Here is a 65,791-nt window from a genome sequence, read left to right on the forward strand (position 1 = left end):
GATTGATGGGCTCTACATTTAGGATAATGATTTTGATAAAATAAAATAAACAATTTATTATTACTAGGAGTATTATTTTTTGGCTAGCCTTTGGAAGAAGGCAAATAGATCTGTCGTTATCAAATTTGAGTGTGGAGACTGCGTGGGTGCTCATGTCGAACTCGGGAGGCTTTGGCAGCAATTTCTGATTATTTCTAGAAATCATTCACATGAATCCCGTTTTTAAAACAAAAAAGGGTGCGGTTGAAAATTCATTAGCATGAATGCCCAAACCAAACTTATTGAGAAAATTTATCATATACTTAGTCAATAAATGTATTTCTTTGATGAGGGTTGGTAAAGTTTTAATTCTCTTTTTGGATAAAAAGAAAACGTTAATTGCCTTACAATGCATGGACTGCTGTTGTTGTTGTTGGTATTTTGTCATCGTCGGTGAACACTATTTACTGTTTTCCACGAGGAAAAGAAAAAGTTTGCTTCTTTGATGAAAGTTATTTTTCAAAGTAAAATACTAAATAGACATTTAAACACAGTTATCATTCTCCCAGATCAAGTTTCTTTCCACCATGGAATGGTATAACTATAGTACTTGGCTAAAGAAGACTAGTTGAGAACTTCCTTTTTGGTTATTTTCTCTTTTTCTTGTTCATTTTTGTGTCATCCTCCGACCCATTGAGACAATTAATCCATGCAAAGGCTTGACAGTCCCCGGTTGATAATCATTCCATCTCTGAAAATTCAACTCCATGTAATCAACGAGACTGTAGATATCTTCAGCTGGATGGAAGGATCCATGGAGTTTCCGTCCACAAATGACACTACTACTTTTCTTTCTCCTTTCTGTTAAACCCTTTTATCAACACCCCCATCCATCATGTTTCAAGGGCCAATGAGTGCATCATCTTGACTTTACTCGTCTTCCCAATAATGGGATTATCAAAGAGGTTTTTCCTTTTCTTTTCTTCCCCTATGCCTCCGTGACTGGCGTTGGTCATGGATTGTTTAACAAATGCTGTGTATAGATCCATATATTAAGAAACTCCAAGTATCTGGATTTTGGATGTGAAACCTTTGCTTAATGTGCTTCCATATTTTCAATGTATAAAAGGGAAATGATATGCTTGAAATAGATAGTGGTTTTCATTGTCAAGTCATGTAGCGACAAAATCCTTGGATGTTTGCCCCAATTCATTGAACAATCATAAATAGGAAGTAGCATCCCATCCAATTCTAGTCATCTAAACGTCGCATTTTGCCCATCAATGCAGAGAACAAACAAATCATTCTTATTAGAAAAAGAAAAAGGTGAAGTTGATGACTGTTAGGAAAAAAAATAACAATAATATGATATGTTGATGTGATATGATAAAATTGTTATGTAGTATTTTTTATTATTTATGTCAATATCGTACACATATAAAATGATTAATGATATTTTTATTATTAATAATTAATTAAATGTTAATTATAAAAATTTATTTAATTTAAAATAAAAATATAAAACTTGAGTGGATGAAATAAAAATTTTTAAATTTTTTTCAAATATTATGAAAAAAAAAAAGATATTTCCAATTTCTTCCTTCCAATTTTTTGTCCACAAAATATTTTGACGGTTATTTCAACCGTCGAAGGCTGAGTTGTTACCATCATCCACGTGGGATGACAGTGGACAAGGTCCCACGTGTAGCTCATATTCGACAAAAACTGACTTCATATGCTGACGTCACCTTGCTCTGACCTGGCCGCCCTCCCTGAATTGACCCACGTGTTCATTTAACCTTGGCTGTGGAACCCAAATAAAAAAACGATCAAATAATATGATGCCATATCAGCTTCCCTTGCCACTTGTCTACTGTTTTGGCCCTTATTCTAATGCCGTCCTATTTTACATTTAAATCCTCTGTTCGGGGTGTATAAAGGGAGCTAAAGCCAGAAGTTTTTTGCTCTGCCTCCAACTCCCAACACTTTAACCGAAACAGAGGAGCAACAGAGAAACACTTCGAGAGCCTTAAAAAAAACAATGGATTCCTGCCTCTTTCACTCTCCGAATTCCAACTCCTCATCGGAATCTTCATTCGGATCGCCGGAGTTCTTCCCTTTGCACAACAACCATCTTCCTTTCAACGAAAATGACTCCGAGGAGATGCTTTTATACGGGCTACTCGCGGAGGCTACACAAGAAACATCAGAAATAACGTATCCTAATCAAGTAAAGGAAGAAGAGGTTAGTTCAATGGAAAAGGAAAGTCCAAAGAAAGAAAAGTCTTACCGGGGTGTAAGAAGGCGTCCGTGGGGGAAGTTTGCGGCTGAGATAAGGGATTCTACCAGGCACGGCATAAGGGTTTGGCTTGGAACATTTGACAGTGCGGAAGCTGCTGCTTTGGCTTATGATCAAGCTGCTTTCGCCATGAGAGGCTCCGCTGCGATACTCAACTTTCCGGTGGAAAGAGTGCAAGAGTCACTGAGAGACATGAAGTGCCACCAGGAGGAAGGGTGTTCGCCGGTGGTGGCTTTAAAGAGAAAACACTCCATGAGGAGGAAAATGATAAGCAGAAGCAAGAAAGAAAGAGATGTCAGGATAAACAATGTGATGGTGTTGGAGGATTTAGGTGCAGATTACTTAGAAGAGCTTTTGACTACATCTGAAACTGCTAGACCTTGGTGAATCCAACAAAAAAAAAAAAAACAGCAAGAATAAAACTTCTTGTTCATCTACTTCTAGTCTTTTTTATTTTTTTTTTCTTAACTTTGCCTTGAGCTTTGTTTTTGTTTTTCCTTCGGAACCCCACCATTTGTAATCAGAAAAGGGTGTAAGAAGGTTCACATTTTGATATTTTTAAATGTGCATCCTCTCTTTTCTTTTTCATATCCCATTTTGTGTAAAGTTGAGGAACAAGAAATTAAGAATAGCAATAATTTCCAGAGACTGCTTGTCTCATCCACCAAAGACACAGAGGTTGGCTGCTGCTGCTACTATTATAGGATTTATGGACACGTATCCCTCTTCCAAAAAGAGAAAGGAGGACATGACTACATACCCATATTTTGCAAACAAAAACAATTTAAGAATGATGACATGAAATAGTACTTTATAATTTTTTATATAGGCTATATTAAATGGCAAAAAACAACTTTATTTCACTAACTTATAATTTTTTACGATTTGAATTCGAAATTTCACATAATTAAAATACGACTAATTTAAATAACAATATCGTATGAAAAATATATGAACACAAATAATGTCATGTGCGAGTCATCGGAACAGAAACGTTCGTTATCAAATTGAGTATAATTTAATCGATAATAATTTATTTTATTTTTTTAAAAAAAATAAATTTCAATTCCATCTTAATTAAATAAGTAAAGTGTTATTTTATCTAAGCATATACATCACACACGTAAACCAAAGAAGAAAAATTCTTCAAGACCAAAAGATTCAAAGTATACTGAAAATAATTAAGATGATCAAACCCTTTATTAAAAAAGAAATGATGGTCTACATAATATATCTCTATATTAAATTTATACATCTAGAATAGTCTCTGGCAGTGGTTGCAGCATCAACTCTTATCTCTTCCATCTTTTTATTTTCTTCTAAGATGAGTCAAAGCTTCTACTCAAATTGAACTTCAAATGCTTCCTCCTGTTCTCTTTTCTCGTTAAAGCAAAAGACACAGTCTAGGTTTTGTCGGTCACAAACTTGCACATTGAAAAGTTAAAACTATGAACTAAGAAGAATTAATTCGTATTAGGCAAAGAGAAAATCTGGGTTGGTCTTCACTTCAACAGTAAACCACTCCTTTCTTTTTCTTTCTCTCCCCTCTCTTACTTCCCTATACAAGTCCTTTGAGTTGTAATTTTTTTTTTCCTCCACACAATCAAATTGGCTAGATTTAAAGCAAACACAGATGAAAATATTAAGAGGCGAAATTGGCGGACCATGGAGATTAAACAATGGAGGTTGATGGTTTACTTTGTCTATAGTCTATACGCCAATGATTTCACAGATTACTATTTGAGTGTAATTTCAAAGTTTAGGAAGCTTCCTGCTGAGTGCTGGTTTAATGTCTCAATGTTATTCTTGGACTGTTATCTATTGCATGATAAGACTAATCTAATTTAAAGTGAATTTAGTAACATATTCTTGATGGACTTGTTCTTAATCGAGTTCATGTTTCATATTGTTACTTTTTTCTTTGGCAAGTATGACCAGCTTTCCATTATTCCAGATGGTCAAAAAATGGCCCAATGTTACTATTTCTCTTAATTATTCTGGAAACTTAGCTTCTTGATATTGGTCCTGAAATGAGTTAAGGACTCTTTATGATCAATTTGGAGTAGGATAGTGTCAATAGTAACCTTCTTCTTCTTCTCTTCTTTCTTAGCAAAAACGAAGGGAAAAAAATATATATCAATAGAATATTTGGCTACGGTTGATTGATTAATGAATGGGAATATCTCCCTTGGGGGTGGTATATAGTCAGTCAATGGTGTTAGCTAAGGAAGATGGTTAAATTATCTTCCAACTAATTGATTGATTCCATAATTATATTAAGGAATTTATTGCCCGAAGCAACCTATTAAAAAACAAATTATATGGTTAAGTAAAGCAATTTTATGGATCACTCAATTTTGTCACGTGATTCCTTGATCGTGACATTTAGAGTCCAAGGTTAAAAGTACGTGGGTCAGAATCTAAATTTTAGTCAATTCAAAAAGGGTATTTTGATTTCATGAAAATTCATAAAGTGTTAAGCTCATAATCCAACCTTTGATACCTTATTTGATGCTTCCATCGTGGCATGGTTAACTGAACTTGGTCACCCTTTTGAACTTCTTATTAGATACAAATGACGAGGATCTTGAATTCAATCTTTTTTTTATTATTAGTTAAATCGAATTTGGTCACTCATCTTTAAATTTATCTTTTTACTCAATCTAATACATTTTATTTTATTATTATTCATTAAAAAATTGTATTTATATCAAAACTAAACAGATGGAAAATAAATTTACCAGTATCTTAATAAGAGACTGTTTAAAGGTCTATTTTATGACATTAATTTGACTAAAAACAAAAATCACTTACTAGCTACCGAATTACATTTTGTTTTCCATTGAATAGGGTCTTTGCGACAAGAAGCTTGTACGATTGCAATTTACATAGATATTCATGCACGTTAATCATGAAGATTATTGAAAACATAAAGTCCTTGTGGATTACAGCTGGTGGGAAAAAGATTATTTTAATTGAAATTCAGGGCAAGCAACCAACACAAAGGTAGGGGAAAGAATTCTTACATAGACATTAGCCTTAACTATACTTGTCAAAGGGAAATTATGTTCTATTTAATGTTCATGCATTGTCTTTTACATTCTTGGCTCTTTTCTGTTTTCCTTTTTAAAGCAAGCTAGCCGCCGTATTTGTTTTTTATTTGTAGGACAGTACCTAAAAATTTTATGATAGACAACTAACTACCTAATCAGTTGACAAATAATTGTTTAAGGGATATGGTCAAGCATAATTAGACAGGAAAAAACTATATACATTCTCAAATTTTTATTTTTACCGTGTGTTCTCATATCATTAATTATTAATTATGTAAGTTTCGTTTCATATTTTGTATAATTACGATAAAAATTTTTAAGAATAAAACATAATTTTTTTAAATATCGACAGAGTTGAGTGATGACGAGAGTATGATCATGTTTCATGAAGTCCTCATACACGATAGAAAGAAACATTGAACAGACCAAAATGATAAATGCGTCTCATTATGATGATGTTGATGTATATTTTGGGAATGTAGCTATCTCGTTAGAGAAGTACCACAGGCTGATACATTGGTTTGCAATAAGCAGACTGTATCTATGTGCATGCAGGGTATCTGTCAAGCGTGCCAACAAGCAACTGTTTTAGATTCGATGATCTGATTGAAATTGGACAAGGATGAAAACCCAATGTACCAAAAGGAAAAAACAAAGTAACAAGTTGAGGGAGGGACTTCTTTGAAATCTGCATCTTAAGAATTAACTTGGCAGTCGGCAGCGGCATAAGAAAGCCAATGTCGTAGAGATCTGATTCAATGACTCCCAAATGTACATTCACTTTATAATTTCTTGAGTGATCAGGTTACCGCCGGGAGAATCAAAGACCAACTCAACTCCACCTTTTGTTGCCCTATCTAGCTGTTTTAATTCACTTATGCATTGAGCCGATAACGAATAACATATGCTCAATGGCTTAACTTTCTAAAAAATTTCATGTTCCAGGGCTTGGATTAATGAATTTTCTCAAAAAAAATGTCTTGGTTAGGTTTCATTTGAGGTACTAAGAATGTTTTTCAGAAACAGGTTTAACATATCTGAACTCTTATACTCACAAGTTTATAACGAAGGTATAGGAAAATTTTTTGGGTCAGAACATTAATCAAGAAGGTATGTAAACCCAATCAGTGTCTTGGCTTCTCTGGCCCAGCCCAAATTAAGAAGATTCAAAATTATCAGTATAATTTAGCCGTACATGATTTGCCACGGCCTCTCAAAGTAGGTATTCAGGGTTTCTGACTGCCATTTTGTTTCTGAATCAGCACTAAGTTTGCACTTGCTATATCAAAGGAAATATATCTATTTGTTGAGTGTTAAGTGATGACAGATAAAGGGGAACAAAAGATACTGACAGGGATGATCTGATATCTCTACAGATCAGTTAAATTGATGCATTAGAGCAGAGAAAAGAGGGTAAGTCATAAGATGCGAAAAGTTATTCTCAACACACATGAACTCATATGGATCACCAGCCATTAGTTAAAGGGATAATTTCTTTGACAAGTGTTGAAGGCCTAACAGTACCTCTGAAAGAAATTGGAGTATTGCAGGACGTCATCTTTATCTCCAGGTGTTTTTAATTCTGCTCGACTAGCCTTCTTCCCTAACAAGTCATGTTTGTTCCTAGTTGCACCAATCTGTTATCAGTTGTAGGCACAAGAGTTTTCAAGGTTTAAGCTTCTGATCAGTATTACCATCTAAAAATACAGCCTTGAAACTCATTAATAAGCCAAGTCATGGATCATATAATTGCCCTGTTCAATTCAGGAAGATGAATTTGGATATAAAAGATAATATCATGGTATCAGTGACAAAGAACAACTAAACCAGCCAGTAGTGACTACATATACTAGTGTCTCTTATGAATAAATTTAGCCAGATCATTGATAAGACAAAATGGAGATTGAAACTGTTATTAATACACATTCATCATATTGAAGATGAAACAGTAACTGATACATATTTCATCATAAGCTGGAGAAACAAATTATGATACACATTCTCATACAAATCAATCATACACTGAAAGTTTCTGATACAGGTCTCGAGAGATGGCTTGTTCCATCACAGTGACAGGGTCAATAACCCCTCCATTGTCCAAGAACAACTCCACCAAATTCTTTGAGAATCCACTGACTAGTGCCACTCCAGCCTGATTGGAAGGAACAGGCGTAGAAGGGGAGTTGTTGAGGTTCCAAAACACAATCTCTGGCATGCCAAAACCCTTCTCTTGAAATTTCCTTTGTATTCCTCCATACGTGGATCCCCATGATTTTGCTGTGAGTTTTCGCTGTTTCTCTTCAATCTTTTCTTGCTCCACCTCACACATAGCATACCAGTCATCCTCAAGCAAATAACCTTCTTCACTACCAGTATCCCAATATGAAAAAGGACTGTAATAACCAAAACATTGTCCATTTGAGTAAGTTGAATCGTTTCTTATTGGATGATCATAATTCTGCCTAGATGCTTCATCAAATTCCACACGACTGAAAACAAAAATCCTCTTTATCATCTGATCCTCCTTTGCCTTCCCATCAACAGCAACCTGCAAAATTCTATCAAACACTTTCTCAAAATCAACATTCGCACCTCTATCCATCTTCCTTAAAAACTGTCTTTGACAGAAGGTTATCCCCATGGATCAAATGAAGCTCCGGATTGGAGCCACAGATAATCACCTTCCCCTTCTATGGCTCTTCACTGAGTTCAGAAATCAATAGCCCGAAAGCAACACAGACCTCCATAGGAGCCCCATCCATGCTGTTAGAATATTGCAATGCAGTTATTCAATTCTCCCTTCCTTTTATGATCCTCCACCATCCTCCTCCATTGCAACTCTGCAACATCATCTGCATCCTTCAAAGATGCAATGATTTCATGGGGAAGCAATGCACTAGCAGCAATTGTTTCATCTGCTTTCCTCACATCCTGAATATACCCACTAAACCTTTGGTCGTCATGCCACAAGAAATGTTTCTTATAATTTTGCATGGAAACAGAAGGCACCTGTTATAAGACAGAGCATCCCATTGCTTTGAACTCATATACAACTCTGGCAATTCAAGAGCCTTATGCAAAGGAACAAGAACTTGCTTTCTCAACCTATCTCTTACCCTAAATGCATAATGAGCCTCCTCTATTCCCTCGTAATCAGGATCGGATTTCCTTGGAAACATCCTCCTCGCTATACTTTCACATATTAAAGTAGCCTTATCATAAGCAGAATAAATTGAAGGACACCATTTAGACGCCAGACTAATTTTCCTAACCTCCCCAGAATTCTAAAACATCATATCTTTCTTTAAATCTTCTGCAAACATATCAGCTATACAATCATACAAAAACCTATACATGGGATCATGCACTACAATACCTTTCGTAGGCCTTTTTCGCCTTGTTCAGCTCACTCTCCTTTCTTAGACTCCTCGTGTTCTCCTTATTCACGTATGCCATCTTTGTCTTCTGGGAAACCGTAGCATCCCTTGGCAACTGTGGCTTACGCTTGGATTTATACATCGTTTTATTGAGCCATTTGCCTTTCTTTTTCTTCCTGGTTTGCCACTCTTACTTCGCATTTTCCCTCACTTTCTCTCCTTCCAAAAGCCTATAAAGAATCTCCAACAAGTCCTTGTAGCAATCAACCTCTGCAAAAACCCTGACATTGCATGCTAAGGCTTTAGGGTGGTTTTTGTGTAACCATAATGCAGCACTATAAAAGCTTTCTTTAACAGACTTTCCAGTGCCACGGACAACTCTTAAATTGCAAACAAGCCTCAAGGTGGTTAAAGGTTCGTAAGACCAGGCATTTACGAGCAGATTAACAAGGGCATGAGTTGGCATGGAAGGCAAGGCAGAGAAGAACAAGTCCCGGCAAGGGTTGACAGTGTTTGAGCAGCTGAAGGACTCCTTTTTCGGGAACCCTAACTGCGGTATGATGGGTTTGACAACGTCGAGTTGAAGGTTGTAGACGCCAGCTTGGAGGGAGCGCACCATGGGATCGCCACTGGGGGATAGCCCCGGTGGACCAAGAAGCAAGGTATTGGAAGCCATAGGAATTAAATGGCTCTTGGGTCTTTTTCGTTATTTCTTTCTAGGGTTTACTGTTGAGAGTATGTGGCTGTGAAATGGAGCTCTTGGGTGGGTGCTTAAAAAGAGTGGCTTTTACTTGAGGAGCAAGAAATTAATGGAGATTTGAATCATGTGATAGCAGTCTCAGCAGAATTTTACTCCGCCATGTTGTCTATCCTCTCGCAGATAATTAGGAGTTGCATGATAGCCTTATCTAGAATCCTTTGAAAATATATACAGTATATTATAATTGTAATTACTTTTGGTAATTCTGTTATCATTAATTGAGTAAAAGTTACCCTTCAAACATGTCCTAGGGGCAACATTGCTTCAGTAAAAGGTTACTACTTTGGAGTGGCTTAACTTATTTGGTTTAGGCAATTGTACAAGAAAAATTCTTTAGTCTCATAATTGAGCCAGTTCAAAGATGTATATACTCCTTATTAATTACCATGAGGAGTGTAGTGATAGATTTGAAATATTTGCATATAGTTTGGGTCATGGAACGTGCTTTAAGACCTGTTTAGTTTTAGACCTGTGAATTTTAGCTGTTGTATACACAGTTGTTGGACCAACCCATCATCTGATATCTAGTTTCCTACCCAACAATGGTTCACAGAGCCAGGCCTCCTCCAATCTTGAGGTGAGTCAGTGGGCCTTTTTATGTATTTACACATGTATCCTTTCCTCTACTGTTTTTGGTTTTGATAAATGACTGCTCCAACAAATTTAATTTATCCACAACTTTTTCTCAGAGGTTGTAAGGACTTTCATTAGATGAAAGGTCTGATCGCTCATTTTCTTTAAAGAAGATGAGTAATGCCATTAAGAGAGAAAGATGCTAGCATCTCATGATTATTCAATTTAAGATATTAGTGATCCACAATGTGAGAGCGTTCTAAATAAAAATAACAACTTAACAGCAAATTTATTACAGGACTAAAGTAAATTGACGAATGACTTCTTGTGTGGTAACAATGCCTGGAAAGAGATCAACCTAATCGGTCCTTTCCCAGAAGCTGGCATGGGTGTTGAGCCAAGTTCCTTTGGGGGTCATGGAATTGGAATTATCACATATATTTTATTTTGGGGTAAAAATGTGAAAGGCAGAGTAGTCTCTGCATTTCGCACACCTGTGCATTAGATATTCATGGCAGACGAAACTGGCTATAATTGACTGAAGGATAGAACCCAAAAGTAATTGGATGCCTTGGAATCTTGAACTCCGAAACTTATCCTAATGGTATGATGTTCTTGTCACCTATATAAAGTAATTGACAAAAGTTTTAGGACTTTGGTAACGCCAGTTGAACTCTCTTAGTCCTTTTGATGTCCCTGAAATTTGTGATTCCCTTGACTTATCACTTCTGGTCCGGTGCACAGACCTATTCGTTACCTTACCTGGAGCTAGCTGCAACAGGTTAAAGTCTTGCTGAAATTTGTCATTTCCTGTCGATTTGTAAATGATGTTGATGTGTTCAGAAATGACTTGGTTTAATTTCTAATGCTCTTGCTGGGTTCGATTTAATTTGTTTGACAGTCTTCCTAAGTTATTGCAGGTTGGGTTTTGTTTTGGTCAAGAGTGTTCCTATGAAGAAAGAGGAGGACATTGGCAGCAAAATTTCAGTTTTTTTAGCCTAATTCTTTGGTACATGTCCTAAGAAACTTGATTTCGAAGAGGAGTTTCAGGGGAAGAACGTTAATCTCTTACATTTCTTATAGCTAGTTAGCTGAATATACTAAATTACACGAAGTATATCGTATGTAGTACTGCAGTTCATTGCAATGGATATCCCCGTTGAATTCAGTCTCATCATGGTTGAACCACTTGAGAACTGTGCATTTTTCTAGTCGTTTTGAGACGGTGCACGAAGATGTTTCCAACATTTTTGTGGTTTGGGTTGTGGGATGAGCTTCAAGTTCCATAACTTGGGCTAAAAGGTAACTACTTCTTCCCCAGTTTTGCAGAAAATCAATGATCAAAGGTCAGGTGGACCAATGAAAAGTTCTGCATCTTAAGTTTTCTACCACACAATGGAGGCCTCCCTCAATCTTGGGTTGATAAATAAACTGTTATTTATTAACAAATGAGATATGACATTTCCAATATTTTCCTATGAAGATCATTTTGTTATTTGAAATTATACATTTAAACTATTCGAGAGAGGAGGAAAGATTTAACCATGAGAAAACGAAACAGGTGAGTGGTTTTCTTAATGTGAAGAGATAGTGAAAACAATTTTTAGTTATTGAGCACGCTTCCTTAATATTCTAGCTGGCAAACACAAAATGAAGAGGTTTTCAGGGCATGTTAATTTGTCAGGACAAGTCTCCTAATTTGGCTATACGCCATTGTTAAATCATTGTGGTGAGGCCATTCAATGATGGTTGGTGAGGGGGCCATATAACAGCAGTTAATGTAAGGAATAGTACCATGCTTAGCTTACCCATTACAGGAAATACATCAACATAATTAGGCAGCAATAATTATACCACGGGGGGACTGAAATGCAGCTGCTACTGCAATGCTAAAAGGCATGTGTCTTATGAAGTCAGAAAGGACCTGGTAGTCAATTAAACATTATTGCTCTTGATGAGGACCAAGCCTAATCATGGCCTCTACCATCCGCAGTAAATGTTTTAGGTGGAGGTTTCATGCTATTGCCGCCACCTTCGTATCGTCTGTCATCTTGTGATGATATTAAAGTTTTTGACTTGATGATGTTATTTATGATCATTTGAGACGCATTTATAAGGTTAAAACCTAGAAGGACTGTAAAATTCTTGTAGACATGTAACTGTATGAATGAGAAGCTATAGGATTTTAAGTTAGTAGGAAATAACCTGCCAGCCTATGGAAGAAGCTAAGAAGGGGTGTGGGGAAGGAGTTATTAATTTCTGGTTAAACAAGACATACTACAAAGCATTTGTGTTTTACCATCTCAAAGTAGTTAGAAAATTGGTTTACTATGGTACCTCCAAGGGATGCAAGTTCACTGTAATGGGCAATAAAATGGTATCTGCTGCAACAGAGGCACTCAGAATACATTAAATGAGATTTATGACAATGCAGTGGCGTATGGAGTCGGTAGGAAAAAGGTGATCATGGACCAGACCGTAAAATTTTGTGGTCTCCGATCAAATTGTTGAAAGATTGTTTTCAGATAAGTTCTTGGCAATAACATGACATGGACTGCACCTTAGTAGTGTCTAGATGAACAATATTAAAATATTGTCTATTCCTAACAGGACCAAAATAATGCAGATTTTGAGAACTAAAATATCATTAACAAGTCCTGTCTCATTACTTTTTCTTGTCCGGAAACATGCAGATCTGGCTTACGTCCCTGGACAACTTCAGCACAATCTTGTTTATAAGTTTCTTTGGTAGGTTTTTCTCGCAGGAGGATGATAGCAGTCTAGCTAGTCACTTCTGATTTCTGACCAGTTTGTAATGGAAACACATTTACACCACAAAATGAGAATATTCTTTTTTCTTATCCCCATTAACTTTTTTATTAAATTATTCAAAGTTTTTGGATGATATTTTTTGTATTTTCATATGGATCAAAGTGGTTTTTAACATAGTACTCGAATATTTAATTCAATAATTAATGTATAATTATTTTATTTTAAAAGTAAGGTTTGAATTCTTTTTTTTTTAATTATATAAAAAATTATCTTTAAAAATCAAAATAGCTTTAGCAGCAACGTAGTCAAATTAGGTACACACTTGTGAATACCAGAAAAAAGTTGTTAGGAAACTTTAATTTCAGTGCACCAACTTTTCCTCCACTAAATTCAGCTTTTTCTCATTACTGTAATATTATCAACTTGGGCTTAGAAATGTGACCAAAAGGCAGGTGTCCTCGTCACATTTAAGTTTATGAAAGCTAGAGATGGATGTCAAGGAGTGTCTGTCGGTGCCAAAAAGCTAACTGATCTGCTTACGGACGAGACTGTAAACCATCGCAAGGCGGTTTTATGGGTTTGCCAAGCATTTGCTGACACCAAGACTGTTTAGGTGAAAATTAGATACATAACCTTCCTTTGGGGTAATCATATGGTTTCGCAGACTCTGAAAACTTGAAATGCATGAAGAAAAATGCTTTCAAGGCTTCCTGTTAGCATTTGCATTTAATGTAGGACCTATAGTCTACATTAATGCTTGCTTGACTCCTACTATCAATTTATACAGCTTGTTCGTTTATAATTTTGGAACTCGCTTGGATGGAATGCACACGAAAGGGCTAGAAGCTAGGGGTGGATATGTATTTAGCTGCACATAGAAACACTGGAACGTGGTTTAGATGGATCTTGGACAGTTTAGCTTTTGAAAACAGGAATTGAAACAAGAACTAGAAGAAAATCAAAGTTACGAGGCTCATTTCAAATATTTGATAATATAATTTGTACTCCAAACTCTTTTAGCCCCTTTAAAAATTCTAATTATATAACAAGGTTGGAATCTGTCAGCATCTCCTCTGACAGGATGGTGGGGTCCTTGCATGGATAAGGAGACCACCGTTGGGTGCATGCAGAAGACCACAAGGTCGTCAAGAGAAGCCCGAGTAGAATAAGAGAATAAGCTCGTTTACATGTTTTTGTCCTTACACAGATTGATTTCCAGTTATTTCAATAAAAAATTTTCAACAGTTATAAATGGACTGCATTACAAAATATCAGACCATTGTCCTTTCTTTCTCTGCAATCGAATTTATCATACTTTTGTGCTGAAACAATGAAATTCAGATTTGTGGCATTATGGCATATTTTAGAAATCATGGAATATTTACTTTTTAATTATTTTTTATATAATTTTGTAATCATGTTTTCAAAAAAAAATTGTAATTATAATTCATAACTTTGTCCAATTTTTAAGCATATTGTAACATAGAATCAAAATTTCACAGTAACCAACCAGGGCATCTTTACTTGGTTGATGGAAACAAAAAAACTGAGAAATAAATCTCACGCTTCTTATAAGCAGGAAGTTGGGTAGAAGATTTCTGTTCCAATTTAGTTTATGTGCTTGACATATATTATTAGCATTTTTTGGCATCCAGCAGATGGATAAAGATTGCTCATTGCAACTGGCATTATTGTGTCCAATATTATATACATAAATATATATATATATATATTTGTCTTAGCCTGTCTGCCACTGTTTACTCCATGCATTTAGTGAAACATATGAAAAAGTTTTTGAGTCCTGGAGCTCTTTTGGATGGCCAAAAAGGCACATGCACGTGCAAATACAGGAAAAATCTGCGATTAATACTACTGCAGTTGGGATTTGCACTTAAGATGAATTTGGATATGCTCGATTGCTCATTAAGCAGCAAGAAGAGAATAGACATTTCAAAGAGTACTGACAGGAGCTTTCTCAATCGCTAGCTCCCGATCTCTCATCAAACAGGACTTATGATAAAAACATTAAATGACATGCAAGAAAATATAACACAAGTTGGCAGCAGCCCTTATTCGTAGTTACTAATCTATCTATATGGCCATAGTAGCTCATGTTGTTCGGATGGCTTGGTGATGGGGGCTAGTTTTATGGCTTCCCCATTGGAGGGTGTCCTGGATAGTGACCATAAGGTGGCTCATACACCGGTGGTTTCTTAGGAGGTTCATATACTGGTGGCTTCTTCGGAGGTTCGTAAACCGGTGGTTTGGGCTCTGGCTTCTCTTTCTTCGGAGGTTCATAAACTGGCGGTTTTGGTGGCTTAGGTTCATATACTGGTGGTTTTGGTGGCTTAGGTTCATACACTGGAGGCTTCTTTGGAGGCTCATATACTGGTGGTTTGGGTTCTGGCTTCTCTTTCTTTGGAGGTTCATAAACTGGTGGCTTTGGTGGCTTAGGTTCATAAACTGGTGGCTTTGGTGGCTTAGGTTCATATACTGGTGGTTTCTTTGGAGGCTCATACACCGGAGGCTTCTTTGGAGGCTCATAAACTGGTGGCTTTGGTGGCTTAGGTTCATAAACTGGTGGCTTAGGTTCATATACTGGTGGCTTTGGTGGCTTAGGCTCATAAACTGGTGGCTTTGGTGGCTTAGGTTCATAAACTGGCGGTTTCTTTGGAGGCTCATACACCGGAGGCTTCTTTGGAGGCTCATATACTGGTGGTTTGGGTTCTGGCTTTGGAGGCTTAGGTTCATATACTGGTGGTTTCTTTGGAGGTTCATAAACTGGTGGCTTTGGTGGCTTAGGCTCATAAACTGGTGGCTTTGGAGGCTTAGGTTCATAAACTGGCGGTTTCTTTGGAGGCTCATACACCGGTGGTTTCTTGGGAGGTTCATAAACTGGTGGTTTGGGTTCTGGCTTTTCCTTCTTTGGAGGTTCGTAAACCGGTGGCTTGGGCTCCGGCTTCTCCTTCTTTGGGGGTTCATAGACAGGGGGTTGGGGTTCTGGCTTCTTTGGAGGTTCGTAAACTGGTGGTGGTTTGTAAATTGGGGGTGGCTTCACCTCGGGAGGTTTGTAAACAGGAGTAGGTGGTTTCCCATAGCCGGGTAACTCGTAGGTACCAAGGGAGGGAGTGGCGAGAACCACCACTCCCAGGAGCAGTACTAGTAAGTGTGTAAGAGACATCTTGGAGCTCTGGCTTTCGATAGGGCAACTCGAAGCCCTCCTTTTATAGTGGTAAAGGAGCCTTTTGGTTAGTCCAGGTGTCAAAATTTCTCTCGCATCATACCTTACGAAATAGTGAGCTAGCTAGATTTGTAAATATTTGAGTAATTCATAAATGTGATAGGGTCCATTTGGGTCCCACTTAGTCGAAATTTTGGACTATGAATAACAAGGCCTTATTCATGATTGAAGAAGATTGGCAGTGTGGCTATTAAAGAAGATTGGCAGTGTGGTTCTTTTGGCGGTGACTATTCCTTCTCTTTCCATAAAGTAATAGTTAGCGTCACTCTTTTCATCTTTTTCATTTATGAAACATGCTTTTTCTTTTCCTGCTAAAAGAAGCAATAGAATGGCACGAAATTCTCCTTTATATCTGCTCAGCAACTCTTTCCTAACAAAGATAAGAAGCTCAAGGCATGAAAATATCTCAAGAGACTGAAAGTGAAGAGAGTTTCTATAAACAATGCCTCAGGATAAAGTTGCAAAAAAATTGCAGGACTGCACATCTTCTAGTATCACAATAGGTGTTCATCAAGGAACACTTTTTACTCCAATTGGTTTGATATTTACTGTTTTCATGTCCTGTAAAGTCTTGGTTGCTACAATAAATATAGTAGAAGTGTTTGATGACAGCAAATTTCCTTCTGGACTGCAAACATTGTTACTAATTTCAAATGTAATGCCACAGCTATAAAAAATAAAAATAAAATAAAAAAAGCGAAGCCCAGATGAGAAGGTTGGTACCTTCCGCTTGCATGTTGTAAGTTTTGCTTGAGGGAGATTATTTTGGCTAAAATCTAACAACATTGTTGCCAAAAGGCAACTTCATTATTGGTGGAAGCCTTTGCAGTCCTGTTGGGAAATTTACACGAATGCAGCACTCACCTCTTTGCTTGTTTCCATAGTTAACAACAAGTGAGCTTATTTGTCGGTATTGACTTTTATGATGCATACCCTTTTTCTCTTTCTATATTTTGTTTTCAGTTACCTAATTCCTTATAGTTGGCACTAGGCAATTCAACGAGTTTTTGCATCTAATGGTCTTTTATTGACTTTTAGAAGCAATATTTCAACCTTCCTGTTGATTGTACCTTAGTTGAACTAAGTTCCAGAAAGACAGCTTTCTTTCACTATCAGTGTATGGATAGCTTAGCAATTTAGTCTTATGGATTCATTATTACCCTTGCACTAAAGCCGCAGGCAAATTACTGAAAGACTAATCATAGATCTTTTTCTGCTAATTAAGGTATTTGAGTGGTTCTATTATGGAGAGAAATTAATTTACTCTGTAAGTGAGGCTATATTGAAGAGAATCTGAACTGTTTACAACTACTTTGTTCTCCATAAGAATTTTGGCTGCAACGTTTGACAATTATTGTTGTTATTGCCTTTACTCTCATGACAGAGCGCTTTAGGCAGGACAATCTGGTTCATGAACACTGCTCATAATTAGATTTTAATTCCCAATCCTAAATTGCATGTTAATAGCATTATGAAGTATGTCATAAATTTTGCACAATACTTTAAACTCGGAAAGAGAGTATTTGGACTTGGGATCTCTTCCTGGAAGTACGGCCTGGTCACCATGAAGCTTCCAGAAATTTGTTTTCTACACGCAACACTGGATTTGGTATAACTAATTGTGAGGAAATATGAGCTCTTAAAGCAGATGAACAGTTCTGTGAATCGGCTTAATTAATTTTCATGAATTCGGGCAGCCTAAGGCTTATTCCAAACAATTTAGATGAAGAGTTCGACCAGAGTAAAGAAATATTTCATTATGTACCATCTTGTCCTGTAATTAGGTGATTATCATATGAATTATAAATTTATAATCACTTTCCTGAGTCGAAATTCAGCAGATTTCTTTTGTAGTTTTCCCCCCCTCATCTACAGGTTATTTTATCAAAAAACCTGCTGGTTTTTTTTTAAATTAAAAAAACCTGCAGGTTCTGTGCTGCTATGTGCTGGCAGAAGAAAAAGCTTAATGGCGATAGAACAACAGTCAGTGAGAAAGACTGGCATTTTGCAAAACCGACATGCTGCATAATAGGCCTAGCTTACCTACCGTCCTTTTGATAAAATTGTACTCGTTATAAAATTAGATGAACTTTCAATTCGTAGCTTATCCAATTAGTACGTAACACAATGTTTGAAATACATGATTGATCATGAATGCCATTATTATTGTTTTTTGATTTTTGCAACTCTGGCAATGGATCTTTCCACCAACCAATCTCCATGCACGAAAACGCAACAAAAATCTTGAACTTAGTGGTTCAGTTGAAGTCAAAAAGCCAAAAGAAAGGGATGATAGGGGGGATTGAAACAAAGAAAGCGAAAAGAGAAACAGACCATGACTGGAGAGGAAATATGAATATAGGTGGGAATAAATAAGTATTCATGGAAATCAACTGCATGCAGTAACAAAGTGGCTTGTGAGGCTCTTCAGCTTTCTCCATTATTGGAGGGTGTCCAGGGTAGTTTCCATAGGGTGGAGATGGTTTGGGCGAGGGTAGAGTTCTTGGCTTATGCTCAGGAGCCGGGGTATGAGGTTTGGGCATTGTGGCTGGCTTTTCAACGGCTTGTCCACCTGTGGTGCTGGTCCTTTTTTTGGAGGTAGAGTTGGTGCAATGGGTGGTTTTGGTCCTAACTCTAGGAGGTAGATAGAGTTAGTGGATTGTGCTCAGGATTTAGCTTTTCTGCTTTAGGAGGCTTTCGAACTGGGGTTCCTGCCTCGTGCTCTGGCACTGGCTTCTTAGTTGGGGGATCCAGGTGGCCTGGAATGGGTGGTTTGCGCTTATATTGAGGTGGCTTTGCGTAATCAGCTAAACAGGGTGCGCTAAGACTAAAAACCACTGAACCGATAAACAACATAAACAAGTATACATAGGAGACATCTTTGTGCTTTGATGGTATAAAGATAATGGTTCAGAACTTGAAGGAACATACCATTTTGTAATGCTTACCAGCCCTGGAAAGTTGTATACATGTTCAAATTTCGTTCAGTTCGTGTCATGCACAGATTACAAAATAAGTTAAACTATATAATTTGCGGAGCTTAATTAAGGCGATAAAATGGTTCATTTGTTTCCCATAGAGATGAACATTTAGACAGTTGGGAAAATCCTGTTCCTAAGAAGGATGAGGGAGGAAAAGTTCCAACCTCCAGGTTAAAATCCATTTTAGTTTCTCTCTCACGATCTACCGACTTTTGCCCTTTCTTCATCTGTTTCAACGTTGATCCAGATCTCTAGGTGAGCATTTTGTCAAAGCAGCCATCATGGAAAATGTCAACAGCGCTTGGACAGTAGCAAGGCATTATTTTGGCCAATAAGAACAAAAAAGGTTGGTGCTACAATTAAGGTAATTACCAAAGAACTTTTGCTCCTATTATTTTTCTTCCGTTTTGTTCGAATTTCTGTATGATTCACTCACTTCAGTCGTTTTCAAGACTGTGATTTCTTGTAATTCTAGATTTTCTTCCATGGCGTAATATTTGGCATTCCGCATCCGCGTTTCTTGATTTCCCATATAGATTGCGACATTGATGGCCACTTGTCAGTCATAGGTCGTTGGTACAGTTTCATCGTGTCAGTCCGTGCCTATCATTTCAATCTAAACATGCAAATAAACCCAAAAAATGAAGAATAAAAAAATATATATAACATAGTTTATCAGATAACTTTGGACTTAACAAAACTTTTAGTATTGTCAAAGACTTTCGTTACTTGTTGGGATGAATTCTGGGTACAAAGTTGTCAATATTGGAGGTGTAAACAAGAACTCTCATTTCCAGACTCAAGGGCTACCTGGAGTATGTTTCCAGTAACAAACGTGTAGGAGCTTTAATTTGACATTGTAGATGGTGGAAAATGTGCAGAGAGAACAGAATCCCATAGTCTGTAGGTGGAGATTGATTGAGAGAGATACAAAAATTCTGTATTTACAAGTCATATTTGCTCATTGACAAAAGAAAATAAAATATTGAACGTGGACTATTCCCATAGAAAAGAACCCATAACTACTCATCTCTCTTGCCATAGTCTCTCTCTGTGGTATGACTCCATCAAGATCCATGAATTAGTGATATCCTTACTTCATCCTTTAATTGTGAGGCCAAAAATAAGACACATACAACAGGAACCAATACACTGGAGGTGCAGCTGTGTAGTCTACATGTTCCAGAACCCAGAAGTTTCCTGTCCTGAAAAATAAGCCATTTTTTTTTTTGTATCCTTTGACAAATGTATGTAAATAAAAGAAAATATAGATTTGATATGTCAGTGCTCTGCATATGTAGTTATCTTCTCGATCGGATTTGCTCCTTTTTTTCAATGGACAAATGCTGGTAGGTTTTCTGGGTCTAAACTGAAGACTTTATTCTCCAGACAGGGCAGGTGAAATTGAAGAATTATGTGAGGAATATTCTTACTACGAACCGTGGTTTTTCTCCACGAATCTACGACCAAGGAAAACAAATCGTGGTGCCATATGTCTCCATGCATGTTATTATGGGCACATCATCTTTCTTAATTTCTGATACGACTTACTCACACATCCAATGGAGATGGTTGCCAAAAATTTGTTTACTCCTAACTGGCTTATCCTTTTTTACTTTCTTTATATTTTTCCCCTAATAAGTGGTCCAACAACTCCTTAAATTATTATATCTTCACTTTTTCATCCATTCCACCAACTACATATATTTTAATGTTTTTGTTATTTAATTTCTGATCTTGAAAAATGACAAAATTGTTTAAGTTATTGATTTAGCCAGCCATTTATTGTTTTCTTTATTGGTGGCCGCAGCCTATTGGTGTCCACCGACTGCCCCTGGCCATGCTAGGCCAGGCTCTGGGCCCTTAAGCCCTGCTGGTTATAAATAATTCTAACTTGAACAAACAATATTAAGCCTAGGCCCAACTTGATGATTATTTTATTACGAAAATAGATTTTTTTTTTATAATTAAGAGACGAGTATTTGAATCTTATTTTTTAGAGACAGAGAATATATATTAATTAATAAATTATATATTCTAGTATTTATTATGAAGATAATTTTTTTTTTTAGTTAGTGGGGTGCGCCAGCCCTGAGCTATAGTGCAACGCTAGGGCAATGCGCGAGAGAACCAATAGCAAGCTACTATGGTGGACTCTCTCCCTAAAAAAATTAATTTAACATCATGTGGACTAATGGCCCATGAAGATAGTTATTTTTGAAAAACATAAAAATTTGATATGTGAAATTGAATTTGTTGGATCAGAATTGAAAACCCGAATAATTCCGAGTACAAGTTATTTCGGATTCGGATGATTCGAGTATGATATTCAGATATTTTTATTTAAATTATTAACTTTTAAAATTATGTTATATTTTATTAATAGTAATTAAATTGTTTATTATCACATTTTTGTTAACTTGTAGCATACCTTCAACTTTGATTTTTGATATCATAAAAAAATTCAAAAATTTTTTGACTCATATAAAAAGGAAAGAAACAAGTGAAATGAAAGTTATTAATTAATATAAAAAAAAATAGTTAACTTCTAAAAAAATTATAAATTGTTTTTTATTGAATGATGTTAATTTTCACTTTCATTACACAGATTATTATTAGTAATTCACCGTAATTATGGTTCGACTTACAATTTAAAATGTCAGTCATAACTTATAAAATAAGGTATAATTCTCTCTTTAGTTCCTTTAAAGTTAACGTTTATTACCTCAAAATTTAAAAAATGAAAAAATATTTTACGTAATAATTAATGAACGTCAACAACACAAATTGGTTCAATTCAAAATTCAAAACCAGAAATAGCTTAAACCTAAAATAACTCGACTCAAAATTAATTAATGAATAGTTAAAATACAATTTCTTTTTATTTACAGTATTTAACATGCATGCGGAGTTTAGCATTTTGTGCGGGCCTAATCCAACTCTTGGAATTTAAGTGCGTGCAGCCCATTGTCACAAAAGCACAAAGAACAAACAAGACAGAGAGTACTTCATAAAATAAAAAAGAACAAAAAAAAAAAAAAACAAAGCAAAGAATTGAAGATGGGTTGTCAGGATCAAACTTATATGCACAACAATTCCTTCTCAGCATCAGGCTTTTCTGTCAGCTTTGGATCTTATTTCATTATATGTTGTGAATTTTGTCTTTACCTTCCCAAAAACTGTTGATGCTCTGTAGTGATTCTGGTTCCTTGTAGTAGGGTCTCCCCTGCTTTTTTTTTAGATGAATAAATTGTATTTATCTGAAAAAACAAAAGAGGGGTTACAGTTTCAGCCATTGAGGCTTGCTGGGCTGCAAAGAAGCTATAGAGAGAGAGAGAGTCGATCATCATATCAAAAATGTTTAATACTACAACTAGAGAAGAAATTAAGACTGTATATTACACTAAGTGAAAGCATATATATATATATATATAGTGACAGTCGTAAAGTACAAAGTTTTCAAACTGCATGTCCATGCTCATTTCCTACGTAGGAAGCTAGTACATGCACTACAAGCTAAAGGAGTGAACTACGTAAACATTAAAAACCAACTATAGCGGGAGTTATGGACTCAAACCATTGAACATAGCTGCTCTTATTTCTATGACACTCTCCCATTCCATATATACTAAACACAACTAGCTACTAGCTGGTAACGCCTAGTTAGCTTGTCGTGGCGGCTTGTGGGGTGGTTCATCATGTGGAGGCCCAACGGGCGGTTGGTCAGGCGGCTGGTGGGGTGGTTCATCATGTGGAGGCCCAACGGGCGGTTGGTCAGGCGGCTGGTGGGGTGGTTCATCATGTGGAGGCCCAACGGGCGGTTGGTCAGGCGGCTGGTGGGGTGGTTCATCATGTGGAGGCCCAACGGGCGGTTGGTCAGGCGGCTGGTGGGGTGGTTCATCATGTGGAGGCTCAACGGGCGGTTGGTCAGGCGGCTGGTGGGGTGGTTCATCATGTGGAGGCTCAACGGGCGGTTGGTCAGGAGGCTGGTGGGGTGGTTCATCATGTGGAGGCCCAACGGGCGGTTGGTCAGGCGGCTGGTGGGGTGGTTCATCATGTGGAGGCCCAACGGGCGGTTGGTCAGGCGGCCCAAGTGGAGGCTCATGAGGTGGCTCGTGTGGAGGCACTGGTGGACGCAACTTGCGTGGTGGCTGGAGCACTTCTTTGTTCTCAAGTACTTGCTCTGCCAGAAGGTGTCCCGCGGGGTGATGACCATCATGTGGTGGCTTCTTTCCCTTGCCCTTTGGTGGTTTGTCAAATGGTTTGCAGGGTGAGCTGTGTAATTCCTCAACGCCGCCGTCTTCCGAGAGGTGTCGTTGGGGTACTGGCTTATTATCACCTGGGCGTATCGGTGGCTCCTCTTTCTTAGGTGGCAGTGGTTTATCACCAGGGATAAACTTTGGTGGTACATAACCAGGGAGAATTGGTGGTTTGCGCTCTGGAAAGCGCTCGTCTTCCTCGGGAGGCCCATTATAAGCTAGAGATGGGGATGGAGTGGTGAGAAGAGCCATCACTCCAAGTAAAAACAGAAGCAAGTAAGCTTTAGACATTGTGATTGGAAAATCTGTAGCTTGTTTTTGTGGTGAAGAAAATGAACAACTAGCGGCCATTTATACTGGATGGAATCATAGCTTTATCGTCACCACTCATGTCATTGAGCATTTGGCAAGCTAGCTTAGTTTGTAGCTTTAGATAACTGTTTAATTAATTAAATTACAGATTTTCAGTTCACAGTTCACATAGTGCTCAAAAGAAGAGAAGCTCACAAATTTTAGGTGGTCCATTTTGGGGTCCCATCAAAGCTATTTTCTTGTTTTTCATTGAGAGAAAACTGAAAACCAAATTCCTGTCACATTTAGTCCATTAAAATTTAATTTATTTTCCTTACTATAAGCCTGCAGCCAAGTGACTCGATTGACTTCCGTCTATTTTTATAAGTTCTGCCTAGGGCTTCTGTTTCTGTGTGTTGGCACGTTGATTCTGTTCATATTTAGCCTTTAATTTCACTGGAGTGCAATTCTACTCGAAATGGTGAATTAACTTATCAAACCCCTTTAAATCACAATAAAGAGGTGTAGAATAGGATATTGCACCACAGATTCCAACGTATATTCGATTTTGATTTTCCTTTTTTTTTATTTTTGCATGAAGTAGTCAAAATTAAATAGTACTTCAAAATCAAGTTGAAGAGTTATTTAATAATGTTGCATAAATTGTCTAATGGCATATGTTAAAATTTAGAGTGTTTTTTATGATATCATTATAGTGCAAAATCGAGTCATAGCTATGTTTACCTCGACAATTTGCACATTATCACTTAAGATCACCCACTAACTGAGATATTTTCTTATCTCTTACTTCAATTCGTTGGATTCAATTTCATGAGAAAATCACATTTTTTTAAACGAAATAATTATTGTATTTTATTAGAATCGCTCTAGCAATGAACACAAAAATTCATACACTATTTTTCAATTTTTTTTCTAGCCATACTATAGCATTAAAGCTTTAATTAGAATATATAATCACTTGGGTCATTATAGATTTTTGTCTTTGGAATTTTAGCATCTTTAGGAACAATTCAACAAGTAAAAAGAAATTACCTTTTTTTTTGCTGTTTTTTTCAACTAGTTCAGACTTACAACATGCATAATGTTGCTGGTTTTTTTTTTTTTTTTGGTCTTTTTCATTTCAATTTACAGCTACTTGACTTTCTCTCTGTTGGAAAGAAACAAAGACAAAACGCCAAAAAAGAAAAAAAAAAAAAAAAACAGAAGAAAGGAAGGTGGGAAAGTTCTCCTGAGAATCTGAGGTACTCAAGTCAACTTCAAGGCGTTTGGGGCCAACCAATGACTCAGAGTCACCGGCCCAGACGTTCGCTAGCGATCGTTTTTGTCTTGACTCAGAGTCACCGTCCACGTCTCTTAGAACTATAGTTGAGTTTTTCTTCTATTTCTACGTACTTCCTCAAAATTCAACAGGGAATCGAGGAACGAGCTAGCCAATGAATCACTTATTTTTCTTTGATTTCATACTTTATATATAAAAATGAAACAGTGTAAATTTGGAAATGGGTAAGAAAGCAATAAATTGATTAATTTGATTATATATGAAACAACATCAGTTTAATTTTGGATTATTATATTTCTAATTCCCATCATTCCCTGGCAGTCAAAGTTGAGAAAATTTCATCAGTTCGATAGGAGCATTCAGAAGGCAACGAGTGAAAGCTTTGTTTTTTGTCAACCAAAAATCCAAAATCTGAAAGCGGCGAAAGCACAGTGGGTGAAACACTGAAAATTAAATCAGAATATCCCAAAATAGTGAATAAAGTAGAAAATCCATATCATACAAACAACAGATAAACCATAGATGACGCAGGAGTTTCTGTAACAACAAAGTACAATCTGCATAACTCCATAGATATGGCCTCCCAAGTCATGAATAAATAAAGCATAGGACTTGGCCAACGTGGATGTACATGTAACTAGCTAGAGACTACTAATGAAAGACAACTCAGCATCAGCTCTTATTTGTGCGATAAACTAGCGGTATCAGGCTGATGATCTTCTAATTTTAGGTACTAATTAATTTAGTTGCCGTGTGGAGGCTTGTGGGGTGGTTTATAGGGTGGCACTTTTGGCTTCAACTTATTGATCGGTGTCTTGCGCGAGGCCTCAGTTCCCTGTCCTGGGTGACGTTTGTGGGGTGGTTTGTGCTCAAGTGGAGGCGTCTCCCCCTTACCCTTGGGTGGTTTTCCACCGGAAAATATTGGTGGCTTGTGCGAGTCCTCAACGTCCTCACCTAGGAGGCGTCTGTGAGGAGGTTTGTGGTCATGGGGTGGCTCCTTTCCCTCACCCTTAGGCGGTTTGTCACCTGGGAATGGCTTCTTGGGTTCTTTACCATTTGGCAATTCATGTCCATGTGGAGGCTTCTCTCCCTTGCCCTTGGGTGGTTTACCACCGGAAAATCTTGGTGGCTCGCGGGAGTCCTCAACATCCTCACCTAGGAGGCGTCTGTGGGGAGGTTTGTGGTCATGGGGTGGCTCCTTTCCCTCACCCTTAGGCGGTTTGTCACCTGGGAATGGCTTCTTGGGTTCTTTACCATTTGGCAATTCATGTCCTTGTGGAGGCTTCTCTCCCTTACCCTTGGGTGGTTTACCGCCTGTGGTTTTTGGAGGTTTGTGTGTGTCCTCAACATCCTCACTCAGGAGGTGTCTGTGAGGAGGTTTTTCCCCATGTACTGGTGGCTCCTTTCCCTTACCTTTCTCACCAGGATGTGTTGGTGGCTTTTGACCAGGGAAAGGCTTGCCTCCCTTACCCTTGTAAGGCTCATTATCATGATGTTGATTAGCTAGAGAAGGAGTGGTGATCATAAGAACCACCACTCCAAGGAGAAACACAAGCAAGAAAGCTTTAGACATCTTAATTTGGGATCTTTGGGTTCTGCTGTGGTTCAAAACTGGATCACTTGGTGCCCTTTTATAATGGATGGAAGGGCTGGAGCTATGTTGTCAACACATACACACGCAATTCTGCATTTGTCCTCTACTTCTGTACTAGATTCTTGATTTCATAGTGCACTAGATACACCTCAAAGCAAGTGATGCTTTTCCAAGGATAGTATGCAAATGCAAATGGGTCCGATTTCGGGTCCCATGTCCGGTTGAAATGTTTGACAAATTTACTAGTGCGCCCCATTCACATTTACTTTTGGTAGGAAAGTTAACAACCAGCCTAGTTTTGAAAGAGATTCGGTAACAGGAGGTTGATCTTCACATTGATGCATCAAGGTCCTTGGCAAGAATTGAGACAAACATAGATTTAAGATTCAATGTGCAATATTGAGTAAGGGCATGCCCCAGTCATCAATTCTGATGGAATCAATACAATATCGAGTTGTGAGACGACTAAAAACGCCACAGTTTTTAGTTAACTAAGTTCAAAATCAACTAGCTATGGTTGCTTGAAAAAAGAAGAAAGCGAGAAAGGTAAAAATATTCTTCACATTTTTCAATTGCAACCATTAAAAGCTTTTAGACAGGAGTGTGGGCTTTTTCTGGAGATATTGTTGACAAAACGGTGTGAACTCTCGAAACTTTGGAAAAGTTACAAACTTTTGTCATAAAATAATATTATAGAGATTTAAGTCAAGTAACTTTATCAAGTCATCTAGTACAAATTAGTTAATAGTAGTGTCCACTAAGTCTCGGCTCGACGGAAAGAAAGACTACAAGAAAGAGAAAAGAAAAGAACATAATCTCGATTTGGGGTAGTTCTTTTGAGAGCGTTTCCACAAGCTTAATTTGTCGTTTTGCCATATGATCAGTATTATCATATAAAAATTGCATATTTCTTTTGGTGCAGAAGTTGGGTACTCGAGATTCATGTTTTTACACGTTCCTTTCTACCGACATGTATGCCGATCATTAGTATTGGCTCTCCTCTCCCATAGTAACAATTGCATCAATATTAAAAAATAAATACTAAGAGAAATTTTTTAATATATATATGGATGGGCATAGCCCTGTTGGATGAGATGACACTAACAGGTAATTAAAAGTAGATTACGCACCCACAGGGCCACAACATGCAGAAAGTAACCTAGTAAGCATAACTTTTCTTTATATGATCATATTCAACCGTTCATATAACTTTTCCACGACATACCATTTTTGGTCAAAATATTTAGTATTTACTCTTTAACCTCACATTTTTAATGGCACGATTAGTTGGATGCATGATTTGAGAAAAATGGGCAGAAAAAGACAGTTCGAAATAAAGGAATTTCGTTAACCATTGGCTTTGGCTACAAGCCAAGAAAGGTTGCCAACTTTTGTAATACTAGTAGCACTAGAAAGGCTGCGAGCCAAGCATGGGATTGCATACTGATTACTGAGACAGAAATCAAAGAGAAGATAGCGCATGCTCGTCTTATTTTGTTATTTCTACTCTCTCTCTATATAACATAAATAAATAGAAGGGGCTTCCAAGTTTAGCCATGTCGTGGCTCTTTTTGGATGACATCTGTTCAGAATATATTTAATATTATTTGATTTATTTTTTTTTTTTTAAGTTAATGAATTCCATTCATAGTAAAACAGGGATAAGTCCCCTGGATACAAAAACAAAGCACATGATTTTAAGATGCTACGCCTTGATCGTCATCTCGTTTCAAAATCATCTCGACAACCTGCCCAGGAGAAGCCATCAAAAAATAAATCACAAAAAACAAACATCCCTATCATCAATTTACAAACAAATGAATATTCAAAACCAGCATAAAGCCACAAAGTCATACCAAAATCCCCCTGCTCAGTAATTCATTCCAGATCAATAAAAAACATGTTGCAATCTAATCCAAAATTCTAAACTCCAGAGCACATGTCTTTACAAGTAACCACAACATCTCATTCAAAAGACTCCATATCATCTCAGTATTATTTGATTTGTTGAGGATGCATGTATGGTATTTTCTTTTTATGCTCACTAAAACCAACTAATGCTCTGGCTTTGGTCCAATTGAGTCTTACTCCAGAAAACATTAATAGGCAAAGAAGCAAAGTAAAAACCACTTCAAAAAAAAAAAAACAGAGTGACATAGAGTGAAGGAAACTTGCACTTCGAATGGAAAGTTGGCTAGGTTCTTTAGAAAGAGAGGAAATTGGCGGTAAAAGGAAGGGAAAGAGAAGAAATGAAGAAAAGAGGAAAGGGAAAGAAAGAGGGAGTTGTTGCCAGAAATGTCCAGTCCGGCAAAGGCGACGAAGTCAGTGGTCGAGTCAGAGAGAAAGGGTTTAAAGAAACGGATTAGTTGCTAGGGTCAGAAGAGAGTAAAAATGAAGAAAAAAGAAAGGGGTTGCCAGCTAGGTTTAGGGAAAATCAAAACCATGTCGTTTTATGGACACAAAAAGAAGAAAAAGAAGAAATGGGTTGGATTCAATCAAGCCCTAACTGATTCAACTTTAGATTTAGTCAATTTATTTTATTTATGTAATTCTTTTTTATCTATAAATTAAATTTATAAAATTACTTCAAAAAGGATAAAAATAAAAAATTTAAACTATTTTTTATAAGTAATAAAAAAACAATTTATTCAATAAAGTTAAAAATGACTTACTAAAATTATTGGAGATCTCAAAACTATTTTCACAAGGTAGATTAATTCTAAATAATTATAAAAATATAAGATAAAAAATAATAATTAAAATTGAAGATAATTCATAAAATTTCATCATTAAAATTAAAAAATTTTAATATGCGTTATTAATATTCATTTTATTTTGACTTTCAAAAGAAATATTCATTTTGTTTTAATAATTTTATTATATAAATTATGTAGCTTTTTTTTTATTTCGCTACACATATAATTTATGTAGCTTATGGATAATAACTTTTAATATATTAAATTTTCTTAATTTTAATTTTATTTTATTATTGGAATCATCATAATTAACAAAATATGATTATATGAATATTAACATATATTAAGATATAAAAAATCGAATACTTTTAAAAATAATTTAAATAAAATATTTTACTTGGTAAAACATAGTAAAATCTTTTTAAAATATAGTTTTTTAAAATAGTACGCTTTAATTTATTATGATTATGATTATTTATAATTTTTACCAATTTAAAATTACTTTTTAATTATTATTATTTTATTTATAATATTATGTAATTTAAAATTAATCTTTATTAAAAAATTAACCCCATGCAAAGCGGGGCACCATTCTAGTATATATATATTATCAGTTTGATATATAGTGGAGTGCGAGGTGGCTTCCGTGGAGCTTCCCCTACGGTCCAAGTTTGGTGGAGGTTCCACAGAAGTCGTCTCCTCCACTGAAGGCCCGCCGGGTGTCCGCCGACCCAAGTTTATCTCACTATTGTTCCAATCATAAGAGTGATGCCTGGAATCCACCGAGTTGAAATGTTGGGCTTTTAGTAGGCGTCAGTGTCAGCTGAGGCAGGCAACTGGGTGAATGGTAAGGGAATATAATCTTATCAAATCTCTCAAGGCCTCTCGCTTTCTCGGCAGCTAAAGGAAAGAATTTGTAAATATAAAATCTAAAAATAAATATTTATGTTGGCCTAGGCTTTGATGGACTTTGTCCAAGCCCAGATGGATACTTATCACACTGCAGCCCATCTAATTAGCTCAAACAGCAAGTCCACTTACCCAGTTGTAGGCCAGACTTGCAATAAAACACCTCTATACACAACCACCTGTATCAATTACTTTATATAAATTACTTTTTGATATTATTCTGTGTTGAAGTCTTTGGCACTATTCTCTACAAAATAGTAAAAAAATTAATGAATTCATTAACATGATTAATTACATAAAACTCTAACATAAATAATATAACAAATTAAAATTTTTAACATTTCAATAAATAAGTGACGTCCGCTCCTACAGCCTAAGTAGCCATTCGCAATTAGTCACAACAACAAAAACAAGCCTAATGATCTCAAGCACAATCACTTCCTTCAACCATTTCATTCAAGGTCATCCATAGCGTTTGATTCCTTTTAAAGCCATTTTTTCCAATTGATTTGCAAGCTTATTTGCTTCCCTTGGCACATGATGGATCTCCCAACTTCACCATCCTTCTACACGCCTCAACATGCACCATATTAATTTCTCCTTATTTTTCATGGCATATTTTGGACTCGAGTCGCTCTCGATCATTAGGTGATGTGATCCATTCCACATTGAATCTTCAAACACAGAAATAACTTGTTGCCATAAACATTAATTTGACATCTTTTCTGTTAATGAGATAATGTTTTAACAAATACATAAAAGCAAGAGTGAAACTAGTTAACTTTTATTGGGGTAAAAGATAAAGAAAAATAAAGGTTAAAAATTTTTAAAAGATCATCTAAACAAAAAAAATATACTTAAAAAAAAAAAAGACAAAAACATATATGATATATATAAGATTTTAAAAATTTTGAGGGCTGCGTAAAGCTCCACTCTTGCATAAAAGGGTTACAACCAAAGATATTACGAGACACAACTATTAAGATTGTTTTTACTAATTAAATAAGTTATAATAACTATTTTTGTTCTATTCAATTCATTTTATTTTATTATATATTTATTTTATTTTATTCTTATCTATTCTACAAACTAAACATATTTATGATGCTACATCAATTTCCATCAATTAGGATTATGACTAAAATTAGATTACGCGCCTAACTTATTTTATTCTTATCTATTCTGCAAACTAAACATATTTACGATGCTACGTCCATTTCCGTCAATTAGGATTAGGACTAAAAGTAGATTACGCGCCTAACTTTTCTGATCATATTCAACAGCTCAGAATAATTTTTCCGACAGCATCCTATCTTTAGTCAAATTGTTTCTAATTTTAAGCTGTACTGTCTTCTTCGATCTCACAGTGTGATGGGACGATGATTTGAGAAAAAATGGACAGAAAAAGGCAATTTCGATAATCATGACTGATTTTCTTTTCTCAAGACTTTTTGCATATCTTTTTATTAATTTCCATATGTTAGTATATCATAAACTTGCAAGTCTCCATCTCAAAACTTAAAGGAAAATATTGAGTTTTCCTTTGAATAAAACTTCGTTGATGAATGATAGCTTAAAAGCATAATATATTAAGGTTGCTTTTAGAAAATATTAAGTAGATTACATGATTATTAGCCTAGTCTTTCACCTTAATAATTTTGCGTCCCCATGTTAATTATATAACACATTCTTTATAAATGTATATTTCACTTGAAGTATGCCTAACAACTAAATTTATGATATATATATATAATGTAATTAGATTTTCAACTTCAACATTTGTTTTGGTCTTACTGCTTTTTGAGATAATCTAATTTATATATTTTTTATTTCCTCATTTTATGTTAAACTTTATATATAATTAATTTATACTAATTCAAAATTTACATAACAAAAATTTAAAATAAAAAAATTATACTTGATTCTTGATATATAATTAGATAACGAAAACAATACTAATTAGATTAATTGATGGCATTTAATGCACTAGGATTTTTTTTTTAATTTTTAATAACCCTCTAATGGATTTGTTGTGTATTGATAGGACAGGAGACCTAACCATAATTTTATATAATGAATTTTTACTTCTACCTATTATACCGTCTTGAGTCTACATTTAATATTGAAGTCTAACTCATTTTATTAAATCATATCATAAATTATAATATTATCAATTTATAAAAACTAAATTATTTGAACCCAATTTTAATAAAATACAAAAAAATAATGTAAGTCCACACTTTAATTTTATAAAAAAAATGTAACCCTTTACATATTCTTAGTAATTATTTTTTGTGCAATTCGAATAGCATAAGTCATGACCGACATAATCCATTGATCCGATGGTCATTTTTTTAAAAAAAAAAATTAAGAAATAATGAATGAATGATTGTCTTTATGATCAAAAAAAGTTAATCTCAAATATTAATAACGAGATGAATTCAAAGAAGTATCATAATATCAGAATATTTCAAATTAAAAGATAAAATCTTAATTGTATCATCCTATGAATTGTAACTATTTTAAAATTTTAAAAAGAAACTTGTACCAAAAACTTAAAAATTAAGCTAGCTCCATAAATGATGTTTGTGCCATCGAGGCTAACAATATTAGCTCGATATATACATAAAATTAATTATATAATTTTGAAACTTCACATATATATATATATATATATTAAAATCCTTGTAATACTATCCAACTTGTTTCAAAAAAATAATGTTGCTAATACGGTGCAAAAATCCACAGTGGGAAGAAATTAAAGAGCGAATCATCATATATAAAAAGTACACATCATTATTTCCATATATTACAACAGAGGAGATTTTACACAAACAATCATATTCACATCAAATATGGGATGTTAGGTATCATAATGTCACTCACTCAAATCTTTGATGTCTTCATCAATTCTACACATCACATCCACAGGACCAAGATCTCACCAGAGCAACTGGCTTAGTAACTTTTTGGATCTAAATCATATGATCCTCAAAAACTTAAACTCAAGTTGCTAGTAGTGGTGAACTTAGATTGTTATATAAATCTTAACAATCACATTCATATCAAATGTGGTATGTTGGGTATTACAATACCACCCACTCAAATCCTTGATGTCTTCATCAAGACCACACATCACATCCATAAGATCAAGATTTCACCAGAACAATGTGAAAGTTCACATCGGATTGATACAAGCTTTGATACAATTTGTAACGACCCAAATCCAAACACTGGACCAATAGCTTTTTGAGCCTAAACCACGTTGCCCTAAAAAACTTAGGCTCAAGTTGCTAGTAGTAGTAGATTAAGATTATTATATAGATCTTAACAATTATATTCACATCAAATATGACATATTGGATATCACAGTAACGATCAAAGCATGGATAACATACTGAATAATGAGTCAGAACTCAAAGAGAAGAGAGCGAAATTGTCTTATTTTGTTATTTCTACCATACATATCACATATGTATAGACTTAAATATATTACTCAGTTTGGTAGCGGAGGCCCTCCGGGCGACTTCTCAAAACCTGTTGGCTTACCACTGTCCAAGTTTAGTGAGTTTTGTTTAGCAAGACTAGTCTCGTTTACGGGCCTCCGACTGTGAATTATTGGAGGCTTGCTGATGCGGTAACGATCAGGACGAGATGAAGTGGTGAAGAGCACCAGAAGGAGGAACAACGCCAGCAAGTAGGTTTTCGATTGCATCTTTCCACCCATGCAGTGCTGGATCTAAGACTCTAGATAGGATGGTGCAGAATTGGAAGAACTGAAGTGGTATATTTAAGTGGATCATGACCTGTAACTGCACGACATGTGTCTTTCTGCATTTCGTTGGTCGAACACTAACAAAAGAGATTTTTATTTGAATGGATCCAATCCCAGTTAGACGAAGCCCAATTTTTCCTACTCAAGCCCATCCATATTAAAAAAAAAAAACACTAAGAAATGTGTGTGTTTGATTGATGTAGTTTGAGAAAATGATTAGTACCCCTATTGAACGAGGGAAACACTGAAAGATGCATGTAAGCGATAAATTTTCTGGGTAATCTCTTCGCCTCTTTCAAAAATATTTTCAAGATTTACCCATACTCCGAAAATTTTTCTTGATGGCACCATAACTATATATGAAGAACAAATTTTATACAATAAAAGTAAAATGCATGTCCATGATCATTAGCTGTTAAAAACAAAGTACAATAGCTACCGTTACTAGAGGCACCTTGGTGCCAGAAGGAAACCGATCCTTATATAGTAAATTCAAGGTTCAAGATGGATCGATGATCACTAGCGCGCAGCTCTTATTTTTTACCCCACATAGATTTACATCATTGATTCTATATCTGTATAATAATTAAGTAGTTAATTTGATGTTGGGAGGCTTATGGGGTGGTTTTTCCAATGGGTTTGTGTAAATGTTCAACACGTGTTTAACAGGACGGTGTGCAGGGAAGGGTTGGCGCGGTGGTTTGTGTCCAGGCCGTGGCTTGTATTCAGGGAATATTGTTTTCTCCTCTTCATCAAGTAAGGTTGGTGGCCTGTGTTTTGGTGGTGGCTTATTAGGTTTACCATCCAGGGTTAGTGTCAGTGAGTTTTGCTCAAAACAAGTTTCCTCCGCTGGAGGCTGGAGGCCTCTGGCTCTGGGGTGTGATCAACAAATAATTGAGAGGCGAAGAGCAGCGCCCCAAGAAGCAGTAATAACACCAGCAAGTAGGTTTCTGAGTGCATCTCTTCGGCTCTCGTCTCTTTGATGATGGTGCAAAACGAGGATTGGGTCACATGGGTATTTACTTTAATGGATCACGACTGCCGAGAATGATGCTCAATATGTGGAGCACTGAAAAAGTAGACCAGCTGGATACTTATGGAGCTTAATTGCCAACTGAAGCCCAGCTAATTGACTCAAGCAACATGTCCACTTACCAATTGCAGGCCAGACTTGCACTTCTTTTTTCTTTTGTAGTTATCAACAAAATAATCCGTACGATAATGGCTTCTTTGCAATAGATGCGACGTGGAGTGAAAGTGGCGGGAATAACCATGCAGAGTCATCATCTTGGTGCGCGATTAAGGCCTTTCCTGCAAGAGAATTATTCCCCTCCTCAGCGGCAACACTTTTGGGAAGATTGAACCAAAGGGCTTTTCTCTCCCCCAAAAATATATGACAAGATTTCATTACATAAAAAAAAATGTAATTGAAACCCAAATTTATTGTAATGCCATCTACCATATTATTCATTTATCTGATTTAATTCATAAAAAAAATTCCTTTTACTTTACTTTCCTTTATCATAGTTTTTGTTCCTATTTGCTGGAGTTAGTCATTGATCAAATCAGCTTACCTAAGAGAAAGCAAACCAATCTTCACAAAATCAACTTTCTTAGTTTAAAATGGTATATGTTATCAACTTTTTTGCTTAAAATAATAATAAATTTCAAATCATACTTTTTTCCTTCTGCTTTTAGGATTTGGCACTTGTAACTCTTATCTATTCAAAGTCATCCTTCAAACATTTTTAATCTTAATGAAAATGTTATCATCATTAACAAAAGTTAATTTATTCGATGACTCACTGAAATCAATAGGTAATAATGGTATTTTCCAATGCCTTGTTGATTCTGTGTTTGACAACTGCAAATCACTTAAAAAAGAAAGATAGATGTGATTAATCATAACGCGATTCATTATTTGTCTTCCTTCCCACTTATAGTCTCTTGACCAAGATATATATGGATTTGATAAGACAATGATCCACCCCTTTTTTAATATAGAAATAGTCTCTATGATCCTAATCTAACCTTCAAAATATATTAACTTATTGTTAAATGATGTAACCCTAGGGCTGAAACATAGTTAAGAAATAAAGTCAATAAGGAAGGGAAAAAAAATTGATACAGATATATCATATACTTAATTTAATCAAAATTTAGCTTCAAGAATACTAAAAAAATAGAAAAACAAAAGGAATCTGTTAGCATAGCTAACAATTCATGGAAATTGACCATTTTTTGTAGCTTTCCAGGGTGAATTGCTCCAATTTAGAGTCTAAGGAAAGTTAATGAAATGAAAAGACAATCATATACCTATTTAACTTGTGAGAAGTATGGAGAAGACAAAAGAGCACGTTAGATTACTAATTATTTAACCAATTTGAGTTGAATCAGTTTAGACCACTTTATTCAAAGGGATTTTTCATTGGGCTGAGATTGTACTAGTTTTGTTCTTCTGCCAAAGGTTTTGCATCCTTTGACTCAAAAAGTCATTCTGAAAATTAAAAAAATTAAATGAAGTCATCTTTTTGTGATAGCAATAAACAAAAGGAATTCACATTTCCAACAGATGTAACGTGTTGGCAGCCTTCCTTAGCCTCGTATTGGAATAAATCAAAACAACAACAACCGGTAAACAATGGAATCCTCAGCTTTAGGCCTCGTTTTGGTGTGCTGTTTGCCGCTTTTGCTAGTTGCCGAAGTTACCTGTTTCTGCCTCCCCGCGGTTTCAAAGCCAAGCCTCCCTGCCCCTATTCTCCTCCCCTAACCTCAATGTCCTAAACAAGTCAAATCGATTTCTACTTTTTGACGCGTCACCCTCTTTCATTTCATCTCCCATTGGGGGTCCATTTGTTCACCTACTTTGCACACTCTTTTGCTTTCTCTGTTGTTTTTCATTTGAGTGATCATCTCTTTTCTATTCTCTACACCTTCTCTTCTTATTCTCCTCATCATTCCCTTTCTATATTTCATTATTTGTAAAAGAAAGAACACCAAGAATATATTCTCGTGGCTGTCTTTTAAATCCAAAGGGTACCAACCAACCATTCTTTTCTGCATGAACAAGAAAAGCAAACCAAAAGAAATAAAGAACATAAATGAAAAAAGCCCCGCGCACCAAGAACGACCATTCCATGTTTAAAAAAAAGAACTTCCCATTTTTCTTTCCTTCTCAAAATATTCTCTTTCACTTTCATTAGAAGATCGTAGCATGTAGGTGGTGGTAGACTTCTTTGTTTCTTTATTCCTTCTCTTAGCCTTTTTTTTTATCTTCTTGGCTTTCTGTTATTCTTCTTCTTTCTTGTTTCTTCTTCTTTTTCTTGTTTGGTCCAAGGAGTTGATCAGTTTTTTTTTTGGAGGATAAGAGGAGGAAGAGGTTGGGCTATGGAACCTCGAGTTCTTGATGGTATAATCAATAGGTTGCTTGAAGTTAGAGGGAAACCGGGGAAGCAAGTGCAGCTTTCCGAGTCCGAAATAAGGCAGCTTTGTCTTGTTTCTAAAGATATCTTCTTGATGCAGCCCATTCTTCTAGAGCTTGAAGCACCAATTAAGATCTGTGGTATCTTCTTTTACTCTGTTTTCTTCAATTTTAAGTTTCTCTCTCTGTTCAGAGTCATGGTTAAAATTGATTCTTTCGTAGTTGGTTGCTACCAGTTTATGAGTTTGAATATGGAAATTTCTTGTTTTAGGTGTGACTTGTTGTGTGATTTATCTCTGAAAAGTTCTAAATTTATTTTCTTATGTGCTGGAGGTGCTGAATGATGATGAATATGTTCATAAATTCTTCATTTCAGTGATGGATGTGGATGAATTTAAGTTTCAGATGTGTTTTCATCTGTTTTTTTGGAGTCAGGCTTGAAGTTCTTTTGCCAGGTATAGTAATTATATTGCAGGGTGGTAGTTACTACTGTCATGTTAGGGTAAGGTTTCGATTCGTAGTTCCTACTTTAGTATTATATAATTGACACATTAAGTATGAACCATGCTGTTTTGTTAAATTCTGGGTTCTGACTTGGGAGATTGTGATGGCAATTTGAATGCACTTAGATCATCTGCAATGTGTGACCTTCAAACCTTAAATAAGAGACAGAGCTTTTCAGTTGTTCTCTGTTCAGTGCTGTATGTTGACTGTTATTGATTTTGGCTTGAGAGATCACGTTATGGCTGCAAATTAGTGTTTGAAACTTTGGTCATATATTGTGCTTGTCAGTTCCCAAGCTTATTAGCTCTATACTGAGAGCTAAACCAGGGGATTCAGTCGTTGAAATGCTGAAGAGGCTCCCATAAGTCACTTATACTGAACATATGTCTTATATACTGCTTCTTTTCATGACCCAGGAGATATTCATGGTCAGTATTCTGATCTCCTGAGGCTTTTTGAGAATGGTGGTTTCCCTCCTCGTGCCAATTACTTATTCTTGGGGGATTATGTAGATCGTGGAAAGCAAAGCCTCGAAACAATATGCCTTCTCCTTGCATACAAAATAAAATATCCGGAAAACTTTTTCCTTCTCAGGGGCAACCACGAATGTGCTTCTGTGAATCGTATCTATGGATTTTATGATGAATGTAAGAGAAGATTCAATGTCAGGCTCTGGAAAGTATTCACCGACTGTTTCAACTGCCTGCCTGTGGCTGCTCTGATTGAGGAAAAGATATTCTGCATGCATGGGGGACTTTCACCTGAGCTCCGCAACTTGGACCAGATTAGAAATTTAAAGAGGCCTACTGATGTTCCAGAATCCGGCTTACTATGTGATCTCCTATGGTCTGATCCTAGTAAAGACATTCAGGGCTGGGGGCCAAATGATAGGGGAGTTTCCTATATGTTTGGTGCTGATAGGGTGATAGATTGTCTCAAGAAGCTTGATCTTGATTTAATATGTCGAGCTCACCAGGTTTAAATACGTTTTTACATGAAGCATTTGCTGCTAAATTCTTATAGCTCGGCTTCCTTTCTCTCATCAACTGGTATCTATCGCAGGTTGTTGAAGATGGATATGAATTCTTTGCTAATAGGCAACTTGTAACCATATTTTCGGCACCTAATTACTGTGGAGAGTTTGACAATGCTGCTGCCATGATGAGCGTGGATGAGACATTAATGTGCTCTTTCCAAATATTAAAGCCTGCAGATAAGAAACCGAAGTTTGGCTTTGGAACCTTAACTCCAACAAAGCCTTCTACTCCTTCCTCTAGAATCAAGGTATATTGAATATCCTTGCCCATGTTGCTTCAAATACATGAATCTTATCTTCACATTCTTTTTCCTTTGGACATTAACAGTAACTTGTGAAAGCATGTTGTCTAACTGTTGGGGCATCTTGGAGCCAAACTCATTGTTTGAATATCCATAATCTAGCTAATTTCTAATGAAGAAAAGAGAGTCAGCAATGCTGGTGAGAAACCAGGAAGGTTCTATCCTCATGATCATTTAATACATATTCCGGCTTCGTTTCCTTGGAACAGAGCTCATTCTTTCTTCTGAACTTTAATTGTTAATTCTCTTTGTTAAGTTTCTTTGATGGGTTTTTTTTTTCTTTTCTTTTGGGGATTTTCTAATTGTTCTTGAATTCTCAAAATATTCCCATGTCCATATACTTCTTGCCTTCAAAATTTGGCAGCTTGTTTTCAGGTGCCCTAGCTTGTTTTCACTAATAAAATTCCATGTCTGAAGAACTTGTCCATTGAATTCTTAGTTCGTCTTATTCATTGTAGCTTTCCAACTTCAAAGGCCTAATATTCACTTTTGATGAGCTATTAACTGTTTCACCTGGTTTCTTGAACATTACTTTTAAACTTAGGACTCAACTACAGGGTATCTCATTTCTAAAAATTGCCTTCATTTCCTTATTCTTGTATGAAGTTAGCTGAAAAGTTGCCCAGGGTATCCATCGTTTCCTTACTCTGTGCTTTTGTGGAAATTCGCATCAATTTCTTTAAACATCTTAAATTTTTGTTTTCCAGTCATTTCTTGGAGCAAAGGTATATGGTGTTTGAACTGATGGAGATATCAGAAGGAGGTTGCTGCCTGTGATCAAAGGTGTATGGAAGATTTCAAAAATAGCAGTCCAGAAATCTAGTGATTACTCTAGGAGTTTTATTTTGATGAAGAAGAAACATTTTGCAACTTTTGTTTTTCATCTGGGGATGAAAACATGTTTCCTCCACCTGCAAAATTATTGGAGGCTGTAAATTTTTAGTTTGCTTTGAACCCTGTGTATCAGTTTCAACATGGTCTAACTGAGCCCTCTTTTTTCCCTCTTCTTTCATCTTTGTATTTGCTCAGCCTCTTTGGTCAGGCTGCTCTAGTTGTATTATAGTCAAAGGATGGAAAATGTAAGCAGGGTGGAGAGTTTATGCACGGGTTGGATATCCAAATGCTCCTTGATCTTGGGAATTGCTGATGTTGTGTCTCATTGCATGTAAATCAGCTTATTACATACTTGTGGCAGACTTTGGGCATCAATTTTTTTGTCTCAACAACTCATTTGGCACTAGTCTTATAAAATATGGTCTGTCAAATTTATTTGCATAAGGCTCTTGCTATAGTCTTTTAGGGGTTAAACTGTATCACAGTCGCTCTGTTGCTTGGCATTAATGGACTTCTACTCTTGTTAAAGATGAAAATATATATGATTGGGAGTACTTCTCTTATTTTATGTTTGCAGGAGCAGGAGCAGGAGGAGGGTTGCCACTTGATGTAAGGAAAAAACAGAAGGCTCTTTGAACTCTTTGGAATTGGAATTGGAATTGTTGCTTCTTTCGGATCATCCAAGACATGAAAAGACTACAACCCGTGGGTAAAACAAAACAACCAGGAAAAATAAAAGTTACAGAGTGGAAACTAGAAACGCAGCAAGGAAGGAAAAAGGAAAAAAGAACAGAAAGTAAGACCAGAAACATGGTTCTTATTTCTGACATAATAATAATTGCAACAATCCAACATCTAAGGCAATGCAATTTTTAAACCGCTTCCTCTATCCACATTCCTGGATTTTCTATGCTGTTGTCACCGATCTTTGGAGCTGCAATATTGAAACCTGAAAGGGTTTTATCATTTTTATTTCATGTGCTTTGACAAATGTAAATTGAAGCTTGATCCACCTTCAGCTGAAGGTTGGGGCCTAACTGCAGTAGTGCCATGGGCTCTTAATGCTGCAAAAATGGAGTAAATCAAGGTCTCACCAAAATAATCCATATGCAATTGTGCATAGGCTTCTGCCATATAACACATTATTACATGAGACTCGAAACTTATATCACCTAAGCCCACTCGCCCCCTCCAGAGCAGATGAGACCATGTTATATTTCAGTCTCAAATAAAAGAAATCCGGTTTCCAACTTTAGCACTATCAGTCCCCACTTTGATCGAAGTCTTGCACTTGAATCAACACTATTAAGAGGTCCAGGTTCTACCATGGGCCATATTAAATTTTAGAGTATAGATTAGTCCTGAAACTCAATACAACTGAATCAAGGCACTCTCACTGGTGTAACTTTAGTTCTTTACTCGTTCAGATTAGGAAAAAGTTTTGGTCAATCCCATTTGTCTTTGCTGCCACCTCATAACATTCCCCTGTTTACAGGCACGAGTGAAAAATTTTCAAAGTGGTCCATTGGGCATAATTCTTTGCTGATAGAAGTCCGTTGGACGAAACAATAAAGACAAAAGGGATCTCATCTTTTGGACTTTGGCATGGAATCATTTGCTTTTCTGGCACGCAAAGAACTGAACGAGTCTCACGTTTAAGTCTCCCCTTTAAGACAGCCAATTCTATTACCTCAAATGGGGACTCATCTAGGAGAGAATAATATAAGGTAGGTTCCTGCAGCTTGCAAGGTTGCCCTTTTAGTTACATCAGTTGATTGTATACGTAGCAGTAAAGCGTGTGGAAATTTTTCGAAGTCATCTCTTGGAGAGTGAGATGTGGGTTAGAAGAGAATTTTAGCTGGTAGACAAAAGTGAGAAATTACATTTGTTTTTCGACCAGAGAAATTTCATGCAGGGTGCTACCTTGATTCCCATGAGCTTTCCCTTTCTTTAATTTGGTTTTCTCTTTAGGTTTACTGGTCGCTGTTGACTTGGTGTTTCAAACTTGTATATCTGGGCAACTTTTTTAGATGAATACAAGGTTGTTTAAGTGAGTTCCTGTTCTCGTTATCTATCTATCTACCTATCTATTTATGTCGGACTCATTTGTAAAGGAAAGTAGCCATTGATATCCTTTTCCCAGTGAGTTTCTAGGAAACCCACCGGAGGGAAGGACAATTGTCTTGGTCTGGCTAGGCAGGTTAACTGCCTCCTATATTAATGAAACCTTTAAATAAGTTGCAAGGTGCCGAAAGCTCTGCAGGATCCATCCGTTCTCACTGGTCAAATATTTTGCACCAAATTAAATTGATTAATTAACTAATCTGATACCTCCACTTTAACACTGTTTTTTTGGTTTAATAGCAACATAAATTATTAAAAAATTAAAGAAACAAAACTAAGGAGCACCTTTTTGACTTTAATGTATAAGCTTTTGTACATCAGTACAGGACTCTTTGTAGGCAAAACATGGCTGGACAAGAATCTTAGAATCTTAGTTAAATTAACTTTAATAACTTTAATCTAATACGCTAAAAGTAATCATATAACGTCAGATTTTGTATTTTAATCAGAGTTTTGCTTTCAGGGAACATTTACACTATGACTGCAAGCCTAATATGAAAACTAGTAGGTCGGGCTGCTATCAGGATTAATTTAGTCCTTTCAAGCTTGTATTATGGAAGCTATGGCGTCAAAGCTTTGTATTTAGCCCTATGCTACTGCACAAAAAAAAAAAAAAAAAAGTCCTGTGCTAGCATATGGGAGCAACAAAACGCAAGGCTTTGATAGGCAACTAGGCAGCACATGTTTTAGCAAATCATAATTTTTCATTGTTAGATGATATGTATTAGTATTGTGATATCTAACATTTCACATATGATATGAATGTGATTGTGAAGATCTATATAATAATCAAAGTCTACTACTATTAGTAATTTTAAGCCAAAAAAACTACTGTACCAACGGTTGGACTTGAATCGTTATAAGTATTTAGATATGTGATATAAAATTATGAAAAAAAATATCAAACGAAAAATTAAAAAATAATAAAAGATTTCTAATGAAATTATCACTTAATTTACTTCAAAAGAATTATATATTAAAGTTTGTTGGTCAACATTATTTTAGATTAACAGAATGGTCCCAATATAATTAATATACATTGAAAAAGGCATGTGAATGCAATTAAGTTCATACATATTTGTATATATTAGTCACTTTATATTAGTCACTATCATAATGAAAACTTGATGTGTGAACTAATTAAACCATTAATATGAGTTATCACGAGGAATATTCCAATTTGATATAAAATTGGGTATTGCAAATTTGCTGTCCCCTTCACTTAAAATATCGACAATTGCAGTCATAATCGAAACTTGCAGAGAATTCAACTACAGTTAATCAAATTAGCACAATATTAATATGAATTTCACTGCTTTTATTGTCAATGTGAGATCATAAAGTATCGCAAAAATAAATAAAAGTAGGCAAATCCGACATCATAAAATGTTGACCATAAAACAGCTGATAAAATTGTTATAAAAAAATTGGCAAATATTGTTGTGAATGTGATAAGCAAAACATGATTTGCATGAAGTTCCGGCGCCGCTGCTTATATATCGACTCAGGGAGCAAGGGGCTCATTCAGAAAGGTCAACTGCCTCTACTATATTCCTTTTTTTGTTTTTATGCAATGCAAATGGCTGCCAGCAGGTTTCTAACTTCAATATACAACCCAAGGCTGTGTGTGTGAAAAATTTTTGCCGCAAAGCTAGCTAGTCTTCTTCAATAGTTCTTTTTTTATATGTGGAAAATGATAAGGATGAGTCATGTCTGTGCATTTTTTCCTCGCGCTGTCAGTTAGGCATATCCATCGGTAAGAGAAATACGGCTTGAAACTAAATCAAGCAATCATTTGTTTATGCTACAAGTTATGCTCTGACCAAAATTAAATTGTATTAATTAGGACTAATTAATTAAAGCAAAACCCTGATGATGATCATTCAAAGCCAGAAGCTCAAAGTCAAGCATGGTGCATTCATGCAGCTCTGAAATTAAGTTCAAAATGAACTGATGGTTTGTAGCTCTGATGGTTTCCATCAAGTTGTTAAGGACATGGTAAGAAATGATTGGGAAACATTTGCAGTTTGAAGGATTAATTCAACCAAATATTCTACTGGGAACCACACTTCCCCTCAATCAGAAGGTTTCCAATTTAAATTTAACTATAATTAATTAAGGGAATAACAACTGAGGCAGGAGAGAAAATGATTGTCCATTTTCCAGTTCTATCTGTCTGATATATTTGAATGCTTTCCTAGCAGGCTAAATTGGATTCAGACTAAAAAATAACATAATCTGGCTTGTTTTCACATTTAGCATGATCATTCAATTGTTTTGCAGATGAAATGTAGCATCAAGTCTTTCCCTGGACAAAAAAAAAAAAAAACTTGTTGCTTCACACAAATGGCTACTTGCAAGTGGCTGTTATTTTCATCTCTCTGTCTGATATTGATTCAAGAAAATGGCAATCAGTTGACTTTTCTTTGCCTTCAAAACATCAAATAGTATATCTCTCTGCCTTTATTTACACTTTTGTATGCATTGCGAGATGATGATATCCATGATGTATTCTTTACTTCCCATATCAGCTTTGCACCTTCCAAAAAAATACTCTTTAATTTCCAGCATTACCATAAAATGCGAAATACATTAGATAAAACATGTTGTTCCTACTACCAGTTGACATTGCGATCCACCTTGCTATATCTTTAATTTTTAATTGTTTTTGGTCATAAGGTTAGTGTAGTAGGTGAATGAGTTCTTCTGAAATGTTTGTATCTATGACTCAACAAGTCAATAATACAAATGAGCAATCTAAAGATGAAAAGTTAACTAATTATAGTGGTAAATCTATAATGTAAAAGAGAAAGGAGCAAGAAAGAAAAGTTGTTGTTAGTGAAAATTAACATGATCTTGATGCTGCTATTCTATTGGCAAATTATAGACACTAACCCTGGAGAAGACCAGAAAGGTTAATTCTATGGCACTCCTACTTTTCTTTTCAGTAATAAGTTGAGCCAAAGTGGATAACTTGGTTTCCTATTTCTCAGACAATTTTCTTGCATTATCCATCCTCCTAATAGGCAACAGCTATAGCTTGCACCCTTTTGTGTACTATAATAATCTAGACTATACTTAAACAACTCCACATACTCAATATAAAATAAAATAAGGATGAGAATTGAATAATTGACGTTGAGAGACACTAAATTCTTCTTCTTGCTTTTTTTTTTTTTTTCCTTTGCCTCATTTTTTTTTGTATAAATAACACTAATTTTTTAACTTAATTGTACAAGGGTTGGGAATTGGGACCACAACCGTTGACCAAACGAACAATCATGACTGTGATTATCCAAAAAAAAACACTGTTTTGATAATGTAAATTAATTTTGCACTACATGTCTTGCATCACTCATTGTATGTACATATAGTTGTAATTATAAAATTTGGATTTGAATTCGAATATTTAATTTATTGATTGGTGCATTATTTCTTACTTAAAAGGTAAAATTCGAATCTTCTTTCTCTAATTATAAAAAAAATTAAATTTATATTATTTATGAAAGTGATGTCTTTGGGGTCCATCTATGAGAACATGGCCTAGCAAATATGAATCACATTCCTGATTCCAAGGTTCACATTGATCCGTGTTGGATTATCTACATGACACACGTTTATCGACGGTTCAGCCGCATTGTCTCTAATGAATTGGCATCTCATGGGATGGGAGAGGAAGGTCGTACAATCATGGAGAGGAAAAATCCGAGAAAAAAACACTGAAGAGAGTTAATGTTGAGAAGGACAATGTATAGAAAGAAGATGGGAAGACCTGTAAAAGAGTTGACTTAACAAAAAAAAAAACCAGAAAGGGAATATCCTCCACTAGATGCTGTCATGTGAAGTTCTCTCTCATTTAAAAGGCCAACCACCCTTTACTTTCTTCATTCACAATTTCCCTTCCTGTCTCCACCTCATCATCCTTCAGAGCACTGTTCAGGAAACAGGTTAGTGTCTCCTCTGCAATTTGTGAAGCTGGAAACTCTTTTTTCTTTCAATATAATTGATTGTGATATGAAAGGAAGAGTTCTCCAGTTCCTGGCTTATTGGAAATAGAAGTTCTGCTAGATGTTCCAGGACCACTTTAGGCACCTCTATCACTTTGTAGATAACCCTCAGTAGTTTTTTATCTCATGTTGAAAAATAAGGGACTTTAACTGATTATGGTAGGGCAGGCTTCCTGAAAAGGCACCATGCACTGACAGAACTCCCTTACTATTACCTTTTTCTCATATGGTTTTCCTTTCTTTTCTTCTATAATGAAAACAAATTAATAAACTGCAGTAGACATAATTTTCTTGAGTTTGATTAATGCTTTATGTTTAATTCTTTTCCATCTCTACTGTTGTTTAATTTGTGTCCAAAACTCCACAAAGATGGTAGTAGAAGGAGGTAAGAGAAACCTATTTCTGGCTTTCTGCAACTAGTTTTTTTTTTTTTTCATCGTCCATATTTGTATGGCATTGAGAGTAATGCCGGAATTCAAGGATTTCCTATAAAATCTTTATGGAAACTCCATTCCCACCCTCCAAAAACAGGAGCTAAGTTCAGATTGAAATGACCTTCCTTTCTACGGTTGAATTTGCTTATTTTTCCATGGTAAGAACTAAGAAGTTCAAGGAAAAGGAAGGTTTCCCTTTTTTGTTCCTTATTAGGGGGTGGGTGAGACTGTCTGGTTTTGCATAGTAGTCCATGGCCATGAGCTGGAAATTTGAATTTTTTGAGTCTTAAGATTTCAAACTTCAAGTTTTACCCCAAAAGCATTGATCTTCTGGAATTGCAAGTTGGCCTAACAAACCTTATGAAATTTTCCTTCTCAATTTGTTTTTCATCTAGTCACTTTCAAGAGTTGGTACTAGTTGCAATTTTTTCTGCAGGCTGTCTTGACATGGAATAGCAGTAGAACGTTGTCTGGATGGTGATATTTGAAGACTCATTGACTAAAAATTACTGGTTACGGAAGAATTGGGTAATACTACTTTATTAACAGTAATGTGGGGTCAATGTCGTCCATCCTTTTCCCATTAAACAAATAAGGTTTTCTCATGCAATCAATTCAATGGGTTTGGTGATCTGAAATAAAATAGTACTACTATGTAATTTCTGCTATTGTGCAGTAAATGTCTTAATTATCTAGATAGAATTTGTGAAACTTGTTGAAGTCTGCATAGGAGAAGAAAAACAGGAATCTCATCATGCTTTGTCCTCTAATGGGCTATAATTAGGTAAACGTAAGGGAGGTTTTTCGTCTTTTCTGATATTTTGTTCAGCATGAATTGACTGATTACCCATTATGTAAGGTAATAAGAAGTCAAGGAAAGAAATTAAGAAGAAATTCTGCAAAGCTTAGCTGCTGCAAAGTAGCCCATGGAATCAGCCCCTTCCCTATAGTGATCCTTTTTAGCAAAGAGTTCCAGAAAAATTCTTGTCTTTTTGGTGCTAAATTCGTTTATTGACGATGACAAGATATAATTGATCATTTCCATCCATTACCAATTTCAATTGATATCCCAATTGTTCTAATGCAGGACTGTGGAAGAGGTTGATACCATAATTTGCAATATCCAGCCATGGCTAGAGAACAGTTGGGAGTGCTTAATGCACTGGATGCAGCCAAGACACAGTGGTATCATTTCACTGCAATTGTTATTGCAGGGATGGGATTTTTCACTGATGCATACGATCTGTTTTGCATCTCCTTAGTCACCAAATTACTAGGCCGTATATACTACCATGTTGATCGTGCACCAAAGCCAGGCACATTACCTCCAAATGTTGCAGCTGCTGTGACTGGGGTTGCTTTTGTTGGCACTTTAACCGGCCAGCTGTTTTTTGGGTGGCTTGGTGACAAAATGGGCCGGAAAAAGGTCTATGGTATAACTTTGATCCTCATGGTTGTGTGCTCTATTGCCTCAGGGCTGTCATTTGGAAGCAGTCCAAAGGGTGTTATGGCTACCCTTTGTTTCTTCAGATTCTGGCTTGGTTTTGGGATTGGTGGTGACTATCCTCTTTCGGCCACAATTATGTCTGAATATTCTAACAAAAAGACTCGTGGAGCGTTTATTGCTGCAGTGTTTGCAATGCAAGGCTTTGGGATTTTGGGTGGTGGAATTGTGGCTCTTATTGTCTCTTCTTCCTTTGATCGTGCATTCAAGGCGCCTGCCTACTCTGTCAATGCAGCAGCCTCAACTGTGCCTCAGGCTGACTATGTTTGGCGCATAATTCTGATGTTTGGTGCATTCCCTGCTGCTCTTACTTATTATTGGCGAATGAAGATGCCGGAAACTGCTCGTTACACTGCCCTTATTGCCAAGAATGCAAAACAGGCTGCAGCAGACATGTCAAAGGTGTTGAATGTGGATCTTGAAGCAGAAGAAGATAAGGTAATAAAGTTAACAGAAAATCAAGCAAATTCCTTTGGCTTGTTTTCTAGGGAATTCTTGAAGCGCCATGGACTTCATTTGCTTGGAACTACTTCCACTTGGTTCTTGTTGGACATTGCCTTTTACAGCCAAAATCTATTCCAAAAGGATATCTTCAGTGGAATTGGATGGATTCCTCCAGCTGCAAGCATGAATGCGATCCATGAGGTCTACAAGATTGCAAAGGCACAAACATTAATCGCCCTATTCAGTACCGTTCCGGGGTATTGGTTCACGGTGGCTTTGATTGATATTATTGGAAGGTTTGCAATTCAATTGATGGGTTTCTTTTTCATGACAGTTTTCATGTTTGCTCTTGCCATACCTTACCATCACTGGACCTTGAAACCCAACCGAATCGGTTTCGTAATAATATATTCCCTAACCTTTTTCTTTGCCAATTTTGGACCCAATTCTACGACATTTGTTGTCCCAGCTGAGATCTTTCCTGCAAGGCTAAGGTCAACCTGTCATGGTATATCAGCTGCAGCTGGTAAAGCTGGTGCCATAGTGGGTGCATTTGGGTTCTTATATGCTGCTCAAAGCACAGACCCAACCAAGACAGATGCAGGCTACCCAACAGGCATTGGAATCAGATACTCACTTATTGTGCTCGGGGTCATCAATTTCTTAGGAATGTTATTTACTCTCTTGGTGCCTGAATCAAAGGGTAAATCACTTGAGGAGTTAACAGGTGAGAATGAGGGTGAAGTTGGTGAGACAGAACTACAAACTGGTCCTACTAGGACTGTTCCTCTGTGATTTGAGCAAAGTTAATTACAGCAGTTCTTATTATGTTATGTGTGAGTTTCATAGTGGCATTTTAACTTCTTCTTGGTTTTCTAAAATTCCTTGTTTGAGAAAGATGCTATAATGATATATATTGGCTAGGAAAAGCTATGATCCAAGTACAACTATATATATATATATATACACACCATGTACTAAATTTGTTCTGATTTTGTAATATATTTTGTTCATCTGTCCTACTGGATTTTAAAATAACTGTCTCCTTATTCTTATCTGATATATTTCTTTTATATATCAAAGATGAGTATGGTAATTGCTCAATCTGCATCCAAATTCAAGAACCACTTCCTATTTTGTTCTATTCTCTGGCATAGTCCCCAGTGTTGATTAAGCAACTGAACATGCCAAACACCTCTCTTAACTCCCGAGCCTTAATTTTCTTATTAAGCAGCACTAAGTTCATGTCAACAGAAAGAAAAAAATAATAATAAAAAGTGCAAAAAGCTTATATGATAATAAAACTACCTACTCTGCTTTTTTTTTAACCCAAAAAAAAATTTAAAAAAAGATTCTCAGCCTGTAACTAATTGCTCTTTCTTTTTGCCACATCCATTCCCTTTTCCAACTTATTAGAAGGCTTTGTTAAGGATTTTATTATTTTGAATTTGGGTCTTGACTTTCATCATACTATTTAAAAAAAAAAAAAAGAAAAAACACGCCATAACTTTTGACTTTCTTGCCACGGGTGATGGGACCAAAACAGTAGTTATACTACTTCCAAAATGACTAAACTATTCCTTTGTCCGAAGGGTTTCCATTCTCTGATCAATTTTGGTTGATATCATAGGTTCTTGGGACCAGTTCGAGGTTGGGGTCACTTCCCTTCACAAGTTGTTGTATGTATATTGCCTTTGAAGTTCTGTCAGCCAATCCATAACACAAACGAATTGCATTGATGTTGATAATAACAGCCGCCTGTTTGAAGCCTGAAGGAAATTATAGTGGTTGTGGTCATGTTTCATAAGCATTAATTATAAATTAATAAGGAATTTTTTTTATCCCTCAATTAAATTTCCCTTCACAAGGAAAACATGTTTATTAAAACGTATTGCAGTGTCGTGCACAAAAGAAAGGAATAAACTATAGTTTTTACAAAAGTCAACTATTTGGGTTGGATTGGAGTGTTTGATTTTGTAAAGAAGTTCCTGTAGCAGTTCAGAATTACAGAAAATTTTCCTTTGCGTAGCATAAAGGAAATGAATAGGAATAATTTTTGTAATCTCTATGAATAAGAGCACACAATCCTGTGTACGGTAAAAGCTAGTTCGTTCCAGTTCTTGTTAGGCAATCTTCCGGTTCTTCTTAATTTCCATCATCGAGCCTGTAGGAATCTACATGCTTTCAAGCATTCAAAGCATTCAAAGCCTCCAGTAAGTTAATTTAGGTATGGCAATCTAAAATGGGTTTTATTTTATCTACGGCGTAAGTAATATGAGCGGCTCAGAGTTGACTGACGACTGGATAGGCTAGAGTCTGAAGTTATCTACTTAACTTAATCCCAATTTTTATGGTCACCATGTCTTTGGTAAGATGATATGACCAACGCACTGTCCCTTGTGTCCTTCTCTTCCATGCTTGTATCAGAGGATGCGGTCCATTGATTTCACTTCCAAACCAAGTTGACGAAACAGAAGAAGACCTTCACCACGAATGCTGGGCCCCCAGAGTTGCAGCAAGAGACAAAGGCAAAATATTGCTTGACAATGATTCAAGACAGTGAAACCAGATATAGCAGAGTTGGAAAATTCAATTGCCAGAGGATGCAAACAATTCTGATTGTTTGTCAGCTTGACATCTTCTTGTTGGTACAAAGTTGCTTTTATGTAATATGAAAGTGAAGGCTAAAACTTGTTCAAAAAGCAGCGCCAAGCTCGCATTCATGGTTGACAAACTATAAGCAGGTGAGATCGAAAGTCAGAAAGATTCTTATTTAAGATGACAATACAAAACCAGCCAAATGCTAACAAGCCAAAATTTGGATGTTGGTCCCAAATATTTGATCTCCACTATTATACATCACCTTTAGACTTTTAGCTCTCCCCCTGATCTATGCTCTCAGGTAAGAGTCCACTAAAATTTTGGGCAAAGGATATTGTTCTTTCCGTTATGCTTACTGTTTTATTAGGGGAATGGGAACTGCAGCTATGGATGATTATCTCACTAGTTGCTTAAGCTACAATGCACCACGATTATTATGGCACATGCAACAAATCAGATTTGGCTTTCAACAAAGTGGTATTCGGAATTAAATATTTATATATATGTATATATCACAATTTTTTCTTAAAGATAAAATAAATGTTATCATGAATCGAAATAAGAACAAAAAAAATATAGTATAAGTTAATAAAGGAATTATAAGCATAAGGAATTGTCTAGTTTCACCAACATTAATCCAGCAGGCTTAAGAGAGACAAGTGTAGTTTGTGAAACTAATCCATTGTTCTACAAATAATTAAACAGTAGTACTAGCAAAAAGGTTTGTGAATGGAGGAATATTTGTAAGTTGCTGTCAATATCTTTCTGATAATGGCTTTATTGGAGGAAAAGAAGGTTTCGATCTGGCTAGAAACCAAACTTTTCAGCTAAAAACGTTGATCAAGCAGCCAATTGTTGAACACTTGTGCAATTCTAAACCCCACTAAGTGAAAGGATGATGAGACAGGTTGTATGGCATTAATTTTAAAATGGGTTTGCTATCATTATTTTGTACTTGTATAGGGAGTTCGGACTAAATGATTTACCTCAAGAATAAGTACAATGAAGGGACGAGTTCAATAATCAAGGATTCAATCCAAACTCTACGGAGGGAAAAGGCTGCAACAAAAGTGGTGCCTCACAATAATTCCTCTGTTTGAGGTTTATAATTACCAAAAATTAAATGTGTAATTTCCACCGTGGAAATTACCAAAGCCACCCGAGCATTAATTATCAAATTCCTATCCAGCATGATCAGATATCCCCAAAGCCACTATTTGATTGCCTTGTACAAATTGGATGTAACCATAATCCTTAATTTATCTTTTTTATTCTTTCACTTTTTCCTTGACATTTAATATCATCAATAATCATAAATTATCTGATTTTTTTATTAAAAAAATGAAATTTTTTTTATCAAAACTGGAAAAAGGTTAAACATCTAAATGCATATGCATCTATTTAAGCTTTTGAGGTATTAAAAAAGTTATTAGAAATAAGTGTATTTAGATTTCAAATGAATGATTTAAATTCTGAATAAAACAAGTAGGGCTGAGCAAAACTAATCCAGACCAATTATCCACTCGAATCAAATGCGATTTTGGTAAAATGGTTCGGTTTAATTGATCAATTGGATTAATTGATCTAAAATATTTGGTCCAATTGGTTTTTTGATCAGTTCTCGGTTTTAAAATTTTTGGACCAATCCATCCAAAAAACCAACTAATTTTTTATATATTTATATATATAGTCATATATATAATTTTTTTTATATATTAAGAAGAACTGATTGTAAACTTAATTAATAATATATTTAAAATATATTAGGGTATTGTAGGTACATATACAAATCATAATCATAGTAATTTAATATTAGTTATATATATATATATATATATTTATTTATAAATCTATATTAATATGAAATTACAAGTTATATATTTTAAATGATATAAGTTATATGTTAATATTATAATATTTGATAGTAAATATCCTACATATTAATATGTTATAATTATTACACCTTAGTAATGTTTCATAATGTAAAATGGTATGAATATATACATATAATTGTATAAATATATTATATATACATATACATAAGCATTATTATAATTTATAATAAACTTTTCTTATATGATTATATTTAATAACTTTATTAGTTATCACCTTAGATTTTATAGCATATTGTTTATAATTAGTTATTATTTATACAAATTTTGATATAAAATATTATAACATATAAGTTATGTCATTAATTATATATATATATATAATAAAATCATATATATATATATACATATATTTAATTTATACATAAGAATTACTATAACTTATAATAGATTTTATTTATATGATTATATAAAACATTTTAACATATAATTTGTATCATTAATTTTATATATATAACAATATAATATATTATATATATACATATATTTAATTTATATATAAGCATTACTATTACTTATAATAAACTTTATTTATATGCTTATGCTAATAAGTTTATTAGCTATCACTTTAGATTTTATAACATATTATTTATAATTAGTTATTATTTATACAAACTTTGATATAAAACAATATAACATATAAGTTATATCATTAATTAATTTCATATATACATAATCATAAATGAAGTTCATAAGTTTTAATATTATAATTTGTAAAAAAAAAGTGATAAAATTTTGATCTATTGGTTCAAAACCGAACCAACCTAACCAATTTTATATTTGATCGGTTTTGATTTTTTATTATATTTGATCAGTTTTAGTTGGTTTTTTAAAAATAATTGGTTCATTTGATCCTTAAGTATGGTAGACCAAACTATCTAATCCACCTATTTGCTCACTCCTAAAAATAAGTGTATTTGTAGGTGTAACCAATTAATCCTTTTCCAGCAAAAAGGGAATCTTCTATATGATTTTTCTTTCCTTTCCAAAGTAGTATACTAATTCCTTTTATAGATAAAACTTTGGTGTATAATGTTTTTTAACTTTGAAACATAGGTTTTTGATGTAAAATTATATTGACATAACCAGATTATTAACTTGGTCATCTCGAGATAGAGCAAAATTAATTATTTTGTTCCTAATAAAAAATAATTGCTTTGTTTTATCATGATCCCAATTTTAATACATAAGCTAGATTTAGTTATATTTGCCGTAAATTGAAAATCTGAAATCCATGTGTCCCGGCCCTTCCCATTTACAGATAACAATGTTAAAAAATAAAATAAAAAAATCTAATTAAGATTATTGATAATCGTATCCCTTAAAGACAAATCTGATTAAGCAAACCCAAAACCCAGATCAGATTGGAAATCTCAAATATGGAAAATATAGTTAGGACTTACCAAATCCAGTCCCGGAAAGATTAACCAAAGTAGAAAAATAAGGAGCAATTGTAGAGAATATGCCACTTTGGAAAACCAAGATTCTCATGTAATCATTTCTTTTCTTCAATTCTAAAATCTCCATGAGGGTAAATGGGAAAAAGAAAAAAGAGAGCGTCCATAGCAGTTAAATACGGAACCAACTCCCCTCTCATCCTTCCCTTCTATCCATCACGACCCAACTCTTCTTCTTCTTCTCTCTCTCTTTTTTCTTTCTTTCTTGCATTAGCTTATTAAACCATTGGAATCTCTTTTTTTATACACATATATTACCGGACTTCTTCTTGTTCTTGTCTAAATTTCCTCAGCAGTTTCTCTCCCTTCATTGGTTTGCACATTTAACGTAAGCTTTCTCTTGCTCTAAAGTCATGGATTTGATATGTGGTAATGAGTTCTGATTGAATCGTAGATGCTATTTGATCATGGAGTTTTTGTTTTCTTTATCTCCTTTGGGGTCAAAATCTTTACTTCCTTATGTAAGGCTGTGTGTTGCATAGAGTTTCGAGATACGCAAACGAAATCCAGAGTCCTAAGATTTGAGACTTTTCCGTTTTCTTTTAATTATTGCTCTTCTACTAGGATTCTCTCTCTCTCTCTCTCTCCCTTTTTACCCTGCAGGTTTTTATTCTTTCTGGTGCTAAATCTTTTTCATTCTTCGTTATGATTCTCTCTCTATTTGAGGTTTTAGCAATCTCCACGTGAAGACATTCAATTTTGTTTTCCATCATGGTGTTCCTGGTAGGGGCGGGGGGCAGTTCAACCTGAGTCCTTTATTAGTATAAGTTTTTTCTTGGTACATCAATTATTAAGTTTGAACCAGATTGCAAAACTTTCGAGTGCAAATCTTTTCACTTTTTGATGATTGCTAGGAAGGAGAAGAAAGCACGAAAGAATCTTTCTGTCAATCCAAAATTTTTAGTTTAGTTTTTCTTGTCGAATATCCTAAATTGTAGTTACAAGCTTTATTTAATGGAAATATGCTTTTTTGTTAAACCCTTTTGTAGTATCTTAGTTACACTTTATTGACCTAAGACTTTGTATTATAGTCTCGGTCATTTTGTCATCACATTTATTTCATTTGTCATCTTCTATCAACCTTAGCCTCTTGAAACTCCATACATCCTCACGATTTTGGAAAAGGACTGCCTTGCCTTTCTATCTTTTTTTTGTTTCCTTGCACCTTCACACAGTTCACATGACTAATAGTACTGACTTCAGCTTTCATCAGATATACAATAATTGGCACCACCACCATTGATCATATGTTTTATTTTTACTTTTTGTAAATATATCAGTGCATAAATTGATATTTAATTCGGTTGTTGCAATGCTTTCAGTGGAAAACAAACAGATAGCATAGCAAAGACTTCTGATCAGGAGGAATCGTCATGGCAAACGACAAACTGCAAGTTCTTAATGCACTTGACGTAGCCAAAACACAATGGTATCATTTCACAGCAATTATCATTGCTGGCATGGGATTCTTCACTGATGCATATGATCTCTTTTGCATTTCCTTGGTGACTAAATTGCTTGGTCGCATATATTACCACAAGGAAGGTGCTGCTAACCCTGGTGATCTTCCTTCTAATGTAAAGGCTGCTGTTAATGGTGTAGCGTTCTGCGGTACCCTTACAGGCCAGCTCTTTTTTGGCTGGCTAGGTGACAAGATGGGACGAAAACGTGTGTATGGCATGACCCTTATTCTCATGGTTATCTGTTCGGTTGCCTCTGGGCTTTCCTTAGGCCATGACCCAAAAGCTGTTATGGTTACCCTTTGCTTCTTTCGCTTCTGGCTTGGTTTTGGTATTGGTGGTGACTATCCTCTTTCTGCTACCATCATGTCCGAATACGCTAACAAAAAAACTCGTGGTGCTTTTATTGCTGCTGTTTTTGCCATGCAAGGTTTTGGGATTTTGGCTGGAGGGATGGTTGCTATTATAGTTTCTGCAGCTTTTAAGGCCAAATACCCTGCTCCAACTTATGAGATGGATGCAAATGGGTCAACCGTGCCAGAAGCTGATTACGTTTGGAGGATCATTTTGATGTTTGGGGCGCTCCCAGCTTTACTTACTTATTACTGGCGCATGAAGATGCCTGAAACTGCTCGTTACACTGCCTTAGTCGCCAAGAATGCAAAACAGGCTGCAGCAGATATGTCAAAAGTTCTTCAGGTTGACTTGGAAGCAGAACAGGAGAAGCTAGAACCAAACAAAGGGAGTGATTTTGGTTTGTTCACCAGAGAATTTCTTCTTCGACATGGGCTTCACTTGCTTGGTACCACAAGTACTTGGTTTTTGTTGGACATTGCCTTCTACAGTCAGAACCTGTTTCAAAAGGACATCTTTAGTGCCATTGGTTGGATTCCAAAGGCAAAAACCATGAACGCTCTTGAAGAAGTTCATAAAATTGCAAGAGCGCAAACTCTCATTGCGCTATGCAGCACTGTTCCTGGATATTGGTTCACTGTGGCATTGATTGATAAGATGGGGAGATTCAAAATTCAATTGATGGGCTTCTTCTTCATGACTGTGTTCATGTTTGCCTTGGCAATTCCATACCATCACTGGACTCTACCAGACAACAGAATTGGGTTCGTTATTATGTACTCCTTAACCTTCTTCTTTGCAAATTTCGGTCCAAATGCCACTACATTTGTAGTCCCCGCTGAAATTTTCCCTGCAAGGTTAAGATCAACATGCCATGGAATATCAGCTGCATCAGGTAAGGCAGGGGCAATGGTGGGTGCATTTGGCTTTTTGTATGCTGCAGACAGTATTGGAGTGAAGAAATCACTTATAATTCTGGGCTTCATTAACTTGCTGGGGATGTTGTTCACATTTTTGGTACCCGAATCAAAAGGGAAGTCACTGGAAGAAATATCTGGGGAAGCTGAGCAAGAAAATGGGACAGAAACACAACCTGGGCAGCAGGATAGTAATGGTGTCCAAAGTGTACCAGTTTAATTAAGCTTTGTAATGTTTTATTAATTACTATGAATCTTCGAAGTCACATTAGGGAGTGTATTTATGTGTCTTATATATTGGAGCTTTGGATGCTGTTTGCACTTCCTGCATAATAATATAAGATTCTTATATACACTATTGAATGGAAACATCTCTGGAATACCATTTTTAATATCTTTAAAGTTGTTGATTGGAGATTTTGTTAATAGTTTAGTTTAGCGTTTGAAGAAGAAAAATTGTGTGATCCAACCCTATTTGATGAACACAATCTTGAAGAAGAAGCCCATCAATTGAAATCGAAATATGTTTGTACTCTAGAGCCTATCCAAAAAAGGAATTTGGATTTTAAAATCCAAATCAGTGGTCTCAAATCCACAACAATGCATTCTCTTGTTCTAACTTGTTTTAGTGCAGTCAAATGAGTTCGTACATTTATGTCATAATGTCTGTTTATATGTAAACAACTACGTTTATAGTATCAAACTTAGTTAACCTTACTGTTTTTATATTTTAATAGTTTAACTTACATCAATGTTCTCTTACATATGTCTCCTAGAGTCTGTCCATTGTTGTTCGGAAGGCTACTAGTTTTTGGCCTCTGTGGCCCGGTGCCTACACCTTGATCGCTATGGGAGCGAGCTTCTTCCGAAGGCAACCAAGAGAGCAAATGGAAAAGATGTCAACCCTGGCATTGGAAGCATTTGCTAGCTCTTGATTTGCCATAGGAACAGAGATTAGCCAGCTAGTTATTGTCATGTAGAACCGAAGATAAACATGACAAAAAAACAGAAAGAAGCCTGCCTGCTAGAATAAACACTACCTCCCATGTCATATTAATGTTGAAGAGACTATTTCAATGCAACTTGTTAGGAACCTTTCATTCACTATTAAAACCAGTCTTATATTACCTAACATCAACAAGAAAACAAGTAAGTTTTTCAATGGAGTAGGGTGCTGCAGTGAAAACATCTTTTGAGATTAAAGCATGGAACGCGTTCCATATGACCAACAACACCATGGGCTCTAAGCCTCAGCGAATGGGCTTGAAGCAACAAGCAGGAATGGTCTAGATGAAAAATCTTTATGCATTGATTTTTATTTATATTTTTTTTCTTACCATTTCAAAATTGAAGAGAGAAATAAGGGATGAGTCACACCCACCACATCGAAGACTTTTCGTCACATGAAAAATAAATTATGCAAGTACGGAAGCAGAGGAGATATTTTTATCTTTGATTTGTTAATCTTAATATTTCTTATGGTATTTCAATAAATAAATAAATAAATAAATAAATATAGATACAGTCGTGGGTACAGTCCACCCACATGCGCCAAATGGTTTTGTTCGTTAGGAGATTTCGTAGATTTCTCTGATATTACACTGTTTTTTTTTTTTTTATCTTTTTTCGAAACTATTTTTATTTTCCTTATGTAGTTTTCTTTGGATTAAACGTGTTTTTTTTTTCCTCCTTTGATATTTTAGCGGATGAATGATTGGTGGATTCAGTTTTCCTCCCTTGAGGAAGTAATTGATGTATACTTCTCCTATTTTCTTAGCTGAAGGAAATAAAAAGAAGGAAAAAGAAGAGAAAGTAATTGGTGTCCACTTCTCTGCTTTTCCTTTTCACATATTCTTCTCATTTCTTATATCATAATAAAATTATAATTTTTATTTTAAACTTTAAACTATAAATATATATTTATTATCATTAAGAGTATGGGAGCATTTAATCTGTCTTTTTCCTTGTTAAAAATCATCATCACAAAAAATTGTTTTTTAAAATATTTAACATCAGCATAATAATAATAATCATATCTTTAATTTTTTTTTCTTATAGAATATTCATCACAAACCTCGTAGCTTCTCTACAATGCTTCAGCCATGGTTTCCCCTTTTCTTCCAATTGGTCTTTATTTTCTTTTTTAATATTAGCAAGGCGTATGAGCAGAGGGTTATATGATAATAAAAAGTGGAAAAAGCTTATATGATAATAAAACTACCTACTCTGCTTTTTTTTTAACCCAAAACAATATTTAAAAAAAGATTCTCAGCCTTTAATTAATTGCTCCCTCTTTTTGCGCATCCAACCCCTTTTCTAACTTATTATAACGCTTTGTTAAGGATTTTATTTTTTTGAATTTGGGTCTTGACTTTCATCATACTATTTTTTAAAAAAACAAAAACAAGAAAAAACACGCCATAACTTTTGACTTTGCTGCCATGGGTGATGGGACCAAAACAGTAGTCATACTACTTCCAAAATGAATAAACTATTCCTTTGTCGGAATGGGTTTCCGTTCTCTGATCAATTATGCTCTTGGGGACCAGTTTGAGGTTGGTGTAACTTCACGTCACAAGTTGTTGTATGTATATTGACTTTGAAGTCGTATCAATGTCACACTCCAATCTTGAGGTACGACAAACGTCATATATATGTAATATATAGTCTTAACAGATATAAAAAGCTTCAATATATATTTTATTTAATATTAATTAAAAAAATTAAAATATTTAAAAGATGTAATGATTCATAAAACTGAATTTATCGGTAGAAATTTAAAAGATTATAATTCGATAATATTTAAAATTAAATCTCTAAAATCAAAAAATTAACGTGTCAAAATAAAAGTTTGAATAATAATTTAAGATAATTTGATGTTCATAATATTTAAATAAATCTTAAACAATTTAAATACTATTAAATTAAACATTACTCTCTGAAATTCTCGTATGGTTGATCAAATCACAACTTAAAATAATTTGAAAGAATGAGTGAATCTAACTACTTCGTAAATAACTAACATCCCTTCAGTCGGATTAAGCATACTTAATACATTTAGGCCAAAGTGTCATTAATATAAATATCAAAACAAAATGTTAAGTAATCTTATTTAGAATCATATACTTCAAAATTTATACTTTCAGATAACATAACAAACATATTTCATAAATATTTTAAATTTTAGTGGTCTTTTGTAAAATGCTACAACTACACTTAACTCCTGTGGTATAGGTCAAAAATAAATCCACAATTAACTCCGATAGCACAAGTCAGAAATATATCAAAAGTAACCATTAGCTGCACTGAACAAATATCATAATACCACTATTCTATAACTGGTGGTGCAATTAAGATATCGATTTTCTAATCACAGACTACATGTCGACATGGCCAACATTTAACCCTCATTGGCAGGGTCAAAGTATAGCCATACTATGAGATAAAACAGAAACATATTTTTTTAGATTATCCAAATTTCATAAAATAGTATGTCAACTTTCTCAAACATATTTCATACACATCAAAAGCATATTTGTTTCAGATTAAATATATATGTTTATATTCACGAAACATATATACATACATTATACAAAGTCATACAAATTTCAAAATCAGAAATCATGCTTTGCGTAAGCTAAATTCTAAATTCAACATATAAAACTCATATACATATACATTTTGCATGCTCAACCCGATTTTAATAAATCATAGAACAAAATATCAAATATCATGTACAAATTCATATTAAGGCTAATTTTTAGTGTATGAAAACACTAAAAAGATATCAGTCACTTATTTGATTTTGTCAATTTTACTTTCAAGCAACAAATTAGAAAATCCTCTTAGTAGCCTAATATAACAAGAAAACACATACAAAATCATAACTAAATTTGCAAACAAATGCTACAAGGTGACTACCGTTGGCCATCCTAAACACTTAGGGTGTGTAACGATTTTTATTACAATTTAAAAACATTTTTTATTAATAAAATAATATTTTATTATTATATATATTTTTTAATTAATAAAATTTTAAATAAAGTTGAGAATTTAAACTTAAATCATATAATCAGTAAGGATTTTAATTGCCGATAGAAAGATAATTTCATTCATAAAAATCATATTTATAATTTTTCATTAATTTTTGATATTTTAATAAAATCTACTAATTTAATAAATAAATTTATAAAATATAAAGATATATACTTTTAGATATAAAAATACAATAAAAATCACATATCCAATCTACAACAGAATTTATTAAACATTAATTAATAATTAAATTTTAAAAATTTAAAAAAATTTATTTTCTGAAATTTTTCAGAATCTAGATAGTCATTTGGCCTATTTTGAGCCATTGTAACTCTTAACTCAAATTGTTTCTAGTGGTAAAATCAACACCAATTTGAAGTATTCATATCATATTACATCACCAAAATTTGTTTCGATTAAAAAGAATACAAAATTCTCAAGTTTTGAAAGCCAAAATTTTAGAAATCATCACAAAAATATCTAGATTTTTAAGTTTTCAGTATCAATAAACTATTTTGAGGCTTTAATTCTCTTAACACAAGAAGCCCCTAATCAAGCCATTAATACCAAATTAAACACCTCATTTCATACGACAAAAACCTTCAAAGAAACGACCTAAAATGTTACTGAAATATGAAGTTTCGGTGACCCAAATTTGGTTTATCAAAACTATTAAAAATCAAGTCTCCAATTAACTTCGAAAATTCGTATTTTCTTAACCACAAAGCCAAACGAGATGTTACAAAAACCATTGAAAAGATCTTTTCAATATCTTTCCATTGGTACCCACCATGCCACTTGAAAGTCATCAGAAGAATATTGAGTTTAAATAAAAGTTAAGAAAATACAATTAACTTAGGACTTTTGTATCCAAATTATAAAAATTACAACCCTAAACATACCTTAATAAGCAATCCCTTAAATACCTTTTCCTTTTCTCTATCTTTCTTTTTCCTTCTGACTGACTGCTTATCTTTTGAGATAAACTAGTATGAGTTTTCTGCCTTTTCTTTTAAAACTTATAAACTAATCCAACTATATTATTTTTTTTAAACGTGATTTAGTGAGTTACTATCTGGTAAAATAAACTAACATTTACCCCACTAACTTAAACGTGATAAATAAAATTGACATTAATTAAACTTTTTTATTTACTTAAAGACTTTTTTTCTATTTTTTTAATTATTAAGGCATCCAAGATTATCACTGTAAATAAATAAAATATTAAAACAACATTTACTTATTTATTTTTATAAAACTATTATTTAATAAATTTAAATATTTTTATAATATATACTTTGTGAGGAGTATTACAGTAAGCTAATCCATAGCAAAACGAAATACATTAATGTTGATAATAATAGCTGCTTGTTTGAAGCCTGAAGGAAATTATAATGGTTGTTGTCATGTTTAATAAGCATTAATTATAAATTAATGAGGAATTTTTTTTTATCCCTAAATTAAATATCCCTTCACAAGGAAAAACATGTTTATTAAAATATATTGCAGTGTCGTGTACAAAAGAAAAGTATAGACTATAGTTTTAATAAAAGTCAACTATTTGGGTTGGATTGGAGTGTTTGATTTTGTAAAGAAGTTCCTGTAGCAGTTCAGAATTACAGAACATTTTCCCTAGCGTAGCATAAAGGAAAAGAATAGGAATAATTTTTGTAATCTCTATGAACAAAAGCACACAATCCTGTGTACGGCAAAAGCTAGTTCGTTCCAGTTCTTGTTAAGCAATCTTTCGGTTCTTCTTAATTTCCATCATCGAGCCTGCAGGAATCTACATGCTTTCAAGCATTCAAAGCCTCCAGTAAGTTAATTTAGGTATGGCAATCTAAAATGGGTTTTATTTTATCTATGGCGTGAGGAGTATGAGCAGCTCAGAGTTGACTGACGACTGGATAGGCTAGAGTCTGAAGTTATCCACTTTAACTTATTCCCAATTTTTATGGTCACCATGTCTTTGGTAAGATGATATGACCAACTCACTGTCCCTTGCGTCCTTGTCTTCCATGCTTATATCAGAGGATGCGGTCCATTGATTTCACTTCCAAACCAAGTTGACGAAACAGTAGAAGGCTTTCACCACGAATGCTAGGCCCCCAGAGCTGGAGCAAGAGACAAAAGGCAAAATATTGCTTGACAATGATTCAAGACAGTGAAACCAGATATAGCAGAGTTGGAAAATTCAATTGCCAGATGATGCAAACAATTCTGATTGTTTGTCAGCTTGACATCTTCTTGTTGGTACAAAGTTGCTTTTATGTAATATGAAAGTGAAGGCCAAAACTTGTTCAAAAAGCAGCGCCAAGCTCGCATTCATGGTTGACAAACTATAAGAAGGTGAGATCGAAAGGCAGAAAGATTCTTAAGATGACAATACAAAACCAGCCAAAGGCTAACAAGCCAAATTTTGGATGTTGGTCCCAAATATTTGGTCTCCATTATTCTACATCACCTTTATACTTTTAGCCCTCCCCCTGATCTATACTCTCAGGTAAGAGTCCACTAAAATTTTGGGCAAAAGATATTGTTCTTTCCGTTATGCTTACTGTTCTATTAGTGGAATGGGAACTGCAACTATGGATGATTATCTCACTAGTTGCTTAAGCTACAACGCACCACGATTATATATGGCACATGCAACAAATCAGATTTAGCTTTTGACAAAGTAGTATTTGGAATTAAATACTCATATATATCACAATTTTTCCTAAAAGATGAAATGAATGTTGTCATGAATCGAAATAAGAACAAAAAAAGATATACAATAAGTTAATACAGGAATTATGAGCATCAAGAATTGTCTAGTTTCACCAATATTAATCCGGCAGGCTCAAGAGCGACAAGTGTAGTTTGTGAAAACTAATCCATTGTTCTACAAGTAATTAAACAGTAGTACAAGCAAAAAGGCGTTTGAATGGAGGAATATGTGTCAGTTGCTGTCAATATCTTTCTGATAACGGCTATATTGGAGGAAACGAAGGTTTCGATCTGGCTAGAAACCAAACTTTTCAGCTAAAAACGTCGATCAAGCAGCCAATTGTTGAACAGTTGTGCAATTCTAAATCCCAATAAAGTGGAAGGATGATGAGACAGATTGTATGGCATTAATTTTAAAATGGTATCATTCTTTTGTACTTCTACAGGGAGTGCGGACTAAATGATTTACGTGAAGAATAAGTGCAATAAAGGGTAGAGTTAAATAATCAAGGATTCAATCCAAACTCCACGGAGGGAAAAGGCTGCAACAAAAGTGGTGCCTCAGAATAATTCCTCTCTTTGAGGTTTATAATTACCAAAAATTAAATGTGTAGTTTCCACCGTGGAAATTACTAATGCCACCAAGCATTGATTATTAAATTGCTATCCAGCATGACCAGATATCCCCAAAGACACTATTTGATTGCCTTATACGAATTGGATGTAACCATAATCCTTAATTTATCTTTTTTATTCTTTCCCTTTTTCCTTGACATTTAATATCATCAATAATCATAAATTATCTGATTTTTTATTAAAAAAGTGAAATTTTTTTTATCAAAACTGGAGAAAGGTTAAAAATCTAAATGCATATGCATCTATTTAAGCTTTCCAGGTATAAAAAAAAGTTACTAGAAATAAGTGTATTTAGATTTCAAACGAATGATTTAAATTCTGAATAAAACAATTGTATTTGTGGGTGTAACCAATTAATCCTTTTCCAGCAAAAATGGAATCTTCTATATGATTTTTCTTACCTTTCCAAAGTAGTCTACTAATTCCTTTTGCAGATAAAACTTTGGTGAAAAATGTTTTTTAACTTTGAAACATAGGTTTTTGATGTAAAATTATATTGACATAACCAGATTATTAACTTGGTCCAATAAAAAGAAAATCATCTCGAGATAGAGCAAAATTAATTATTTTGTTCCTAATAAAAAATAATTGCTTTGTTTTATCATGATCCCAATTTTAATACATAAGCTAGATTTAGTTATATTTGCCGTTAATTGATAATCTGAAATCCATGTGTCCTGGCCCTTCCCATTTACAGATAACAATGCTAAAAAATAAAATAAAAAAATCTAATTAAGATTATTGATAATCATATCCCTCAAAGACAAATCTTATTAAGCAAACCCAAAACCCAGATCAGATTTGAAATCTCAAATATGGAAATGATAGTTAGGACTAACCAACTCCAGTCCCAGAAAGATTAACCAAAGCTAGAAAAATATGGAACAATTGTAGAGAATATGCCACTTTGGAAAACCAAGATTCTCACGTAATTATTTATTTTTAAATGGGAAAAAGAAAAAAGAGAGCGTCCATAGCAGTTAAATACGGAACCAACTCCCCTCTCATCCTTTCCTTCTATCCATCACTACCCATCTCTTCTTCTTCTTCTCTCTCTTTTTTTCTTTCTTCCTTGCATTAGCTTATTAAACCATTGGAAGCTCTTTATCTATATATATATATATATATATATATATATATATATATATATATATATATATTACGAGACGTCTTCTTGTTCTTGTCTAAATTTACTCAGCTGTATCTTTCTTTCTTTCATTGGTTTGCACATTTAACGTAAGCTTTCTCTTGCTCTTAAGTT

General features: G+C 34.9%; 5 protein-coding genes and 3 pseudogenes across 8 annotated transcripts; 4 read left to right on the forward strand and 4 right to left on the reverse strand.

Annotated features, from left to right (window-relative positions):
- The first annotated feature begins 1,922 nt into the window (after nt 1–1,922).
- Nucleotides 1,923–2,947, forward strand: ERF1 (ethylene response factor 1). Its single transcript, XM_007035031.3, has one exon. It carries the CDS (start codon nt 2,021–2,023, stop codon nt 2,663–2,665), a length of 645 nt encoding a protein of 214 aa, XP_007035093.2. The 5' UTR covers nt 1,923–2,020; the 3' UTR covers nt 2,666–2,947.
- Nucleotides 2,948–7,342: 4,395 nt separating this feature from the next.
- On the reverse strand, nt 7,343–9,569 carry LOC18603204 (uncharacterized; annotated as a pseudogene).
- A 5,135-nt stretch (nt 9,570–14,704) lies between these two features.
- On the reverse strand, nt 14,705–16,021 carry LOC18603206 (uncharacterized). The gene has a single exon (XM_007035034.3). The coding sequence runs from the start codon at nt 15,992–15,994 to the stop codon at nt 14,960–14,962; it is 1,035 nt and encodes a 344-aa protein (XP_007035096.2). The 5' UTR covers nt 15,995–16,021; the 3' UTR covers nt 14,705–14,959.
- Nucleotides 16,022–22,433: 6,412 nt separating this feature from the next.
- LOC18603207 (uncharacterized) lies at nt 22,434–23,634 on the reverse strand. The gene has a single exon (XM_018119416.2). It carries the CDS (start codon nt 23,583–23,585, stop codon nt 22,695–22,697), a length of 891 nt encoding a protein of 296 aa, XP_017974905.2. The 5' UTR covers nt 23,586–23,634; the 3' UTR covers nt 22,434–22,694.
- Nucleotides 23,635–25,335: 1,701 nt separating this feature from the next.
- On the reverse strand, nt 25,336–26,542 carry LOC18603208 (uncharacterized). Its single transcript, XM_007035036.3, has one exon. The coding sequence runs from the start codon at nt 26,456–26,458 to the stop codon at nt 25,628–25,630; it is 831 nt and encodes a 276-aa protein (XP_007035098.3). The 5' UTR covers nt 26,459–26,542; the 3' UTR covers nt 25,336–25,627.
- Nucleotides 26,543–36,773: 10,231 nt separating this feature from the next.
- Nucleotides 36,774–40,226, forward strand: LOC18603210 (serine/threonine-protein phosphatase PP1 isozyme 2). The gene is given in 6 exon segments (XM_018120344.2): nt 36,774–37,075; nt 37,228–37,421; nt 38,201–38,760; nt 38,847–39,068; nt 39,830–39,847; nt 39,849–40,226. Coding segments are annotated over 5 exon segments (1,026 nt in total). The 5' UTR covers nt 36,774–37,075; nt 37,228–37,246; the 3' UTR covers nt 39,900–40,226.
- Nucleotides 40,227–45,761: 5,535 nt separating this feature from the next.
- On the forward strand, nt 45,762–49,302 carry LOC18603211 (inorganic phosphate transporter 1-4 pseudogene; annotated as a pseudogene). 2 transcript variants are annotated; one of them, XR_016025865.1, is made up of 3 exons: nt 45,762–46,027; nt 46,958–47,049; nt 47,609–49,302. The product of XR_016025865.1 is annotated as an inorganic phosphate transporter 1-4 pseudogene, transcript variant X2 (transcript). The 2 variants fall into 2 exon arrangements; XR_016025864.1 differs by lacking the exon at nt 46,958–47,049 and having other exon boundaries at nt 45,763–46,027.
- A 5,165-nt stretch (nt 49,303–54,467) lies between these two features.
- Nucleotides 54,468–57,519, forward strand: LOC18603212 (low affinity inorganic phosphate transporter 1 pseudogene; annotated as a pseudogene). The gene is made up of 2 exons (XR_016025823.1): nt 54,468–54,747; nt 55,742–57,519. The product of XR_016025823.1 is annotated as a low affinity inorganic phosphate transporter 1 pseudogene (transcript).
- Nucleotides 57,520–65,791: the final 8,272 nt, after the last annotated feature.

The sequence above is a fragment of the Theobroma cacao genome, chromosome 4 (assembly GCF_053813885.1).
Source record: "Theobroma cacao isolate CCN51 chromosome 4, ASM5381388v1, whole genome shotgun sequence".
NCBI classification, from domain to species: domain Eukaryota; kingdom Viridiplantae; phylum Streptophyta; class Magnoliopsida; order Malvales; family Malvaceae; genus Theobroma; species Theobroma cacao.

Excerpts from the sequence above, each read along its gene's own strand:
- ERF1 (XM_007035031.3), top strand. The coding sequence starts at position 2,021 with ATGGATTCCTGCCTCTTTCACTCTCCGAATTCCAACTCCTCATCGGAA.
- LOC18603206 (XM_007035034.3), bottom strand. The coding sequence starts at position 15,994 with ATGTCTCTTACACACTTACTAGTACTGCTCCTGGGAGTGGTGGTTCTC.
- LOC18603207 (XM_018119416.2), bottom strand. The coding sequence starts at position 23,585 with ATGTCTAAAGCTTACTTGCTTCTGTTTTTACTTGGAGTGATGGCTCTT.
- LOC18603208 (XM_007035036.3), bottom strand. The coding sequence starts at position 26,458 with ATGTCTAAAGCTTTCTTGCTTGTGTTTCTCCTTGGAGTGGTGGTTCTT.